The 60,948-nt window shown below is 41.9% G+C and overlaps 1 protein-coding gene across 1 annotated transcript; it reads left to right on the top strand.

Annotated features, from left to right (window-relative positions):
- The first annotated feature begins 24,571 nt into the window (after positions 1–24,571).
- Positions 24,572–60,141, top strand: Tmed10 (transmembrane p24 trafficking protein 10). The gene is made up of 5 exons (XM_042692532.1): positions 24,572–24,854; positions 41,532–41,643; positions 44,136–44,209; positions 58,328–58,454; positions 59,376–60,141. Exons 1-5 carry the CDS (start codon positions 24,630–24,632, stop codon positions 59,495–59,497), a joined length of 660 nt encoding a protein of 219 aa, XP_042548466.1. The 5' UTR covers positions 24,572–24,629; the 3' UTR covers positions 59,498–60,141.
- Positions 60,142–60,948: the final 807 nt, after the last annotated feature.

Below are 60,948 nucleotides of genomic sequence, written 5' to 3' on the forward strand. Positions count from 1 at the left end.
ATTATTGTCCTCCAAGGAAAAGCTGACAACATCATCTCCCATGCATCCTTGTCAAGACCTCTCAGCCCTAGACATACTAACAGAATAAAGGGACAGCTAGGAGCCATGGACCCTCTCTGTCCTTGTTTTCATCCTAAAGACCTCAGAGGAGATCCTACAGATATATGACTCTAAATGTAATGAGTACAAACGGCAATTGCTCAGAAGCTATGCCTTGATAATGCTTAACTGCAATAGCAAAGAGATAAGATGAGAAACTGGACTAGAGGACATTTAGAAAAAAGGGTCTAATAGGTCAGTTGTTTGTAAGGGCTGATCTACAGAACAGTGTCTGGCTGACTACAGAATAATCACCTCCCTGGACAATGAACGTTATATTTTAAAATCAGAAATTCTATAAAATATTCTAAATTCCAAGCCAGGCATAGTGGTATGAGCCCATTATCCCAGATACTCAGGAGACTAAAGCCTGGGCAACACAGTGAGATCATCTCTACAAGACATGAAATGACATGACATGACATAATATAGCATATAATCCTAGAGACCATGCAGCATTTTCTCGTTCAGGTTGGAGGTCAATTCCTATGGTAAACTTTTTTTTTGTCATGGGGCTTGACCTCTGGGCCTGGGCGCTGTCCCTCAGCTCTTCTGCTCAAGGCAAGCACTCTACCCCTTGAGCCACAGCATCACTTCCGGTTTTCTGAGTGGTTTATTGGCGTTAAGAATCTCACTGATTTTTCTGTCTCGGCTGGCTTCAAGCCATGATCCTCAGCTCTCAGCCTCCTGAGTAGCTAGGATTACAGGCATGAGCCACCGGCACCCAGCTTATGGCCAACATTTTTAATACACTGCCCTGATGGTTCTAGTGCTTCATCAATTATATAAACTACTTTTCAAGTCCTTGAGCTTCACATCTAGTTGCTTCCTTCCATTCCCCATCACTCTATCCTGACTCATTCCTTTCCCAAATAGTTGACCTCAAGTTTTCTATTTCCTCTCTTCTCCTTTCTTCTTTCCTCCTTCCCTTTCTCCTCTTCTTCCTCTTCCTTCTTCTCTTCCTCCTCCTTCTCTTTCCTTCTTTTTCCTCCTTCTTCCTTTCTCCTAATACTGAAGTCAAATCAATGATTCTAAAAGACAGGAAAATCCATTTCATAGAGAAAACAGAATTTAATATCCTCCCCGCCCCCATTCTCTTGGGAAAAGTTATTTTACCTCTCAAAACTTCAATTTCTTCATCTTAAAAAATAGAGGTTAAGCTGGTCTGCCATGGCTCATGCCTGTAATCCTAGCTACTCAAGAGGCTGAGATCTGAGGATTGTGGTTCAAAGCCAGCTTGGGCAAGAAAGTCCATGAAATTCCTATCTCCAACTTACCATCAGAAAACCAGAAGTGGATCTGTAGCTCCAAGTTGTAGAGGGTGAGCCTTTAGTGAAAGAGCTCAGGGACAGTGCCCAGGCTCTGAATTCAAGCCCCATGACTGCCAAAAAGGGGGAAAGGGGAGGTAATAAATGTGCCTATACTATTGAGTTATTGTAAGGATTAAATACAGCTATTGATCCATACCTAGTGATATGTGACTTAAGTTGATTATATCTTTTCTATGTTCAGAAATGTCCAGTGGCTCCTAGAATATATGTCTTCCTATGGGCCAGCATGAATTATTTTAAAACACTGCCTTCCTTTCTTTTGTAGAAAAGCCAATCAGATTCTCTCTTGGGGATATGAATTTTGAGCGGGAATTAGGAGATGGAGCGTTGAAGCTGAGTCATAAATTCATCCCCTGGAGATTCCCTCCTGCTTGGTCAGTTCTCTCTTTAATTCTACACACTTCCTAATATCTTTGGAGCAGATTGCCTCTTCTTTTTTTCACTTAACCCAAAATTGTTTCCTGTCTCCTGAAACCAAAGAGCCCTCACTAACACAGTTTCCCACTGACTACAGAAAAGTTCTCATTCTGGATTACAGACTCCCCATTCTACGTATTTCACACTTCATGCCCTTGTCCTAATGAAGCTTTAAGCTCATGTATGTCAGACTCCTGAGAACTAGCTCTGAGCTTGGCTGTACTTTATGGGAATTGGAATCAGCTAGGTGTGAGGCCCAAGGCCCCACATTACAGGCTTGACAGATCTGGGTCAGATCCCTTCAAGGATCATCTCTGATGTTTAAAAATAAGGAAAGACATTCTACCATTTAGAAGTAGCTACCAGAAACTAAGACAACACACAGACACAAAAACATGGTAAAACATGAATTTAGGGGAGAGGATACTTTTACAATATCTTCTAAATAAATACCAGGAAGTGGAAACATGTTTTAAGGGGTAGAATGAAGGGGGAGCACAGGAATGGAGGAAGGGAGGATGAGAAAATGTAGTCATTATATTCAAAAAAAGTAAACTGTGTAACTGGAGGGTGAGGGATGGGAGAGGAGAATTGGGAAGAATAAAAGAAGTGATGACATTGACCAAGAAGCGTTGTACTCATAATCTAACATGGAATTGTAGCATCTTTGAACAACTACCTAATAACAACAACAATAAGTATATTTGAAAGATTATATTCTATTCCTTGGGCTGGAAATTATATTTGGAGGTCTAAGTTGGAGGATATTAACTAACTAACCCATGTCTTCTCCATGAAGCCAACTCCTCTGGATTATGCAAATGGATGTTCATAAAGGTTATTTGTATCTTCAGGAGGTCCTGAAGAGCCTCACAGGTGCTGTATTCTGAGAACTTAAATCAAGCATACTGTAGGTACTTACATATTTTGCAAAAGGAAAATAATGCAAATTCGTTTTTTTTAAAAATTTTTGTGAGTACTGAGGCTTGAATGCAGAGCCTTAGGCTGGCCTTGACTTTTTTTAATAGTTATAATTTCTTTTCTTTTTTTATTATCTTTAAGTAGTTGTACAAAGATGTTCCCATTCTACGAAACAGTATATGAGTACAAAGTGTCTGACAACATTGTCATCCATCTCTCTTAACCCATCCCTTCTCTCACTTTTTTTCTTTGAGACTAGGTGATTACATAAATTTCAAATATTTCACAGTATGGTGGAATAATGATACTTAAAGTCACAAACACATTTTAACCTTCACAAGGCAAATTTGACTTTTTTTTGCTCAGGGCTCTGCCACTTGAGCCACACCTCCACTTTTGACATTTGCTGCTTTATTAAAGATGAGAGTCTCATGGACTTTTCTAGTCTGAGCTGAATTCCGAAATACAATCCTCAGATCTCAGCCTCCCAAGTGGGTAGGATTACAGGCCTAAACCCCTAATGCCTAGCTTCTTATGCAAATTTGTAATAGGTCAGAAATAGAATAAGGAAATAAGGTTGACTCTCGATTGGTCTGGTGGTAAGACTGGTAGGAAATTATTTTTCCCTTCCTTATCTTCCTTGTTCCCAATGTCATTAGTTTCAATGACCAATTAGGCATTGCTAACTGGGGCTACATTCACCACTTTGTTTTTATTATTATTCCCGGAGAGTAGAGAGAGGCCGTGATCAAAATAATTTCTTCAAGAGCAATGTAGAGAATGAAACTTCCTTACAGTCTAATAAGCCCAGTTTTATATCCTGCTCTGGCACTTGTTAGTAGCTTATCTTCAGGTAAGTTATTTCCCCTCTCAAAGACTCAGTTTCTTTTTCTTTTTCTTTTTGTTGGTCATGGGGCTTGAACTCTGGGCTTGGGTGCTCTCCCTGTGCTCTTCAGCTCAAGGTGAGTGCTTTACCACTTGAGCCACAGCAGCACTTCTGGTTTTCTAGTGGTTTATTGGTGATAAAGAGTCTCATAGACTTCCCTGCTCCACCTGGCTTTGAACCACAATCCTCAGAGCAGCTAGGATTACAGGCGTGAGCCACCAGTGCCTGGCAACACTGTTTCTTTATCTTTGAAATGAGGACGATAAAAGTGGTAGTCCCAAGATCCTGATTGTGTTGGTGGTTTGGTTCTTTGGAATTCTATTCTCAGTACCCAAAACGTGTTGTTGTGAGGATCAAATTTATGCAAACCTCAAGAACAGTGCTTGGGACCAAATCAGTGCTCAAGGAAAGTTCCTGTCCCTCCTTATTCAATGCCCCCTTTGTCCAGTTCCACTTTAGACCTTAAATTACATTACAAACAGGTGTATATGTGTATGTATGGGCATAAAACATGAATTCTAACATATAAACATATCCTATGTACTTACTTATTTGTTCAGCAAGTACTTATAGAGAATCCATGGGTGCCAGGCACTAGAACAAAGTTCTCATAGGATTTACCATCTAGGATGAGCATTCCCAGTGAGGAGACAGGGAGGGATAGATGTGGGGAAATAGCACTGTGTAGCCCAGGCAGGTGAGAGATTTATTTCATCTCTATCTATCTTTCTATAATTTTTACTGTTACTATAAAGGTGATATACAGAGGGGTACAGTTACATAAATCAGTCAAAGAGTATATTTCTTTTTGGACAATGTTACCCATTCCTTCACTCTCTCCCAGTTTTTCCCTCCCATCTCCATCCACAAGTTGCATAGTACATTTCCCACATAATGTCTAGTGAGTACCACTGCTGCATTTGTTCGCCCTTTGTCCCTCCATTTCTGTGCCCCCTACTTATCCTCCCAAAGTCAGATAAACACACACACAAGGAAAAGAAAACAAAGCCAACAAAGAAAAAAACACTTGTTCATTTCAATAAATATTATTTTGTATGGTCAGATGCACACAGGCACTGTGCCTTTTTGTTCCTCTCCTGAGAGTATCCTCCTTTGGTCTCACTATGTGTGAATACTTAGAGCCCTGCGTGTCATAGCCCAGTGTGTTTTCGACCTAGCTTCTGCCTATGAGAGAAAACATGGGCTGTTTGTGTGTCTGAGCTTGGCTTACCTCACTTATTCATATAGTTTTGAAGGCTGAGAAGGCCCATGTTGAGGGGTTCTCATATGGCAAAGGCTTTCTTGTGCCATTGCAGAGGGCAAGAGAACACTCTGGTCTCAACATAGAGAGGGAGAGTCAGAGACAGAGACAGAGACAGAGACAGAAAGATAGAGGAGGGAAGGAGACAGAGCTTACCATTTTTAATCAGGAACTTACTCCTACAGTGGAACTAGTCCATCCTTGACAGCAGGTCGCTCATGACAATCACCCTTTTTAGGAGGCAGTGCTGGGGATTGTACTCAGGGTGTCAGGCTTCCTAGGCAGACATCCTACCCCTTGAGACACATCTTCAGTCTCCCTCCTTTAACTGTGGTTATTTTTGAGGTAAGGTCTTGTCCAGGCTGGCCTTGTGACCCTGGGGATGGCAGGCATGTGCCACTGAGCCAGCCATCGTGTTTTCCTTCCAACTGGGGTAACAGACACGTATCACTGAGAAGTCTCTAAAACTTCTTTCTCCTTGGGCTGGCCTTGAGCTGCAATCCCTTCATCTCTGTCTCCCCAGTAGCTAGGAGTACAAACTTGAGCCACCATTCCAAGTGTAGATACCCCTAATGTGTCATGAACTCTCTGGAGCTCAGGCCCTCTGACATCCTGTTACACGTTATGTTCTTTCCCAAATGAGCTGAAATCAGTCTCTACACCTTCCCATGCGCAGTCAGCTAGCGCCCTTCTTTCTTCTCCTTACCTCTCCTTCCACCCCTCTCCCTACACCTATCACCACACAAGGAAATTCTTGGCAAAGGGAAGTGAGGGGACCCAGACCTGGGAACTCTAGGTAAGGAAGGAAAGGGTGCGGGGATTCTTATATTGTTGCTGTAGTTTATGTGGTGCTAAGGAATTGAACTCAGGGGGTCATGCATGCTAGGCAAGCACTCTACCACTAAGCCACATTATTCCCAGCCCAGGGTACAAGGATTCTGACCTTCCCTTCCTCCTTGATATCTCATCTAACAAGCTCTAGTACCTAGAGCCACTGACACATGTTGCTTGAAGTATCACAGCCTTGCAGTAGCTGTGAACACGAACTGATCCTGTCTTCGCCCACCTAGTCCACTTGTTTTGCCAGAGAATTTTAGAACTTTAGGGATGGTAACATAAATAGTTTCCTTCTAATTTAACCATAGGTTGGCAGGGAGGGAGCCAGATGCTAAATATAGTGAGTTCTAATTTTCTAAGGCATTCCTAGAAGTATGAGGAGGAGGGAGGGAATGTGATGGCCTGCGTTCTGGCACTCTCTACGTTATGTAAGTTATACTCCACACAAGCTCTATAAAACAGATGCTTTTTAAATTCTGATTTAGAAATTAGGGAACTGAGGCTCAAAAGAAGTAAAGGGAGTAAGCAGAATCACCCAGCCTGGCAGTGCTGAGGGCCCAATGAGAACCAAGATTGGCTCATGCTTGGCCCAGAGCTGTACCACATGCCCTTCTGGTACCATTCTCTAGAATGTTCCTTTAACAGAAAGATAATCTTCATCGCCCCCTTTCTCACATGACCCCATTGAGCCAAGGAGGGTTGGTGGCCCACTTTTCTAATTTTTCTTTTTTGCCAGTCCTAGGTCTTGAACTCAGGGCCTGGGCACTGTCCCCGAGCTTCTTTTGCTCAAGGCTAATGCTTTACCACTTGAGCCACAGCACCACTTCCAGCTTTTTCTGTTTATGTGGTACTGAGGAATTGAACCCAGGGCTTCATGCATGCTAGGCAAGCACTACCACTAAGCCACATTCCTAGACCTTAGCTTTGCAATTTCTGATGCTCCTTGTCCATCACTTGATGGATTTCCCACTCTCCCAGTGCCTCCACCCTTGCCCAGGTCCTTATAGCCTTCTGGTCTTCCTTCCTATGCTTCCTACAAACTGAGGTCAGTGTGTTAAGAAAGAACATTTGAACATTTCAGTTTAAAGAGTGGCCTTTTAGTGTTTTGTTTTGCTGGAGAGGTGAAGGAAGGAACTATTTTTACTGTCTATGCCTTGTTTTGCCTACTGATTTGTGTGCTGATTCCTTAACATGGAGTACTGTCCCAACTACCCCAGGCCTGCAGTGATCTCTCCTTGATAGGCTGTACCCACACAATTAGCATTGACCTAAGAAACAGATTTATCCTGAAGTACTCTCTTGCTGTATATGGGTAGGGCAAATCACTACCATCACTCACCCACCTCTGGTGGGTAAGAGGCTATGTTTTATACTTCCCTTGTGCTATGTCCAATAGGTATCATATCCAATAGGTATCAATTTTTAACATAGTTGTGGCCAGGTGCTTGGAGCTCATGCCTGTAATCCTAGCTACTCAGGAGGATGAGATCTAAGGATCATGGTTCTAAGCCAGCCCAGGCAGGAAAGTTTCTGAGGATCTTATCTCCAATTAACTATCAAAAAGCCAAAACTTAATCTTTAGCTCAAGTGGTGGAGCACTGGTCTTGAGTGAAAAAGTTAAGGGACAGCGCCTCACACCCTAATTTCAGGCCCTAGTATTGGCATACAAACAATACTACTAGTAATAATAATAAATCTAATAATAATAATACTATAGTCTTGTCTTCCTGATCATCTGACCCTGTAGTAAGCAGGGACCACATAGTGTACCTGAAAGGTGGCACTCCTTGACTTTTGGCTCCTCATCAAGTCTCTATCTCAGGAGCTTTGCCAAACCCCTTGTGCATCTTATCTTTGTTAATTCTACAACATGCCTATTCAGCATTACTCTCCTTTCACATAAAGGAAACTCAAGACCAGAAAAGGAAAGCAACATACTCCCAACATAAAACAGAGAGGAAGGGGCAGAAATGGAATTAGAAGGCAGGTGTCACAAAGCATCAGAACATGTGAGTGTCCAACTGTGTGCTTCATCCTACAGAGACTCTCCTGGGTGGGGACTGGATTCCCTATAAAAGACATTTGCATAGTAAATGTTTGCTCAGTAAATTGCCAAAGGAAGTTTACCTTGATTATGGATTGGGTGAGAATTAGAACTGGGGAAAGAGGAAGTGTTTGCACAGTGATAAGGCCTGTGTGCCTGATGGTGTGCCCTATGCCCAGGGCCAGTAGGAGGTAGGCAGCGGTGCCAGCCATCATGAGACAACCTGCTCTGACAGAGGCTGAGAAAGAAGAGCATTCAAGAGACCTAAGATGTGATAGAGAAGTTGGGAAGAATGGCTACTCCTTTGGCACCTAGACCTAGAGGTTTCCCCGCCCCCCCACCATCACCACAGGTAGCTGAAGAGAGAGACAAAGAGGGTCACCGGAGGCTTATGGGAAGAGCCAGCCAGAGGGGCATACGTGTAAAGGGAAGCCTCACATATATGTGTTGGGGGAGAAGGGGTGGCGCAAGCACAGGACTTGAAGTTGCTCCACAGGAAGACAGAGATGTATGGTCTTACTTAACATCTCTGCAAATAGAACATCTTCTTGGAAGACTCAGACCAAGAAGGTAATAGAAAAGCATAGCATGAGGGGATCAGATAAGATAGAACCTATGGAAGGACTCTGCATAAGGGAAAGCAGAGTTGGTTCAGGCCTAGCCAAGCCTGAGGAAGATACAGATGACCCAAAAATGCAGGGTAGCAGTGGAAGCTAACCAGATACCTCACATCCTCACCTCCATGTCCACTAGCTATAGGACTTTGGACAAGTTGCTTAACCTCTGAACCTCATTTCCTTCTCCAGTAAGTGCCATATAGCAACAGCATAGGACTTCTACCATTGTAACAATGAATAGCCTTTTCCAGGACTATGGGGGGACTGCTTCCAGAACCCAATTCAGATACCAATATCTGAGGGTGTTCAAGGAAGTCCCTTATAAAAAATGGTGCAGTCTTTGCATGTAATGTCCATGCATCTTCTTGTATACTTTAAAATTATCCCTAGATGATTTTAGATGCATCCCTAAGGCAGTGTAAATGCTGTGTAAATAGTTGTTCTGCTGTATTGTGTAGGGAATAATGACAAAGAAACAAGTGTGCATGTTTCAATTTTATGCATGCATTTTTTCTAGTATTTCTATCAGTGATTAGTTAAAACTAATCACTGAAACTCATGGGTATAGACAGTCAGTACTATATAGCTTGACATAGCACCAGACAGACAGAATAAAATGATCTTATTAATATTAATAATAATTGATGGTGGTGGAAAGATCTGGATGTATTCCTGGGAGGAAGAGGTCTAGGAATACAGTGAGAAAACAAGCCACCAACAACCTGTTCTATTAACAGCAGCTTACCTGCACTGGGTGCATACCATGTGCCAGACTCTGTTTTAAGCCTTTTTTTTTTTTTCTGGTCCTGGGGCTTGAACTCAGGGCCTGGGCAATGTCTATGAATTTCTTTCTCTCAAGACTAGTGCTCTACCACTTGAGCCATAGCTCTACTTCTAGCTTTTTTTTTGTAATTTATTTGAATATGAGTCTCATGGACTTTTCCTGCTCAGGCTGGTTTTGAACTGCAATCCTCAGATCTTAGCCTCTGGAAAAACTAAGATTACAGGTGTGAGCCACCATGCTTTGCTGTCCTAAGATATTTTATGCTTTATTTCATTCATTTCTCACTACAGACTTACGAAGAAGACATTCTAATCACCCTCATTTACACAAGGAAGCAGATAGATTCAGTATCGATTTCAAGCATTCAAACCTTATGACCACATACCTAAATCTGCCCATCATCAGCTTTATTAAAACTAAGACACCTAGGGATCTAGCAGGAACTGGTTTTGTAGCTTCTAGCATGGTACTAAAAATCTCATGTATAATAGAATTTCCTAGAGAGTCAGTTAAAATGAACCACTTCTGAGCCCCAGCAAGCCTGATTTGTTTGCAGCAGTAATGGTGGTGGCTACAGCAGAAGGAACAGAAATTAGTAATTTTTTTAAACTCTGAGATAGGGACTTAGTAACTGACGCTTTTGCTTGTTGGCTGATGCTTTACCACCTGACCATTCCTCCAACCCCCAGAAGTTAGCATTTTTAGCCAGCTCCTTAGGTAATTCTGATGTAAGTGGTCCAGAGGGAGGGAACAAAGACATGAGCAACACAGGAGTACCCTTTGTGCATCACCTTTATAATAATAATTTTAAATCTTTTTTTTTAAAGATAGTAGGGGCTGGGAAGGTGGCTCAGTGGTAGAGTGCTTGCCTTGCATGCATGAGGCCCTGAGTTCAATTCCTCAGCACCATATAAGCAGAAAAAGCCAGAAATGGCACTGTGGCTCAAGTGGTAGAGTGCTAGCCTTGAGCTGAAGAGCTGAGGGTCAGAGCCCAGGCCCAGAGTTCAAGCCCCATGACTGACAAAAGAAAAAAGAAAAAGGAGTTACCAGAGGCCTGGCACAGGGGATGATGGCTGTGCAGTAGGAAGTTGTAAGACCTTCTGGGGCAAGTATCATTTGATGTGGACTTTAAGGATGGGTAGGATTTTGAATATTTCTACCTATGTCTATTTGGAGACTGTATAGACATGTTAAAGCCCGATGCTGGTGGCTCACACCTGTAATCCTATATACTCTAGAGGCTGAGATCTCAATATTAAGGTTCAAAGCTAGCCCAGGTAGGAAAGTCTGTGACTACACTTTCCTCAAAATCTTGGAAGTGGATCTCTGGCTTGAGTGGCAGAACACTAGCTTTGAGTGCGAAAACTAAGGGACTGCCCAGGTCCTGAGTTGAAGTTCACACACACACACACACACACACACACACACACACACACACACACACACACACACACACACACACACACACACACACACACACACACACACACACACACACACACACACACACACACACACACACTGAACCTGTGAATATGACCTGAGTTTGGAAAAAAGGACTTAGGAGGTGTGATTAAGGATATTGAGATGACTCTGGATTGTTTGTTGGGTGCTAAATCCAATGACAGGTATTCTTGAGTATCCTTGATAGAAAACAGAGAAAGAGAGAAAAGGGAGAAGGCCACATGGAGATAGAGGCAGAATTCAGATGAAAGACAAGGACTATCTGGAGCTACGAAAGTGAGGTAGAAAATTCACATTTTCACCCTTACTTTTTTTTTTTTTTCCTTGGGGTCCGGTCGTGGGACCTGAACTCTGGGCCTAGGCGCTGTCCCTTAGCTCTTCAGCTCAAGGCTAGTGCTCTACCACTTGAGCCACGGCGCCACTTCCGGCTTTTTTCTTTTTGCTTATGTGGTGCTGAGGAATCGAACCCAGGGCCTCAGGCATGCAAGGCAAGCGCTCTACCACTGAGCCAACTTCCCAGCCCTCACCCTTACTCTTATAAGTCACCATAAGGAGGACTTTGAGACCTCAGAGCTGTGGAGATCATAGCTTGCAGACACAAGGTCTTGAAATGGGATGACAAAACACAACTATTAGTGGATGTAGGTTTAATAGAAGTCAAGGAGCCAGGCATCAGTGGCTCATGCTTATAACCCTAGCTGCTCAGGAGGCTGAGATCTGAGCACTGTGATTCAAATCCAGCCCAGGCAGAAAAGTCTATGAGACTCTTATCTTCAATTAAGCACCCAAGAAACTGGACCTGGAGCTGTAGCACAAGTGGTAGAGCACTAGCTTTGAGCATAAAAGCTCAGGGACAGCACCCAGGTCCTGAGTTCAAGCCACAGGACTAGCACAAAGAAAAAAAGGCTCTATGCTTAGTCTCTGGCTTCACATTTTATAAAGGTATGCCAGATATTCCAGTGTCTGGTTAGTATGGCATAACCAAGGTCCCTGTGTAGATCATATATGTATCTCTGGCAAGTTCATCCCATTAAGACCTGGTTAGGATAATACTATATTATTACTTTAATTTCCCTCCAGAAAGAACTGGTTGCCTCTAATGGCTTTGTTTGGTGGTCTCGTCCCTGACCAGTGTGTGGGTAGTGGCTCTTGACCTCTGGTTTAAAGACTCCAGTGGTTCCTTCTTCATAGGTCTTCTACTTTAAGGATGTAAGTCAGAAGCTATCGTTCAAAATGCAGAAGTTGGCCATCTGTGGAACTGACAAAACTGGTTGTGGTTTGTGAAATACCAAATGTTAGAGAAGTGTGTTTTTAGCAAAATTATTAATACTTCCTTTGTCCACGTGCCTCAGTGACTTTTTGCAAGGGAGGATGCAAAGATCCCGTTCTCCCCTGTGCCTGTGGAGACAGCTTCTCATTCCTCCTTCTTCATCAACTCTTGAGTTGGGAGCACGTGGCCTCCAGAGGAATGACCCTTGTTCTCAAGCTAGTATTCAGGTCTGTCATTCCCAGAGGACACCTTTTGTGTTGTTTTCTAGGTGAAAAGGTAACAGTACTTCAGCAGGAGGATGGGAGATACAAGTCAAACAGGGGAAATAACATTTGTTGAGAAAATGCTACCTGAGAGGCATTGAAAGGTTAGGTGCTGAGACAGGAACAATGCCTTTGTTTTGGTTTTGGTTTTGGTTGGTCATGTGGCCTGAACTCTGGGCCTGGGCGCTGTCCTTCAGCTCCTCAGCTCAAGGCTAGTGCTCTACCACTTGAGCCACAGCACCACTTCCAGCTTTTTCTGCTTAAGTGGTGCTGAGGAATCGAACCCAGGGCCTCGTGCATGCAAGGCAAGCAATCTACCACTGAGCTACCTTCCCAGCATCAATGCCTTTGTTCTTATACCTAGATGCCCATCAGATCAGGGGATGTCCTGATGCTCAGGTGACATACCATACCAGTTATATCAGGAAGTGTGGAAGTGATGGCCAGACATAAGTTGTTAGTTTTGTTGTTGTTTTGCTGGTCCTGGAGCTTGAACTGTTAACCCTGGGTGCTGTCCCTGAGTTCTTTTGCTCAAGGCTAGCATTCTTACCAGTTGAGCCACAACTCTACTTCTGGCTTTTTCTGTAATTAATTGTAGATAAGAGTCTCATGGACTTTTCTGCCCAGGCTGGCTTTGAACTGTGATTCTCAGATCTTAGTCTCCTGAGCTAGGATTACAGATGTGAGCCACTGGGTTTTTGTTGTTGTTTGGGTTTTTCTTTTCTTTTCTTTTTTAAAATCCCTAGATGATTCCAATGTATGGGAAAGTTAGGAAAGCACCAAAACATGCTATTCCCTCGTACCATGCCTGTTTTCATTCTTCTGTGTTGGGCATTGGTAGTGTGTGTGTGTGTGTGTGTGTGTGTGTGTGTGTGTGTGATTGGAAATATGGGTCACCCATTCTCAGTTCATTGGTAGTTTTTTTTAAGCTGTATGAGTAGTTCTGATGTGCAGTTCTATTAGATAATAAAGGGATAACAGTCCTGCAGACAGCATCAAACTGCCTGTATCCCATGTTCTTTCTCCACCTGTGTGGTCCATCTCCCCCTCAAAATGGACCTCTTGTTGAAAGAGAATAGTTTTTTTTTTGCAGATTTCAAGCTAGCTGGTGGTGGTGGACTTGAAATACTGACCACGTAATGGTATGAAAAATGCACTGAAGAGAAAAACTGAAACTGTCTCAAGCCTGGCACCAGTGCTCAGAAGTCAGAGATCTGAGGGCTAAGGTTCAAGGCTAACTGGGGCAAGAAAGTCTGTGAGACTCTTATCTCCAATTAACCACCAAAAAGACAGAGTGGAGCTGTTGCTCAAGTGATAGAGCACTAGACTTGAGCAAAGAAAGGTTAGGAACAGCACCTAGGCTCTAAGTCTAAGCCCCAAGACTGACATGAATGTGTGTGCGTATACATACACACACACACACACACACACACACACACACAGCCTGTCACACACACACACACACACACACACACACACACACACACACACACACACACAGCCTGTTTCAGATCCAGGAGCAAATGCCTGCACCATGTAGTTTTCTACTCTAGGTAACTACATTTTTTTGATGGGGCTTGAACTCAGGGAGCTATCTCTGAGCTCTTTTACTGAAGGCTAGTGCCCTACCACTTGGAGCCACAGCGCCAGTTTTTGAGTGGTTAGTTGGAAGTAAGCGTCTGATGGGGACTTTTTTCCCCTGGGCTGGCTTCAAATGGCAATTCTCAGGTCACAGCCTCCTGAGTAGCTAGGATTACAGGTGCAAGACACAGGTGCCCGACTTAGTAACTACACTTTTTTAAGGTCCCAGAACTCTTGGAAGTCAATTGAAGCCCTCTCCACAGAGATTGTTGGGCAAGACAGTGTCCAGGAGCAGAGTGCAGCTAATGTTAAGGTTGAGCCATTTGGATTCTCCATTCCTCTGTTGGAGAGCTTTCATTCTGGAACTACCTCACAGAGTTTTGTGTAATTTCCCATTTCTTTCTCAGTCCTTTTTTCCCTTCTTCATGGCATAAACAGTTATGGCATAAGGCAAACCAGGGATCTCTAAAGTCTGTGTCTTACTATATCTCTGGCCCTACTTCGTCTTCCTTTAGAATTTTCCATTTCTTTTTGTCCCTTGGATCTTCTAATCCTGCTGGTCCAACAGATTTCTTTTTAATCTCGTTCTTGATCTCATGTTCACCTCTATACCAGGCTCCATGGCTGATATTCTCCATGAGGAAATGCAGCATATGGGGAAGAGGAAGTGCCTGTCTTCTAGAACTTGTCCTTTCAATTTTGGTTTGTTTCCAAAGCATGGGAGTTGGCTCATATGATGGTTTTCTGACACTTGGGCTTTGAGGACACATTTTTGCTTGTATCATCTGTAGAATTTTTCCTACTTAAAATTTTTTACACATATTATATTTGTGAAATAGAATGTAATTTTTTGAAATACATATAGTGTATAATGATCGAATGAAGACGATTGCTATATTCACCTATTTTGTTTTTTGTTGTTGTTAAATTTATACTTCTTTCTGGGGGGGAGGCAGTCCTGGGCTTGAAGTCCTAGGGCCTGGGAACTGTCCCTGAGCTTCTTTTGCTCAAGGCTAGCACTCTATCACTTGAGCCACAGTGCCACTTCCAGCTTTTTCTGTTTATGTGGTACTGAGGAATCGAACCCAGGGCTTCATGCATGCTAGGCAAGCATTCTACCACTAAGCAACATTCCCAGCCAATCCACACTTCTTTCAGTCCACATACATCCTTAGAAGAGCTTTGATCCTGGTGATCAGGAACTAAGAGGCAGAGCATACAAGGCAGAATCCTGATAATTTTTTTTTGGGGGGGGGGGGTCCGGTTGTGGGGCCTGAACTCTGGGCCTTGATGCTGTCCCTCAGCTCTTCAGCTCAAGGCTAGCGCTCTACCACTTGAGCCACAGCGCCACTTCCGGCTTTTTTCTTTTAGCTAATGTGGTGCTGAGGAATCCAACCCAGGGCCTCAGGCATGCAAGGCAAGCGCTCTACCACTGAGCCACCTTCCCAGCCCCAAGAATCCTGATAATTTTTGTCTACACTATTCTACAGATGAGCTAACTGAATTCATATTTAACACCTGGAAAGATAAAAGTTTAGTATCATAGGAATCTGGAGAGGAAGATAAATCTTGTTTTGTTTTTCCCAAAAACATGAAGTGAGGGGATCCTAGTAAATGCTGTAAGTTTCGGTATTAACTATTAACATCGTTGTATCTGTTATGGGAGAGTTAAAATCTATGTAAAAACTACAAATATACTTTGAGTATAAGTGTGGCTAGAGAAAGATTACCCAGAAATCTAAAACTTCTTAATAGAGCATTAAATAATAAATACCATGTTTTATCAGATGTGATGGCAATTATATCTAAAGACTGGTCTGCAGTTAAAAGTTCTCACATGTTTTTGTTTTTATTTTTTAAGTAGTTTTACAAAGGGGTTTCAATTCAACAAGTCAGATTATGAGTATAATGTATCTTGATCAAAGTCACCCTTTCCATTGTTTTACCCCATCTTTCCCAATCTCAGGCCTATTTTCAACTGTAACATTGACTCATTGTATGATTTGAGGCAAATAAGCAAGCAGCTTTGGACCTCAGCTTCTCCATATGAAAAACGGTGATTAAAATACTGCTAGATAGAGGAACTAGCATTTATTGAGCAATACTCTATTCAGCCCAGTGCAGGATGGCTTATTCTTGTAATCATAGCTACTGAAAAGGCTGAGATCTGAGGATTGTAGTTCAAAGCCAACTGGGCAGGAATGCTTGTGAAACTCTCATCTTCAACTAACCACCAAAAAAAGACCAGAAGTGAATTATGGCTCAAGTGGTAGGGTGCTACCCTGAGCACAAAAGCTTAGGGACAGCACCCAGGCCCTCATTTCAAGTCCTAGGACTGATGTGTGCCTGTGTGTGCACGCACGCATGCGTGCTCACACACACACACACACACACACACACACACACATGCACGCACGCACACACACACACACACACACACACACACTATGTTCATCATGTGCTAGGTTCTATGTTGTAGGAGCTCATTTAATCATACACAAAATCTTTGTTGAGTACCACTATGTCTAGGATGTTGTACCTAGTCTAAGATTGAGCAGCTCAAAAAGCCCTTACTCTTTTGGAGCTTAAACTCCAGGCGGATAAGGTGACTAAACAAGAAATGAAACATACAAGATAGTGACAATTGCTATGCATGTAATAAAGCAGATAATATGATAGAAAGCAATCTGGGGATAGGGTTACTTGAGGGACAGACTGCAGGATCTAGAGTCCACAAGTCAAGATCTGAGAAAGAAAGGTCCAGGAAGACAGTAAGTGTACAGGTTTGGGTGCAATAGGATCTTAAGCTGTTTAAAAGGCTAGGTAGCTGTAGAAGGTGAACAATTAGGGAGTATGAGAAGTCTTCACTGGGTAGGATGACATTAGAGAAGTAGATAGGAGCCAAACCACAGAGGCTTTTGGATGTGGTACAGTATTCAGGTTTTATTTATTTATTATTTTGTGGGTCCGGGGACCTGAACTTAGAGCCTAGGCATTGTTCCTGAGCCTCTGTGCTCAAGGCTAGTGCTGTACACCTTGAGCCATAGAGCCACTTCTGGCTTTTTCTGAGTAGTTTATTGGAGATAAGAGTCTCACTGACTTTTGTACACGGCTGGCTTCAAACCACGATCCTTTGATCTCAGCCTCCTGAGTAGCTAGAGTTACAGGTGCCAGCCACTGAGCGTCTGAGAGAGACTTTTCTTTTTGTTAGCACCAGGACTTGAACTCAGGGCCAGAGTGCTCTTCACTTAGCTTTTTTGCTTGAGCTCTACCATTTGAGTAAGAGCTCCACTTTGGTTTTTTTGCTGGTTAATTGGAGATAAAAGTTTCACACACTTTCCTGCCCTGGCTGGCTTTGAACCTCAATCTTCAGATTTCAGCCTGTTGAGTAGCTAGGGTTACAGGCCTGAGCCACTGACACCAGCAAGACGGTTTTCTTGTGTATGAGAGAGAAGACCTTTTCCATATGGGGTCACATGATAAATATTTCAGACTGTAGGCCACATAGCTCTCTGTCACACATTCTTCCCAGGCTCCTGCTCTTCCTTTTTTTTTTTTTTAAACAATCCTCTTTAAAAAATAGTCTTAGCTCTTGAGCAATACAAAGACAGGAAGTTCTCTGCCAAATCTGACCTGCCTAGCAGATTGTAGGCTACAAGCCTCTGGCTTGAAGAGGAGAAACTGATTAGCATCTATTTAGCACACAGAACTGATAAGACTTCCTGATGAACTGACAGTGTCTGAAGACAGGGAAATACTGAGGCAAGGATGGTCTCAGGGACTAGGTAGAAGGTAGTGCTGTTTACTGAGTTGAGGAAGACGTGGATTTGAGAATTGGGGAGTGGGAAAGAAGTTATGAGTTAAGTATGAACTGCCTATTGTTTAAGTTGAACTGAGCTAGGAACTCCACAAACGCTGGAGCTTAGGTTTAGGTCAGAGATGGAGAGCCATATCTGGAAGTTAAATATGGATGGATGCATTTACAGTTAAGGGATTAAATACCACTGCCTAGAGAGCAGCACATATATTCTGGGACCAGGTACTGGAGGCTCCAACATTTGGAGGGCCCCTTGAAGAAGGCCTTGGATTTACTCTCTGGATTAGAGACAAATATTGCCAAATCACTTCCCAGAGGGATCTTTTGGATCTTCCCAGAATCCATCTTGTCTTAGCTAGGTAAATACACGGTGTGGGCGTAGACATGAACAGGCAGGGACACTGGAGGAGTCAGGGATCCTGGATGGCTTATGAATAGGTTATGCTAACACTGAAGGATTAAGCTGGTTAAAGGTAACAGAAGAGGCCCTATGTGTTTCCAAAGGTTCCCATCCACAGAACCACTAAGACAGCTTGTTATAAACACTGTGTGTGTATATATGTCTGTATGTGTGCCAGTCCTGGGGCTTGGACTCGATGCCCGGGCACTGTCCTTGAGCTTTTTTGCTCAAGGCTAGAGCTCTACCACTTGAGCTCCATTTCTAACATTTTGGTGGCTAATTGGAGATAAGGGTCTTGTGTACTTCCCTTCTCAGGCTGGCTTTTTTTTTTTTGCCATCCTGGGGCTTGAACCCAGGGCCTGGGCACTGTCCCTGAGCTTTTTTTTTTTGGGTCCGGTCGTGGGGCCTGAACTCTGGGCCTGGCCTCAGCTCTTTAGCTCAAGGCTAGCGCTCTACCACTTGAGCCATAGTGCCACTTCTGGCTTTTTTCTTTTTGCTTATGTGGTGCAGAGGAATTGAACCCAGGGCCTCAGGCATGCAAGGCAAGCGCTCTACCACTGAGCCACCTTCCCAGCCCTCCCTGAGCTTCTTTTGCTCAAGGCTAGCACTCTACCACTTGAGCTACAGCACCACTTCTGCCTTTTTCTGTTTATGTAATACTGAGGAATCGAACCAAGGGCTTCATGCATGCTAGGCAAGCACTCTACCATTTAAGCCACAGTCCCCACCTTTGGCTGGCTTTGACCCATGATCCTCAGATCTCAGCCTTCCGAGTAGCTAGGACTTCAGGTGTGAGCCACTGGCACCCAGCTCCATGAATAAAAGCTTCTGATTCATTCGGTGAGATGTACTTTAAATATGTTCCATCTTTCACAAAGATAAAGTAGAGAATCAGTTGTTTATGTAGACTGGGGAGAGGCTATGTCCTCATGAAGTTTCATGTCTGGAGGCTCTGGTAGCTTCAGGAGATCCTAGGTGGGTCTGGCCTGAGAGTTTCAGATGGAGAGGATGCCAGAGAACCTGCTGGCCACGAAGAAGCATTTACTTCAACTGTAAGATGTTTTTCATTTGATTGGGAAAAATAAGAGAAGGAATTTGCCATTAGGTCTGCTCAAACCCACAGAACAAATGTTGCATTTATAGAACCAATATTTATTGTGCCTAAGTTCTGGGAACTATTTTAGGTTAAGGAGATAAAGCAATAATGAACATAGATAAACCCAGCACTGGTGGCTCACGCTTATAATCCCAGCTACTCTGGATGCTGAAATCTGAGGATTGCAGTTTGAAGCCAGCCCAGGCAGAAAAGTCCATGATACTCTTATCTCCAATTTATCATCAGAAAACCTGAAGTGGCGCTGAGGCTCAAAGTGGTCCCTTGAGGGAGAAAGCTCAGGGACAGCACCTAGGCTGAGTTCAAGCCTCATGACCTATAGGAAGCAAGGAAGGAAGGAAGGAAGGAAGGAAAGAAGGAAGGAAGGAAGGAGGGAGGGAGGGGAAAGAGAAAGAAAGAAAGAAAGGAAAGGAAGGAAAGAAGGAAGGAAAGAAGGATGAGATGAACAGATAAAAATCCTCATAATAGATTCGATTTAGGAGATAGATTGGTAAACACAATGAGAAAATCAATAAATATAAACATGTTATATTAGAGATGAAAGCTAAAGAAAAAAATGAGAGAAAGCAGAGACACAAAGTGTTGGGGCTAAGGAAAAGTACAAACAGAACAACAAAGGACTTAAGAGCTATGACATAGAAAAGTGACTCAGAGCCGGGTGCCGGTGGCTCACGCCTGTAATCCTCAGGAAACAGATCTGAGGATCATGGTTCAAAGCCAGCCCAGGCAGGAAAGTCATATGAGACTCTTATCTCCAATAAACCACCAGAGAACTGAAAGTGGTGCTGTGGCTCAAGTGGTAGAATGCTCGCCTTGGGCTGAAGAGCTGAGGTACAGTGCCTAGGCCCCACAATCAACAATGAAGAAGAAGGAAGAGGAGGAGGAGGAGGAGGAGGAGGCGGAGGAGGAAGAGGAGGAGGAAGGGAGGGAGGGAGAGAGGGAGGGGGAGGAGGAGGAGGAGGAGGAAGAAGAAGAAGAGAAAGAGAGAGAGAAAGAAAAGGAAAGAAAAGTGACTCAGAGCTGGCACTGGTGGCTCACACCTGTAATCCTCGATACTCAGAAAACCGGGATCTGAGGATCAAGGTTCAAAGCCAGCCCAGGCAGGAAAGTCTGTGAATTTTATTTTATTTTTTTGTCAGTCGTGGGGTTTGAACTCTGGGCTTGGGCGCTGTCCCTCACCTCTTCAGCTCAAGGCTAGCGCTCTACCACTTGAGTCACAGCGCCACTTCCGGTTTTCTGGTGCTTTATTGGAGATAAGAGTCTCACGACTTTCCTGGCCAGGCTGGCTTTGAATTGTGATCCTCAGATCTCAGCTTCCTGAGTAGGTAGGGTTACAGGCATGAGCCAATAGCACCCAGCTGTGAATTCTTATCTCCAATAAACCACCAGAAAACTGGAAGTAGCACTGTTGCTCAAGTGGTAGAGTGTTAGCCCTGAGCTGAAGAGCTGAGGGACAACACTCAGACCCAGAGTTCAAGCTCCACGACTAATAGCTTCTCTGTGGCTCAGTTTTTTTCACTTGTAAAGAAGCTTTTGTTTTGTGTTTTGGTATGTATGCTACAGGACTGGAGCTTGCACTCAGGGCCTCTTATTCTTACTCAGCTTTTTTAGTCACAACTGGTGCTCTAGCACTTGTGCCAGACCTCTACTTCCCACTTCTTTCAGGTTAACTGGATTTTTCTGCCTGCGCTGGTTTAGAACCTCAATCTTCAGATCTCAGCCTCCTGAGTAGATATAATTATATAACTATATTTTAGCTGGTACTCAGCTAAAATGAAAAAAAAAATGTAGTGAAAGACCAGGTGTTATAGTTGGGAAGGTGGCTCAGTGGAAGAGTGCTTGCCTTGCATTTATGAGGCCCTGGGTTTGATTCCTCAGCACCACATAATCAGAAAAAGCTGGAAATGGTGCTGTGGCTCAAGTGGTAGAGCGTTAGCCTTGAGCTGAAGAGCTGAGGGACAGCGCCCCGGCCCAGAGTTCAGGCCCCACGACCAAAAAAAAAAAAAAGACCAGTTGATTTTTTTTTTTTGTGCTGGTCTTCAGGGCTTGAACTCAGGGCCTGGATATTGTTCCTGAGTTTCTTAGGCTCAAATCTAGCATTCTATCACTTGAGCCACAACACTACTTACAGCTTTTTCTGAGTAGTTTATTGAAGATAAAAGTCTCACAGACTTTCCTGCCTCAGCTGGCTTCAAACTGCAATCCTCAGATCTCAGTCTCCTGAGTAGCTAGGATTACAGGTGTGCTGCACCAGCACCTGGTAGACCCAGGCTTTTATCACTTTTAAACCATGGGATTTTTGAGTGCTGACAGACTTTTATCAAACTGTATTCAGCTATTCTTAACTTCTTTCTCAACTATGTCCTAACTTTTGGACTTATACCTGTACACTATTCAGGTTTAATAACTCTTCCAAGTCACTTTACCCCAAATATCATCTCACCTCTGATATTTACCTTAAGTTATTTTTTGCCCACTGACCTAACATGATTAATCCTTGGCTGTAAATTTCTGCTTTTCCTTGTATTTGAAGTTAAGATTGACTTCTCTTCCCTACCAATTATCGCTGTCCATATGTATCAATCACTATAGTTTCCTTGAATTAGTCTCAAATTAGTGTCATGAATGATTGTTTCTTTAATACCAGGAAAGTTCTTTGGCTTTTCATATCCTCAAAGTTCCTTATCTGTAAAATTAAAAGGCTTGTCCAGACTGTTCAATACTTTTTTGGAAAATGTGAAGTCACTAAAATATGTGAAAAAGGCCCAGCAATGCATACCTGTGATACCAAGATTCAGGAAACTGAGGCCGGAGGATTGAGACTTCTAGACCAGACTGGGCTACAGAGCAAGAAGACCCTGAATCAATGTGGGAAAAAGTGAAATATAAACCATTCTGTAGTATAAGATGAAAATGTAAGAAAATGAAAACACCCACACAGGCATTTCAAGGACTGCAAATCTCTTACTAATGGTCAGTAGAGCCTTAGGACTCCACAGAGTAAACCATCAATTAAATAACTGTTTGTACTAAGTCCCTCAGCATTGGCAGGGAAAAGGCAATGCAAATTAGCAGGATGTACTCAGTAGAACTAGCAATCTTATCTCAGATCAGGGATAAAACAATCAAACCAAATGTTCCTAAGTGGATACCTCATAAAATAATTATTATGGGGCATTAGTCAAATTTAAAAATGTTTAACAACTCCTTTATATTTGTTCTTGTAGAACTTCAGTTCCAGGAAAAGGACTAGATGGACTTAACGGAGTTAAAAAAAAAAAAAAAAAAAGCCCAGCCAGCCCAGTGGCTCCTGGGTGGCTCATGCCTGTAACTATAGTTCCTCAGGAGGCTGAAATCAGAGGATCATGCTTCAAAAATCAACATTGGGCAGATAAATCTGAGAGACTCTTAGATCCAATTAACTAGCAACAAGCCAAATATGGAGGTGTGGCTCAATTGGCAGAGAACCAGCCTTGAGCAAAAAAAGCTAAGTAAAAGAATGAGGCCCTGAGTTCAAGACCCAAATACCTGCACACACACACACACACACACACACACACACACACACACACACACACACACGGGTGTTCATTTAGGTTTCTAAGGTCAGGTAGATCACATTTCTGGGTATTTCTGCTGATGCTCAAAAAAGATTAATCAAAGTAGATGATTACAAGCATAGACTACTGTGTAATCCTTGGGTTTGTTTCATTGTTTTTAAGAGGTAGAGTCTGGGCTATGTTTCTCAGAATGACTTCCATCTCTTGGGATCAAGCCGTCCTTCTGCCTCAACCTCTCCAAGTAGCTGGGACTATCTGTGTTCACCACTGGGCCTAGCTTATATTACTTATTTTCATATATTCTTCAGCTTTTTTTTTTTTTTTTTTTTTTGTGGTGGTGGGGCTTGAACTCTGGACCTGGGCACTGTCCTCAGCTCTTCAGCTCAAGGTTGGTGTTCTACCACTTGAGCCACAGCGCCACTTCCAGTCCTCTGGTGGTTAACTGCATAAGAGTCTCATGGATTTTTATGCCCAGACTGGCTTTGAACTGTGATCCTCAGGTCTCAGCTTCCTGAGTAGGTAGGATTACAGGTGTGAGCCCCCAGCACCGAGACTATTCTTCAGCTTTTATCTATGGTAATAGCATCTCAATAATGATTTGCTAAACATGTGTAATAGACATGCATAATATAGTGTCAACACACCATGTATACTAACCATTGCTGAAGGAATGCATGATTACAATGCAAATTTGCTTACTATACACTAACCTATTTGAATCACAAATGATGCATTTGAAACACACTTGTCTCCCCTGACAATAGTAACCTGGTAAACTGTATGTTATGTCCATCTGTCAGACTGGGTCGAAACATGGTATTTTATTCAACTTAAATACAAAATTAAATTTTTCTCAAATAGGGGCTGGGAAGGTGGCTCAGTGGTAGAGCGTTTGCCTTGCAAGCCAGAGGCCCTGGGCTCGATTCCTCAGCACCACATAAGCAAAAAGAAAAAAGCCGGAGGTGGCGCTGTGGCTCAAGTGGTAGAGTGCTAGCCTTGAGCTGAAGAGCTGAGGGACAGCGCCCAGACCCAGAGTTCAGGCCCCACGACCGGACCCAAAAAAAAAAAAAAAAAAAAAAAGTTCTCATCTATAACCTGGTATAGAAGACACTCGATGTTAAACAAATAAAATTCCACAAAGGGTGAACAAATGTAGCAGTGGTACTCATTAGACACTGTTGAAAATGAACTATCCAACTTGTGGGTGATGATGGGAGGGAAAAACTAAGAAAGAACAAGGGAAAGGGTGACATTGTCCAAAAAGAAATGTACTCATTACCTGATTTATATAACTGTAATCCCTCTGTACATCACCTTTATAATAATAATTACATATTAAAATAAGATTCGCAAAGTGTTACTCCAGCCTGAATTCCAGGGACAGGGGTGTGAACTAGATGCCTGGCATTTGTCACCTGGTGACCTCTGTATCGTCTTCCCTGAGATACTGGCCCACATAAGCTAAGAACCACGTTAAATTTTTCCTGGAAACTTTCCTCTAAGTCTTTCAGTACGCCAGCAGGGAAGCCTACCTCCTCCTCCGCGCCCAGTCCCGGGGCGGGCGGGCTCAGCAAAGGGCCTTGTGGCCGTTCCCTATTGGGCCCTGGTTGCTATGGTATCACGGGCCTTAAAAATCTCAGAGGTCCAACTTCCGGGGGTTAAATGGGGAATTACTTCCAGGTCTGCCCATACTTGCCATGGCTGCCTCCAACGTTCTTAACCGCCACAGAAACAAAAATTTAGCAGTAAAATCCTGGTCCACCTACGGCAGCCACTTAAACTCGTCGTTGTCCCAGGGCACCGTATCCTTTCTCCACCTTGAAACGATCTGCTATAAATTCTTCGCCTATTAGCCAATCTCCAAAATGGCGCCGACGGCATCGAGAGGTCAGAGGTGAGTCACGTGGGGCCTCTCGGTTCCGGCGTGGTAGAGGCCCCGGGTGGAGAACAAGTGTCGGGCACCATGTCTGGTTTGTCCGGCCCACTGGCCTGGCTTTGCCCTCGCCAGTTGGCGTTGCTGTTTCTCTTCCTGCTTGGCCCTAGCTCGATCCTCGCCATCTCCTTCCATCTGCCCATTAATTCTCGCAAGTGTCTCCGGGAAGAGATCCACAAGGACCTGTTAGTGACGGGCGCCTACGAGATCACCGACCAGTCTGGGGGCGCTGGAGGCCTGCGCACCCACCTCAAGGTGCGGCTCCGGGCGGCGCGGGGCGGGCGGGAGAGGCTCGGGAGGCCGAGTCCGGGAGGTGGGGGGGCTGGGCTGGCGGGGACACGCGGGGGTCCGCCCCTCACCTCGCGGGGCTGGCGGGGCGGGCCGCGGCGCGGCGCCCGGGGCGGGAACTCGTACGAAGGCTGCGCGGCGTTGGCGGAAGTGGCCGCCAGCGAGCTCGGGCTGGCCTGCGCACGGAGCGGTTGCCAGACCTGGTCGGTCTGACAGCCTGGGGAAATCTGGAGGTTGAGGATTTGTAGGAATTGACATGATTGACACCCTAGGGTATCTACAGGGAAATAACGTACCGCAATTGGTAAAATTTATTTTAAAAAACCAAACCAAGCATCTGTTGTGTGCCCCACTTCCTGTGCTGCTTTATCTACATTACCACTTCCTTCATACACTAGCCTAGGAAATTGGTAGGTAAGGCTGGGAATGTGGCTTAAGCGTAGAGTGTTGCCTAGCATTCATAAAGCCCTGGGTTCGATTCCTCCGTACCACATACACAGAAAAAGCCAGAAGTGGCGCTGTGGCTCAAGTGGTAGAGCACTAGCCCTGAGCTCAGGGACCGTGCTCAGGATCCGAGTTCAAGCCCCAAGACTTGCACAAAAAAAAAAAAAAAAGAGGTAGATAGGTAATTCCTCCATTTGAAAAGTTGGAAACAAGCTCAGGTAGAGTAAACTGGTAAATGTTAACAGATGGAATTGTCGATGGAACCATGCTGTAACTATTCTTTTATGTGTAATTGGTGATATTGATTAAAGTCCACCATTGCTTACAAAGTGATCTTAGTTTCCAGTCCTTTCACTGACTTAAATCATAGTGTGAACTTGACTAAATCTAAGCCCAACTATTAGGTGGCAACTGCTAATTCCCATAATGCTGTTTTGTCTTTTTCACTAGACTGTTAGTATCCTGAGTGCAGGAATTACTTTCCTATTCATGTTTTACTGCCTGGTTTCTGGTAAGCACTAGTAAGCACTGAGCAAAACTAGGACCATAATGATATTTTTTTTTTTTTTTTGCCAGTCCTGAGGCTTGAATTCAGGACCTGGGCACTGTCCCTAACCTTTCTTTTGCTCAAGGCTGGCACTCTATCACTTGAGCCACAGCGCCACTTCTGGCTTTTTCTGTTTAAGGAATCAAACCCAGGGCTTCATGCATGCTAGGCAAGCACTCTACCATTATGCCACATTCTAAGCCCTATTAATGAATTAGTTGATGCCCTCTTTCACTATGCCCAGGTTAGTACCACTGATCAAGTGTTTATGTTTTCTCATTTCTTGATGTAGCTTCCAACTGAGTCTAAGGCTATTGGAAAGACCTTATCAAGCGTTTTACATGCTGGCATTTCACTCTCACCCAGTTACTCTTCCATGTCTGTTTTCTTCTAAACCAGTTTAATGAACTACGGGGATCCTAAACCCAAATTCAAAGTCAAGAGCAAGAACTAATTGGACCAGATAAGCAGTGATGATGAATGGGAGTGGTAGAGAATTAATTTGGAATGTCCATTTCTTTTCTTTTTTTTATAAACAAAACAAAACAGGGTCCTACTGTGTGTTACAAGCTGGTCTGAATTGGTTATATATCCCAGATTGGCATGGACTTCACCATTGGAAAGTTTTAGCTTTCCAAGTGCTGGGATAGCAGCCAGGTGCCATCATGCCCAGCAGTACTCAAACTCTTAAGGAGACTTGTCATGCAAGCACATAGACCCCCCCCCCCCCTTTTTTTTTTTTTGGTCAGTCATGGGGCTGTCCTTGTACTCTTGTTCAAGGCTGGTGCTCTAGCAGCTGAGCCACAGTTCCACTTCTGCTTTTTGATGGTTAATTGGGATATGAGTTTCACAAACTTTTCTTCCCAGAATGGCTTTGAATCTCTATCCTCAGATCATAGCCTCCTCAGTAGCTAGGATTAGGATTATAGGCATGAGCCACCAGTGTCTGATTTTTTTTTTTTTTTTTTTTGCCAGTCCTGGGGCTTGAACTCAGGGCGTGGGCAATGTCCCTGAGCTGCTTTTGCTCAAGGCTAGCCCTCTGCCACTTGAGCCATATCGCCACTTCTGGCTTTTTCTGTTTATGTGGAATGGATACCCGGACTTCGTGCATGCTAGGCAAGCACTCTATCACTGAGTCACATTCCCAACCCCTTGTTCTTTGTTTTTAAGAGACAGGGTCTGGGCAGGGTCATCAGGTTGGCTTCCAGCAGTTTCTCAGTAACTGGGACTACAGATGTGAACCACTGGGCCTGACTTGTATCTTGTATTCCTTATTTATCTTTATATATTCTTCAGCTCTTAATATGTAGTGGTAAGTATCTATCTCTAAGGTCTCTTTAGAGCAGTCCATTCTTTTTTTTTTTGGTCAGTTGTGTGGCCTGAACTCTGGGCTTGGGACTGTCCCTCAGCTCTTCAGCTCAAGGTGAGCACTCTACTATGTTAGCCACAGCGCCATTTCCGGTTTTCTGGTGGTTTATTAAAGATAAGAGTCTCACGAATTTTCCTGCTTGGGCTGGCTTGGAACCGTGATCCTCAGATCTCCGCTTCCTTAGTAGCTAGGATTACAGGCATGAGCCACCAGCACCCAGCTTAAAAGATGACTTTCTAATGTAGTTATTCCATGTTTAATAACTAGAATTATTCTTAAGAAATGTATGAGGATTATTTAATGTATGATTAGATAAAGTGTTAAAGAATACCATGTAATTCTTTAAAAAAAAATGCAACTGGACACTAGTGTCTCATGCTTGTAATCGTACCTACCTAGGAGGCTGAAATCTGAGGATTGAGTTTGGAAGCCAGCCCAAGCAGGAAAATCAGAGAGACTCATCTCCAGTTAATCACCAGAAAATCAGAAGTGGAGCTGCGGCTCAAAGTGGTAGAGAGCTAGCCTTGAGCAAAAGAGTTCAGGGACAGCACCCAGGCCCTAAGTTCAAGCCCCGCAACCGACAAGAAAACGCACACACACACACACACACAAGAAAAGAGGGGGCTGGGAAGGTGGCTCAGTGGTTGAGCGTTTGCCTTGCATGCATGAGGCCCTGGGTTCGATTCCTCAGCACCACATAAGCAAAAAAGAAAAAAGCCGGAAGTGGCACTGTGGCTCAAGTGGTAGAGTGCTAGCCTTGAGCTGAAGAGCTGAGGGACAGCGCCCAGGCCCAGAGTTCAGGCCCACGACTGGACCCAAAAATAAATAAATAAAAATTTTTAAAAATTAAGACAAACAGGATATTACTAAACAGCTCCGGGTAGGCTGTAGCTTGCAATCCTTCTGCTTCATCTTCTTGAGTACTGGAATTACCGGTCTGTACCTCTGAACCTGGCCAAAAAAAAATTACCTGTTTAATGAGCATTTATTTTGAAATTAGGCAAAAGACCATTGTCAGCATAGCTAGAAAAATACAATAGTATGTATCCTCCTCCTTTTCCCTTATCAGGGCTTGAACTCAGGGCTAGGCAGGCACTATACCACTTGAGACAGAGTCCCCAGTATTTTTTACTTTCAACTCAGGGCATTGCATCTTTTTGATAACTTATTAAGATTTAAGTTTCTAGGAAGTGGGACTAATGTGTAAAGGTAACTTAGAGGGGTACAGTAACTTTCCTACTGTTTTTTGTACTGGCTGATGGTTGATTTAAGCCATTGCTCCCATATTCGTATGCAGCTGACAGCCTCGACAGAAGAGCCCTCTGTGAAATGAGCCAGCTGGCCTCAAACCAGAATTTGGGCTTCCAAACAAGCCTAAGACTTGAGGGAGGTTGATGTCATCTGCTTTATCCTGTGCCCCCAACCTCATTGTTCAGTAAAACATGTGGGAAATCAAGAGACTAGTTTTGAAGAAAGAACAAGGCTTTGTTTGTGCCTAAAAGGGTCATGCTGGAGGTTTTACCGTAAATAACTTTGGAACTGTATGAAAAAAAACATTTGATCTGGCTTCACCCCCGCAGTAGTATTGTTAGGACATTCTCATTCCCTCCCCCCATTCTCCCCTTTCCTTCTCTCCATCTCCACCCCCTCCAGTGAAGAGTGACGTATTGCCTATGTTAAGTTAATGTAGCAAATGCTGATAGAAGCAGGAAGAGAGCATCTATCCATTATCTTACCAGTGCCTGGAAAATTTCCATTTCTTGTTTTCAACACTTCTATCAAAAAACAAAACAAACAAATAAAAAACCAGGCTCCTTGATCAACTAAAAGGAAATACCTACTATGAAGTATATTGTATCCTTTCAGCTTTTAAGTCTTGGTTCTGCTTCCTTGAGGGTTTGCCTGTCTGTCTGTCTGTCTCTCTCTGTCTCTAGAGTCTATCTGTCTCTCTGTCTGTTTCTCTGTCTCTCTTCCTCTCTTCTCCCCTTCTTCCTTTCCTTCTCCTCCCTGCCCTTCCATCTCTCTCCCTCCTTCTCCTTCTCCTTCTCCCTTCTTCCCCCTCTGCCTCTCCCTGTCTCCTGTCCTCCCTCTCTCCCCCTCTCTCTATGCAGTAACCATTTGGGCACCAATCATCCTTGGGCTTGGTCAACACAGCCTATTTTACCTAGTCTATTAGTACTGGTAGGATAGAAGTATGGTTATTTAGTTAAGTGTTTACAGAGTTCTGAGTTGTTGTCACTAACAATCATAATAGTAACTTTTACTGAGTGCTTGTTATGTGAAAGGCACCTCGGGAAGGATGTACAACTATCGTCCTTATTTTGCAAATGAGTGATTAGGGAACATGGTTTTAAGAGTTACAGGCTTTTCACCTAGTGTCATAGCTGTGATTTGAGCAGATCAGAATCAGACTCTATAACTTTCTACTTTTTTTTTTTAATAGAGCTGACTTTTACTGGTCATGAAACTCATACGATATTTAGAAAACAAAAAGGGAGTAAAAGTTAATTATCGATAACTTTGCATAAGCAGGCAGAGGCCAGCTAACAGGAAAGGGGTCCACGCTGTGGGTGCTGGGTTGGGACTCTTTGGAAGCCATGAAGTGAAGTGATCATCCATCACACATGCCCCACAGTCTTGAAGTAATGGTTGGTGAAAACAACGAACTTGGCCGTGCCAGCATCGACATAGGGAGGATTTCTTGGGCAGCCAGGTGCCATGTGGTAGAGAGCCACAATGCTGTTTGTGGACCCTGTGTTCACAGTTCCATCCGTAGAAAGATTGGGGGGGGGAAGGGAGGCAGGCACAGAAGGACCCCAGGATGCACCTACCCCCATTGAGACAACAGGTTTTGTTAAGTTTCTTACTATCCTGAATTTCCATGGATGGCACAAGCATAAAGGACTGAGCCGGAACTGTGAGTCCCTCCTGGGACCGAATGTTGTCATCTCTGAAAGCCAAGTGTCTCTCAGATGGAAATGCAAGTTCACCAAGGCTCAACCGAACAACTAATCCCATTCAAACGCGTTGGAAACGGCCATCATGAAAATCACACTGAAAGAGAACTTCACCATCTTCTCCAAGCCCAGAGTCGCCGCTCCTTAAAAATTCAAGAGAGAGGACGGGAATAAAAATTGTTCGCTGTGCCTTTCATTCATAGGATCATGGCCAAAACACCTCAAGGAAAATACTAATTTTCCTGAAGTGGGAAAAAAAAGCAATTTCAAAAGGATGATCAATCCGGATGAGAGGAATCGTTTGGTCCCAGAGGGTTTTTTCACTTTCTACTTTTAACTATTATGTTGTACTATCTCTCAGAGAGAAGTCTAAGTGTTTCTTTTTAGTTCATTTTTTATTTTATATTAGAGCTTCTGTTCATGAACTACAAGGTTGGTGTACCACAGAATGATCATAACCTGAAGAAGATACAGTGCAGGTAGGAGCCATTTTAAAGGAAATTGCATCCTCACATTTCAAGCAAGGAAACCAAAGCTACAAGCTGATTGACCTCTGCCCTTCCCAGAAAGACATTTTGTTTTTTCTTTTTCTTTTTTCTTAGGAAAAGGAATTGAATCCAGGGCCTTGTGCAGTCTAGGCTGTATTTGAGCCACGTCCCTAGCCCTGTTTTTCATTTTTTAAATGAATCAAGGGGGAAATACTCTTGGATTGTTAGGGTATAGGGCTGACCTTGGCAAATACAAGCATTGTGTTACTATGCTAATAGGAAAACAGACTTGTCACCTCACCTGTGGTTTGTATGTCATCTTACATGAGTAAGCGTAGACTTGTGATAAACTATTTATTTGCATATACCTCAAAAAATATATGGTACCCGTTGGCTACCTGAGAGGCTGAGAATGGGAGGACTCTGGATTGCAGCCAGCGCAGGCAGAAAAGTTCACAAGACTCCTTCTCAACCTGTAGCTGGGTGCAGTGGCACAGCTATCCCAAGCTGCCTGGGAACCTGAGATGGGGAAGACTTCAATGCCAGCCAGCCTGGCAGAAAAGTCTTGAAGCCTTTGTCTCCATGGAGGAAAGGTGTACCCAGTGGTGTGCACCTGTGATCCCAGTAATGAAGAGAAGCCTAAAGTAGTGGGCTGAAGCTCAGGCAAGTGACTGGGAGGGAAGCAAGACCTACCCTAGAAAATATAAACAGGGCTAACTAGGGATGTGGTTCATCTGTAGTTTACCAACCTAGAAAGCTTGATGTCCTTTTTTGAAACTCCATTATCACCACACATACCCACATCCCTCTCCACACACAAACACACACAGAGAGTGAAAGTGCTTGCTTACTGGGCTCTAGGATTACATTTGAGAATCTGGAGATGTATGTGTATTTGACTTTTTTTTTTTTAGAAGTTTGAAATTGATGAAAAAATAGTGAAGGAAATACTTCACACCTAGAATCCCGTGTTGTAAAGATAGTGGATAGTACACCTATCATAGTGATCGAGCCAATGGGGATATATTATTATTCACCCAAGTCCATTTATCTTGTGAGGGTGTGTGTGTGTGTGTTGTGTGTGTGTGTTAGTGCTAGGGCTTGAACTCGGAGTCTAGGCACTGTTGGCCTTGGTTTTGTCTCTCAAGCTGGTGCTCTTCCACTTGACCCAGGACTCTCCTTTCTGTATTTTGCTGGTTAATTTTAGGTAAGAGTCTCACAAACTTTGTCTGCCCAAGCTGGCTTTGAACTGCAACCCTCCTGTCTCAGCCTCCTGAGTTACTAGCTAGAATTAGAGGTGTGAGACACTAGCACTTGGCTCTTTGATTTTGTTTGTTTGTTTTTGTGTTTGTTGAGAAAGGGTCTCAAGATGTATCCCATGCCTAGGTTGGCCTTACAAGTTTGATACTCCTGCCTTGGACTTCTGAGTAATTGGGATTACAGGTGTGAACCACCATACCTCACTAGACCCATCCTTGGTCCAGATTTGTTTTTTTTTTTTCATGTCATACCCCTTTTCTGTTCCAGGATCCCAACCTTGATACATTACATTTTAGTTATCTGTGCTTGTGCTCCCTTAGTTTATGCCAGTTTCTCTTCCTTGTTTTGAGTATCTTTATCAGTTTGAGAGGTACTGGTACTGTGTTTGTGGGCTGACTCTAATGGTATTCTCATTGTATGGTAGATCTGTGGATTTGGGCAAAGACCACAGAGGTCAGATGTCATTTTCATCAACATCTTTAGTAAGACTAGTTGAAAATGATGACTTTCCTAATAAATTATTGTTCATGTTCCAGGAAAATTGTCCCTGAGATAAATTGGTTAGCTTTCATCAGAAAACAAATGATGTGTAACCTAGTTTATTTCTCTTTTTAAAATCTTGGCTTCCAGAACACTTGAGTCAGATTTATTATGCAAATGTCATTTGTTCACTTCAGGCTCTTAAAACACCTATTTGTTTCTTCCTCCTGGTGACCTCCATTCTGTTTTACTCCTAATTGTTTTTATTGATCTAAACTAATTAAAGTTCTTTTTCATTGGGCAGGCTATTATCTTGAATGTTTGGTAAAGGAATTGGGCAGGCTTGAGAAGCAGGATCTCAAGAACCTTCTTCCAGTCAGTTCTCACCATGGTTCAAGAAAATATAATTCTGAGTGGGTTTACTTTCCTAGTGATCTCTTTCCCATATTTGACAATTTCAGTGTGAGCATTCACATGTTCTTTACATCACCTACTCTGTATATACAATTAGTGCCTTTTCCATTGCTTTTTATTTTAAGGTATGGACTTTGGTTTGCTTTTTTTGAGATGTTATCTAGAAACTTTTCTTTTTTTCTTATCTTTTTTTTTGGTGGGTTGTGGGGTTTGAACACTCGCCAAAGACTTTCCTGACTGGTCTGGCTTTGAACCAAGATTCTCAGATCTCAGCCTCCTGAGTAGCTAGGATTATAGGCTTGTGCTACTGGTAACTGGCTTCCTTTGTTAGAATTTAAGAAGAAAAAATAAAACCAGATAATCTTTTAATCTGTACTGAGAACATTTTAATTAAAGAAAATTGAAAAGCATCGTTTCAACTGGAGTTTACCAGCTCTGATTAGTCTGTTTCCTATTCCCTATCTTTAGTTATCGATTGGTTTATGTAATGATGTTGGGTTTAGGATTTTGCCTTTGTTTTGTTTTTCTACTTAAGAGTTGACAATATTTCTTTTTATTAGCATCAATTAATTGTAGAAGGGAGGGTTCATTTTTTTTTTAAAAAATTATTATGTTTTGTGTCTCTACCAGGGTTTGAATTTAGGACCTTGAGCTCGCTCACTCAAGCTTTTTTTCTGGTTATTTGGAGATAGTATCTGTTTATGTTCTCATTGTATTACAAAATTATTCATTGTCTCAACTTTGTCCCTCTCCTCTTGCCCTCTAAATAGTTCCATGGTGAGAATCATGTTTTATGTCCATATGTATGCATATCTACATTGGTATCTATACATATGCACCTGTCCATGAATATGTATATCTTTAGGTCTAGCTTCCACAGATGGGGAAAGACTTGGCTTATCTCATTTAACATGTTCTCCAAATCTGTCCATGACTTCATTTTTCATTATGGCTATGTAATATTCTGTGGTATATGTACCTTATCTTTATCCATTCCATCTGTTATTGGCCCTCTCTGATTCTACTGTTTGTCTATTGTGAACAGTGCCACAATAAACTTAGTTATACAGGTGGCTCCCCCTACCCCCCGCCCCACCACATTTTGCCAGGCTTGGGGCTTGGGTACTGTCCTTGAGCTTCTTTGTGCTCAAGGTTAGTGTTTTACCCACTTGAGCCACAGTGCCACTTCGAAGACTTTTCTGAGTCGTTTATTGCAGATAACAGTCTCACCGACTTTTTGTCAGTCATGGGGCTTGAACTCGGCCTGAGCGCTGTCCCTCAGCTCTTCAGCTTAAGGCAAGTGCTCTACCACTTCAGCCACAGTGCTACTTTCAGTTTTCTGGCAGTTTATTGGAGATAAGAGTCTCATGGACTTTCCTGCCCAGGCTGGCTTTGAACCAAGATCCTCAAATCTCACCCTCCTGAGTAGCTAGGATTACAGGCACGAGCCACTGGCACTCTGCACAGGTGTCTTTCTTATATATGCCCCAAAATGGTGTAGCAGGGTCATCGGAGAAGTTATTTTTATATTTTATATTATTATTTGTATTATTGATGAACTTCCATACCAATTTCTATAGGGGTTTCATTAAGTTTACATTTCCACCAACAGTGTATGAGGGAGGGTTCCTTTTACCCCTTACATCCTCACCAGCATTTGTTGTTTGTTTTCTTGATGGTTGCCTTTCTGACTGGGATGAGATGAGATCTTAATGTGACTTTCATTTACACTCCCATTGTGGCTAAGGATGTTAAACTTTTCTTCATGTCTCTTAGTGATTTGTAAACTATTTACTTGCCTGTTTATTTGTTGAATTTTTTTGTTCTTTTACTTAATTTTTGTGTTCTTTGTATCTTTTGGATATTAATTTTTTATCTTTTGAATAGCTAGTGAATATCTTCTCCAGTTCTCTGGATTATCACTTGGCTCTGGTCATTGGTTTTTTGTTGTTGTTGGTGGTGGTGGTGGTGGTTTTTTTGCTTTTGTTTTTTTTGTGTGTGTGGTGCAGAAACTCTTTAATTTAGTCCCATTTGTCAATTCCTGCTCCCATCCTCTAAGCACTGTGGCTGCAGCAATGTGGTTTTATTACTAAGTTTTCTATAATGTTTCTTTAGTCTTTAGGTTTTTTTGTGCCAATACCAAGCTGTTTTTGTTACAATGGTTCTGTTGTATTATTTGAATTCTGATATCGTGATACCTCTGTGTTTTGTTTTTAACTCAGAATTGCTTTTGCTATTTGGGGCTTTTTATGCTTCCATATAAATTTGATTTTTCTATTTCTGTGGCTTTGATGAGTATTGCATTGCATTGATTGTTTTTGGTAGTATGGCTATTTTCATGAGAGTGATTCTGCTAACCCATGAACATAAAAGGCATTTTCCTCTTCTGTTGTCTTCTTTGATTTCTTTCTTTAAGAATTTACAAATTTTTTTGGCTTTTTTTTTTTAACTACCACAAAAAGCAGTAGTTTGGTTTTATTTTTATTTTTTTAGTTTATTATTTTTTTGGGGGGTCCGGTCATGGGCCTGAACTCTGGGCCTGGGCACTGTCCCTCAGCTCTTCAGCTCAAGGCTAGCGCTCTACCACTAGAGCCACAGCGCCACTTCCGGCTTTTTTTTTCTGCTTATGTGGTGCTGAGGAATCGAACCCAGGGCCTCATGCATGCAAGGCAAGCGCTCTACCACTAAACCACCTTCCCAGCCCTGGTTTTAATTTTGTGCTAGTATTTGAGCTTGAACTCAGGGCCTTGCACTTTCCCTTAACTTTTTCACTCAGGGTCCACTCCTCATTTTTTGCTCTTTAATTGGAGGTAAGAGTCTCAGGCTTTTCTGCCCAGGCTAGCTTCAAACCATAATCTTCAGATCTCAGCCTCCTGAGTAAATAGTATTACAGAACCACTGGTACCTGGCAGGACTGTAGTTTTTCTTGTAGAGGTCTTTCACTTCCTTATTTCCAAGTTAATATTTGAGTATTTTATGGTTTTGACGTTACTGTGAATGGACTGTGTTCCTAACTTTTTTATTTTTTATTTTTTTGGTCAGTCATGAGCCTTGAACTCTGGGCCTGAGTGTTGTCTCTCAGCTCTTCAGCTCAAGGCTAGTGCTCTACCACTTGAGCTACAGCGCCTTTCCAGTTTTCTGGTGGTTTTTATTGGAGATGAGAGTCTCATGGACTTTCCTGTGACTTTGAACTGTGATCCTCAGATCTCAGCCTCCTGAATTGCTAGAATTACAAGCCCTAACTTCTTCTTCTTCTTCTTCTTCTTATTTAAGTACTTGTACAAAGAAGCTCCCATTCTACAAAACAGTATATGAATACAAGGTGTCTGACAACATTGTCGCCCATCGCTCCTAACCCATCCTTTCTCTTGTTTTTTTTTTAAATTGAGATTAGGTGATTACATAAATCTCACATATTTCACAGTACTGTGGAATAGTGATACTTAAAGTAACAAACACATTTTAACCTTCACAAGGCACATTGTCATTTATACAGTTTGTGAATTCTATGAGCTTTGACAATACAAATTATTTTTTCCACATCAGGTGATGATTACATTTCTTTCCTTTTGCTTAGTCTAGGCTGTTCCTGCTTTCCTTCTCATTCCTCTCTTCCCATCTCTGTCTTTGGGTTGCTTAGTTCTTTTTCTTCTATGTCTGGTGCAGCTGATGAGGCCCTAACTTCTTTCTTAACCTGTTAAAAAATTTCATTATTATGAAGATAATGTACAGAGGGATTACAGTTATATAAGTCAGGTAGAAGTATATCTCTGTTTGGACTTGTCACCCCTTGGCTTTTATGCTCAATGCTGGTGTTCTACCATTTGAGCCACACCTGCAGTTGCAGCATTTTGCTGGTTAATCGGAGTCTCATGGATTTATCTGCTTGGGCTGACTTCAAATCTGAGCCTCATAAGTAATTATGATTGTAGATATACACCATTGCCATCTGGCTGATATCTATGACTTTTTCCCATGAGATTAATATCTTTTTGTAACTAAATGTCTGTGAGGTTATAGGAACTCGGTAGAAAATATAAAGTTTAGAACAGTTTCAACAGTCCAAATGAGCTGGCCCAACCTGAAAATTTAGTTGTCAAGTTGCCTACTTGGATTTCCAAATATCCATATAAATATTATCATGCATTATTTCTGGGAGGTAAATTTCATGCTGATAGAAAGTTACAGTGTGAGTCCTTTGCTTGCAACCTCTAGTAGTTAGTTAAGTCTTGTTTCCTAGAATGATCCACTAATAATTTTTCAGATGACATAAGACAAATGGTTCTTTTGTGATTTCAGTTCCTCTGTACAACTTGGAGAACAGTTCAAGCAAGGTTTATGCCTCCTATCTCTTAGAGGTATGGATTGTTCTGAAGTCATTCCAAAAAATGTGACAAATTTCTTAAATTCATTTTGCCAAGCATTTTTACCAATGTCCTAATAAGAATTTATGACCTGCGTTTAAATACCGTTATGATCTAGAGACTGCTTTCTTTAAGATATAATGTGTGTGTGTGTGTGTGTGTGTGTGTGTGTGTGTGTGTGTGTGTGCATATGTGCGTACGCATATGTGCGTGTGTGCACACATGCACATGTGTGCATGCATCAGTCCTGGGGCTTGAACTCAGGATCAGGATCTGGGTGCTATCTCTGTTTGTGCTCAAGGCTAGCACTCTACCACTTGAGCCACAGCTCTACTTCTAGCTTTTTTGATGGTTAATTAGAGCTGAGAGTTTCACAGACTTTGCTGCCTGATCTGGCTTATAATCACAATCTTCAGATCTCAACCCTCTGAGTAGCTAGGATTACAGGTATAAACTATTGACCCCAGGCTCTAAAGCTTTTTTTTTTTTTTTTTCTTTTTTTTTGGTCCTGGGACTTGAACTCTGGGCCTGGTTGGTATCCCTGAGCTCTTCAGCTCAAGGCTAGCGCTCTGCCACTTGAGCCACAGCGCCACTTCCAGTTTTCTGGTGGATAATTGGAGACAAAAGTCTCTCGGACTATCCTGCCCAGGCTGCCTTTGAACTGTGATTCTCAGATCTCAGCCTCCTGAGTAGCTAGGATTACAAGTGTGAGTCACCAGCGCCGGGCTAAAACTATTTTTTGAAAGACATGTTTAATGTCTTTGGAGAAAATAAATAAAGAGATTGTAGTTTGTTCTTCTAGGGAATACGGTAGTTGGGCAAATATAGGCTGCATCCTGTCAAACCTGTTAAATTGTTTGTCCTAGGCTGGTGGCCTGGTCACCCTTGCCTGAGCAAGGGCATGATGAAGCCAGTGGTGATGTTCAGAACTTAGTCCCTGTTCTTCTCTACTGGTTTCACGTTTTTTTGTTTTGTTTTGTTTCTTTGTTTGCCAGTCCTGGGGCTTGAACTCTGGGCCTGGGTGCTCTGTCCCTGAGTTCCTTTTGCTCAAGGCTAATACTGTACCACTAGAGCCACAGAACTCTGGCTTTTTCTGTGACTGGTTGGAGATAAGAATGTCACAAGCTTTCCTACCCAGGCTGGCTTCAGACTGCAATGTTCAGATCTCAGCCTCCTGAGTAGATAGGATTACAGGCATAAGCCACTGGTGCCTGGCTCTGGTTTTACTTTAAACAATGTTTAGGGACGTGTGATTTCTACTTTCCCCCTAAAAAATTAAACTAATTCATTGAGCAATTCAGGAAGCTTAATGTTTACCTGAATTTGCCTTGGAGAGGGTCTGTGTTGTCTGCACTTTATTTATAGGAACCAAACCAAATTAGCTTATGGTATGAAAATCTGCCTTTCCTACAGTTGACTTTTTCTTTTTTTTTTTTTGGTCCGGTCGTGAGGCCTGAACTCTGGGCCGGGGCGCTGTCCCTCAGCTCTTCAGCTCAAGGCTAGCACTCTACCACTTGAGCCACAGCGCCACTTCCGGCTTTTTTCTTATGTGGTGCTGTGGAATGGAACCCAGGGCCTCAGTCATGCAAGGCAAGCACTCTACCACTGAGCCACCTTCCCAGCCCCCCTACAGTTGTCTTTTTGAGCTTCCTCTTTGCTCTTATAAGTTGTAATTGCATTTGTGGTGGAGATGGGAGTAGGGAAGTGAGTGCTAGAGTAGGTGTACTGATCTCGTTCTCAGACTTGTTTGCCTTGTTTTAATTTGGGTTATCTAGTGTTCTCCATTAGTCCTTTTTTATTTTTATGGTCTTTCTCTTAGTTGATTATTCAGAAAAAGTTTTTTTCAGAGCTAAATTTTCCCTTGTAGATTACATAGCTCTCGCAGACTTCAGGGTCTACCTGTGGCTGCCTGCTGATTTCTCAAGGTGAGGATATAGGCTAGACAGTGCTGTGTTTCACTTGGGAGGACTCAGCTCTCTGATTTGCACTAAGCCAAAGGATCCAGAGTGTGACTTTCTTGACTTTGGGCATTCCACTTGACATCTTCATGTTTGCCATCTCCTCTACCTTGAATGTTTTTACTCCTATTCTTCCATTGATTAGGATTCATCCTTCAAGACTCATCATATGTTAGTAACCAAGTATTTTCTGACCCTCCATAGCATGGTACCTGTCCATATCTTTAGTAGAGCACTCTTTATTTTGCAACTAAGCAGTCTTTTCATTTCACTTGGTATAATTGAAATAGAAATTCTATATATCTATATATATATAAATTCAAAGGAAATAACTTACTGTTTTTATGTGCATTGTGAAATGATTACCAAAATCACATTGGATTAGCATTTTATTACCTCATACAAACCGCCAATAGAGAAAAGGGAATCCAACCTCACTAATCATCAAGAAAAGATGAATCAAAACCAAAATGAAAGTCCTGTTTTTTTATGCCTCTCCTCATGTAGTTATCTAATCTTAGACCCTTTGAAGACAGGAACTGTCTTACTTACTCTTTGGAACCAGTGATCAATAGATCTAGATGATTGGGGGGGGGGGGGGCGGGGGCGGTTGTGGGGCTTGAACTCTGGGCCTGAGCGCTGTCCCTCAACTCTTCAGCTCAAGGTGAGCACTCTACCACTTGGAGCTATGGGGCCACCAACACATCCTTTCAAATTGATCAATGATGATTTTCTTTAGTTATTATGGAACTTTTTTGAAAATTAAATAGGGTTATTACTATTTTTGTCCATACATTTGATATATATTGTTGTAGAAAGTAAAAAAAAAAAAGCACAGGCAATTTCACCAGGCACTGGTAGCTAACATCTGTAATCTACTCAGGATACTGTGATCTGAAAAGACTGTGAGATTTTTATCTTCAATTAAGCCAGAAGCAAAGTTGTAACTCAAGTGGTAGAGCACCAGCTTGAGTGAAAAAAAACAAGTAAGAACATGAAGCCCTAAGCTCACTACTAGCACACACATGAGAACTCATCATTCATAATTAACCACTGTCAGCAAGTATTTATAAATGCATAACTTAAATGTAGTACTACTCAATTTATTAATTTAAAGTTTCACTTATAAAAGAATTCTATTTTAACAAACAGTATTAGGACATCTGGTTTAACATAACAAAGCCACTGCTTTTGTGTTTCATATTGCAAAGTAGTTTCCTGTCTTAGATGATGAAATATGCCTCCCCTAATCTCCTATTCAGGGCTTCATGCTCTTGCTTAGCTTTTTTGCTCAAGGTTGGGTCTCTAAACACTTAAGTCAGACTTCAATTTCTGGCTTTTTACTGGTTATTGGAAATAAAAATCTCTTGGATTTTTATTTTTATCTCCAAGTTGTCCAGGCTCACTTGGAGCCAGGATCCTAAAATCTCACCCTTCTCAGTAGATAGGATTACCAGCATGAACTACTGGCACCTAGTGAAATATGCCTTGTTCAGATAGCCAGGTGCTCTTACCTGGAAATTACCCTGTCACAGCCCAGTATGGATGGCTCACACTTGTAATCTTAGCTACTCAGAAGGTTGAGATCAGAGGATGTAGGTTCAAAGCCAGCCCTGTCAGCATAGTCCCTGAGACTCTCATCTCCAATTAACCACCCCCCTCCCCCCCCCCACCAAAAAACAAAACAACAACCTACCAAATCTGGAAATTGAGCTATGGCTCAAGTGGTAGAGCACCAGCCTTGAGCTAAAAAACTCAGGGACAGGTGCAAAAAGAAAAGAAAAAAAAAATACTGTGTCATACCTATTCTTTAGATGTGGCCATTTACTTACAATTCTGTGACCCTTCATATGTTCTAATAGGCCATTCTTTAGAAAGGAAGCTGTTTAAGTTCAAAGTACTAAAGCTAAGTGAAGGAATGAAGCTACAAGGAAGGAATGATCATTTGGAAGTCAAAAATACCTTTTTTAGGACATCTTCCCCCTCTCATCTTGCCTCTACTCTATGTGCCATTAGCATAATTAATGTGAAGTTTATAGAAATAGACCTGCCATCGAGATGGTCCCCTACTTTCTGTCCTTACTATCAGGGATCTAAGTCCCTTCTCTATCCCTAGTCTTGACCTAATAAGTGCAAGTAATTGGGTAGATCTTTGGCCTAATACTTTTTGGTGTAGGAGCAATAGGTAGGTTGTTTGAATGAGTGAAATTTGTTTTTTGAGTTTTATTATCTTCTAGTCCAGTTCCTTTCTTTGGGAATGGTTGGAACATAGTCATCCTGCAGAGAGCTATTGTCTCTTTCCATTTCTATAAGTATTCTACCTTAGTGTTACTTGCTGACTATTATTATTTTTTTAATTTTAGATCACAGATTCTGCTGGCCATATTCTGTACTCCAAGGAGGATGCATCCAAGGGAAAGTTTGCCTTTACTACTGAAGACTATGATATGTTTGAAGTGTGTTTTGAGAGCAAGGGTAAGAAATCAAACTATTTCCATGGATTAAGCATCTTCTCTAACTCTAGTGCTTCCTGATATAGTCAGATACAGTTTTATTTTGTATTTTTATGTATTCTGATATGGAAACCTGATACCTTATATCTTTAGAGCATTTTTCAAAAGATTGTCTAGGTGGAATAAGATGAAGCAAGATAGAGAACTTAGAGCACAGGATATTAAGGACAATTGAAATACTTTGTATGATTATATTGGTTGATATGTTTATCTAATCTCACATTTGGGATATATACGAAGAAGGAACCTAATGTAAACAATGGAATTTGGAGGATAATGATGTATTTTATTATTTGTAATACTCAGCACTCTGGTAGCAGATGTTGACAATAGCAGAAGCAATGCATGTGTAGGAGGTAAGAAAAAAATGGGAAATCTCTCTGCCTTCCTCTCAGTTTTGCTATGATCCTAAAACTGCTCTAATAAAAGTCTTTAAAACAGAAAAGATAATTGCTTTTTTTTTTTTGGGTCTGGTCGTGGGGCCTGAACTCTGGGCCTGGATGCCTCAAGGCTAGTGCTCTACCACTTTGAGCCACAGCACCACTTCCGGCTTTTTTCTTTTTGCTTATGTGGTGCTGAGGAATCGAACCCAGGGCCTCAGGCATGCAAGGCAAGCGCTCTACCACTGAGCCACCTTCCCAGCCCCAGAAAAGATCATTTCTTTGCCAGGCTAGTCCAGAGAGATTACTGGAATGGTTTTAAGTCCATGATGTCAGCTAACGATATAAGCTGACTGTTCTGTGCAAGAGACTGTATAGTTTGGACTCAGACCAGCTAACAGTCTATCACTTTGTGGTTTCATTTGGGCTTGAAACATGCTAAAACTGGGCCTTGGACAGACAGGGAGACAAAAGACTCTTAGAGCATATCTGGTCATTTGAACAGAGTAGAGGGTGGGAACTACTTGGATTTTACTTTTTTTTCCATGAACGTGGGACCTTGCACTTGTTAGGCTGGCATTCTACCACTTGAACCACAACTTCAGCCCTGCTTTTTGCTGGTTATTTTGGAAATGGAATTAGTGAACATTTCAGCCCCTAAACTATGAGCCACTGGCTTCTTGCTCCTCTCCCTACCCCCACCGTTGGGTTTGAATTCAGGGCCTTGACCTTACTAGGCGGGTGCCCTTGCCATTTGTTATACTTCGAGCTCCTCACATCTTTGTAGATGAGGAAGGAAAGCAAAAACTTGTATTATTTATCTTCTGTGGATTATATCATTGTCAGGATTGCCCATCTTGATTTGGAGAAAAGACTGCTTTGGGTACTTAGTTTTGTTTGAAGACTTGTGGGGGTCTGAGAGTATAGATTAAGTTGTATAGGGCCTAGCATGCATGAGGGAATTGCAGCTGAACAGGAGGGCTTTTATTCTTTTCCTTTCTCTTGCCTAAAGACTAAAGATTAGATTTCGGGGCTGGGAAAGTGGCTCAGTGGTAGAGCGCTTGCCTTGCATGTATGAGGCCCTGGGTTTGATTCCTCAACACCACATAAGCAAAAAGAAAAAAGCTGGAAGTGGTGCTGTGGCTCAAGTGGTAGAGCGCTAGCCTTGAGCCGAAGAGCTGAGGGACAGCGCCCAGGCCCAGAGTTCAGGCCCCACGACCTGACCCAAAAAGAAAAAAAATTAGATTTCCCTTTATCAAGGTAAATTAAATTATTTTTCTAATATGAACATTGCATTATTGTCACTATTGCTTTAAATAGACACTTATATGAAGCACATTGTCCTTTTTTTTTTTTTTTGCCAGTCATGAGGCTTGAACTCAGGACCTGCGCGCTGTCCCTGAGCATGCGCGTGTGCGTGTGTGTGTGTGTGTGTGTGTGTGTGTCTTGAACTCTGGGCTTAAGCTCCGCTGTCTCTGAGCTCTTAAGCTCAAGGTTAGCGTTCTACCACTTGAGTTGCAGCGCCACTTCCAGCATTTTCTGAGTAGTTTTTTTTTTTTTTTTTGCTATTCATGGGCCCTCAACTCTGGGCCTGGGCGCTGTCCCTCAGCTCTTCAGCTCAAGGCTAGCACTCTACCACTTGAGCCACAGTGCCACTTCCCGCTTTTTCTGCTTATGTGGTGCTGAGGAATTGAACTCAGGGCCTCATGCATGCAAGGCAAGCACTCTACCACTGAGCCACCTTCCCAGTGTAGACTTGTGAATTTTATTTCCCAATGCAGTAAGCCTATGTTTTTTCTCCTGTTCTAGACCTCTGTAGCACCAGTTGCAGTATTTTTGTATGCTTGCTCAATTATTTGCCAGCAGCCTGTTCATGCTTTCCAGCACCCGTACAGATAGAGGCTTTGTCTGGAATGTTTGTGATTTTAGTCTGAGCCAGGAATTTTCTGCTGCTGAGTAGGGGGAGGAGTTGTAGCTTTATTGAGAGGATAGGGTTCGGAAGAGGGAGGGTAGGCGGGTGATTTCCCAGAATTTCAAATATTCTGCACAATGAATCTTTTGATTTCTTTCTCAGGAATGGGGCGGATACCTGACCAACTCGTGATCTTAGATATGAAGCATGGAGTAGAGGCGAAAAATTATGAAGAGGTATGTGCTGTTTTAACATACAGAGGAAGCAGTCGTGTGCTGGGCTATGAGCTTATATGACCTAATCAGGTCAACAGACTTGTCTTTGCCCAGAGGCTGTCTTTCTCAGCAGTTGTGATAACCAGCTCTGATCTTAGTAACACAAAAAGTTGTATTAACAGGCTTGACTGGTAATTCTGGCCATGCTCTCAGCCCTGTACAAATCTCAATATGATAAGCATTCAAGCATATGCCACTAGATCTTTGGGGGGGGCAGAAATCAGATATTCATGGCTACAATTTTTTCTTTTTTTCTTTTTTTTGTGCTGCTCATAGGGCTTAAACTCAGCCTGGGTGCTCTCCCCAATCATTTTTGCTCAAGGCTAGCACTCTACCACTTGAGCCATAGCATCACTAGCTTTTTTTTGCCGGGGTGAGGGAGAATGATAGTTAAAAGTCTTACAGACTTTCTAACCTTGGCTGGTTTTGAACCTTGATCCTTGGATCTTAGCCTCCTGAGCTTCAGTTTCTAAAAGCTAGAATTTAGCAGCATGTTAATATACAAAGTTTAAAAAGTACTTTGTATTTAGTTTCTGAGGTTTCTTTCCTCAGAACCAACAGGTAGGGATATATATGTCGGTTTTTTGTAGGTCATGGATTCAGTCCTGTTTAAATTTGAACAGTTATGCTGCCTTTGAGAAATGCCAGTGATAAAAAAAAATACCTTTTATCAAAGTAGTTCATTTGCATTATGAAAATATAATGAAGCCTATTAGAGTTAAGAAGGGTGAGTGCAGTTGATCAGGATACATTGTATATATGTGCCAATGTCTCAGTGAAATTCCCCTTTGTACAATTAATATATGCTAATAAAAAATGCCTTTTAGTTAAAATAACTCCAGACTGTAAGATGAAGATGCAAAACCTGTTAGAGACTAGAGATAGTGATAATGAATAGAAATTTGACACTGATAAGAACTATTAATAGAGTAATAAAAACTGGTATTTGAGTGACTGAAGTAGAAGTGTGCTTTTTGTCTATTTGAGAGACTTGAGGGCAGCAAAAAATGGTTCATCAAATGAAGAACACCTTTGAAAAACTACAAGAACTATTTAAGACAAGAGACTTGATGCTTACAGAAAGATAACAGGTTGTTTGTTTTTTATTCCACCAAATATTCCTTGAGATTTTAAAGAAGTGAGGTACAAAAAATGTAAATGTATTTTGTAGAGTGTAAATTAAATAAATAAAGGAAGCTGAAGTGATTGAGGAGAATTTTCTAATAATGGTAGAATAGGAGAAATTGCTGTCTTTGGTCAGGACTTTGGAAAGTAGTGTAAGAAGATTCCAAGTGTTTGATTATTCTTCTTCAGGAAGTAGCATTACATTGTAACTTTCTGGGTCTTTTCTCTCTTTTGTTTTCCTTGTGCAAGAAGTCATTTGAATGAAACTAGGTAAGAGTTATTTGGAATCAGTAAATAATAGAAACAAATAATACAGTAATGAGTAGAAGATAATTCCTGGTCAAGATTTTGAATGGCTTCTTTTCTCAGGCTAATTTAATTAAAAGAAATCAAGCAAGATAGGCTCTTAATTTGGTAAATGTAAGAATAAATTGAGGGCTGGGAATGTAGCTTAGTGGTAGAGTGGTTGCCTAGCATGCATGAAGTCCTGGGTTCAATTTCTTAGTACTACATAAACAGAAAAGCCTGAAGTGGCACTGAGGCTCAAGTGGTAAGAATGCTAAGCCTTGAACAAAAGAAGCTCAGGGACAGTTCCCAGGCCCTGAGTTCAAGCCCCAGGACTGGGGGAAAAAAAAAATTTAAAGATGTTTTTTAAAAAATCTTGATAACTGAAGACTCTTAGTTATAGTTAAGTAATGTATGTTAAAATGCTGAGTGCAATAAATTACCAAGAAAAATGTAGTTACTATGAGGTGCAAGAATAGGTAAAATCATTTTCTGTGTGCTGCTCTTCCCATCTATGAACCATCTCTAAATAAGTGCCTTGAACATACCAGATTTCATCTAAATAGGCAATCATTGCCTTCCTGCTATATGAATTTTACCTGTTATAACTATGCTTCAACATAATAGCAATTATTAAAGCTTATATATTAAATAGCAGAGCACATGATGCACTATTAAACTTGAGACCTGGCTGTACCACTCTAACAAAACTGTTGGCATCCTGGTTGCTTTACATATAGAATGATGTGGATATCACTGTCATAGCACCTTTTAGTCAAACACTCTACCATTGAAATATATTTAACATTTTAAAACCTCTATACCTTCTGGAATTTCTTTCATCTTTGGACTTACTAACACTGGGAAAGGCTTTTTTTTTTTTTTTTTTTTGACCTTATGCTTCACCCATAGGGGATTCCCTAGCAGAAAGGAAACGACATCGTTTCCTTTGGCTGCTTCCTGCTTTGGCTGTCTGGCACGTCCTAAGCTTTTCTTTATGCACATGGTTACAACATAGCTTTGAGGTTCTGCTTCCTAACCAAGAGCTTGTCCCTACTGCTGTTTAATGACCCCTCCTTCCAACCTCCAGCAGCAGACCACATTGAGGCAGAGAAGTCCGGCCAAAGAAGTTTTTTTTCCGTAGTCTATGACTATGCTTCCTTGAACCTTAGAAATAGCTGTAAATTGTCCCTGGACTAATAAGGCCTCTGAAAAAAACATGGATAATGGAAGTGTTTTCTTCACTGATTAATAGCCAGAGTGTACTGAGCATATATATAATGTTTGAGGCACTTGATTTTAGGCCCTTAAGATAATGGAGAGCCTTTATCCCCAAAGCATTAGGACACTTTGGCATTACTACTCCAGAAGGCAGCACATGAATTTTCTTCACATCCACACATCTCTTCCTATTGTGAGTTGTAATCCTCAAATCCTTACGTACTCTTATAAAATTCAGTAGCAGTCAGTGTATTTCATGTTGTTGAATCAGGGTCTCACTATGTAGTCAGTCTGGTTTGCAACTCTAGCCCAGGTTGGGCTCAAACCTTAGCCTCCCAAGGATTACAGGTGTTGGCAATCATGTCTAACTTAATCAGTGTCTTAATAACTGGACACAGTACCACAGTATCTATCTAAAATGTTATAGAGACTTAATTAGTGCATGTGAAATAGTAACAATACCAATATGAAATGAAACTAGATGGTAGATGTTTTACATGTTATAAAGATGCATAAAATCTTGCTAGGTGCCAGTGGCTCATGTTTGTAATCCTAACTATCCAGGAGGCTGAGATCTGAAGGCAGTGATTCAAAGCCAGCCTATGCAGGAAAGTCAGTGAGACTCTTTATCTCCGACTAATCCCCCCAAAAGCTGGAAGTGCAACTGTGGCTCAAGTAGTAGAGCACTGTAATCTTGAACACAAAAACTCAAGGACAATCCCCAGGCCTGGGACTGGCACCAAAACAACAACAACAACAAATCTTGCTAAGCACTGGGGGGCTCATACCTGTAATACTAGCTACTCAGGAAGCTGAGGTCTGAAGATTATGGTTCAAAACCTGCCCAACCAGAAAAATCCCCATGAGACTCTTTTCTCCAGTTAACCAACTCAAAACCAGAAGTGACTCAAAGGGATAGAGCACTAGCCTTGAGCCAAAGAACACAGGGACAGTGCCCAGGCCCTGGGTTCAAATCCCATATCTGTCCAAAAAACCTTATAGCTTGAATTGTTTTGTTTTGTTTTTTGAAGTTGGAATATTGGAGTCTTTATTATACACTTAGCAGACTGAAGGCAGCTAGTTGTTACAAAGGCCTGCAGCACCCCAAATACACTTAACATGGTTAGCAGACTGAAGGCAGCTAGTTGTTACAAAGGCCTGCAGCACCCCAAATACACTTAACATGGTTAGGAAACAGGCCAGAGAGGAAAGAAAGAACAAAAACAGTATCAACAAACAAGATGAGCCAGCAGACAGAACATAGGATATGGGACACGATCAGGGAGACACACATGGCATGACTTTGCAGCTTGAATTCTTCCTTTTCCCCCCCACCCCCACACCCCACCCCCAGGTCATGGGTTCTGAACTCTGGGCCTGGGTGCTGCCCTTCAGCTCTTCAGCTCAAGGCTAGCACTCTACCACTTGAACCACAGCGCCACTACCAGCTTTTTCTGCTTATGTGGTGCTGAGGAACTGAGCCCAAGGCCTCATGCATACAAGACAAGCACTCTACCACTGAGCCAGCCTGTAGCTTAAATTCTTAAAAGAGAAAGAATACTTGTGTCCTCAGAAATAAACACTTTTGAATGTCAGTGTTGTATTTTTAAGGAATTCTGATTACTGTCTTGTTTTTGCTCTTCAGAGGGGGAGATTCTGTTAGATTCCAGCCACTTTTTTTTGTGCCATTATACTGAGATTTGAACTCAGGTCTTGCTGAGCTTTTTTACTCATGGCTGGTGCTCTATCATTTAAGCCATACGTCCAGCTGGAGTAGCTGTTTCCAGGGACCTAATGTCTGATCATGTAATGCAAGTAAGTTATTTTCCCACAAAGAAGAGCACACATTCTCCAACTCCCAAGTTCTGTATGTCCTTCTGGTTGTTCCAAGGGAATAAAGTTCTGTTTTGCCTACAGGTTCTATTAGTCTGTCATTTGTAGAAACAGTGCCCTAGTTAGAGCCACAGCTAAAGACTTTTCTAAAAGCTCTTTCTCTAAATACTTTTAGGAGGGAGGAGCTATGTTTTCATGTACTAGATCTAGAATCCCTTTTTTGGCATACATTAAATGAAAAGACATAAATAAGGCATGTGACACATAGTTGGTCTGCCCAGTAGATTTTGACTCCTTTTTCCTACCCATTTTGAAAACTACCAAATGGTCATGAGTTAAGAAGGGTTTTTCTAAATTTTATTTATCTCTAAGGTTGACAGCATTATCTAGAGTTAGCACCCTCTTGGCCTTCTAAACTCCTAAATAGGCTTGTGATTCATGTCATTTCCCCACCCCCAGAGGCCACTAGATTTGTCCTTGAATGTTGCTTGATCCTCTTTTCCTTGGTTGTTTTAAACTAGATGTTTTTCACATTTATTGAGTTTGTAAGATCTGTTATAGAGGGCATAGAGGTAGAAAACTAATTTGACTGAATTTGGCCTGCAACAAGAAGGTTCTCTCTTGGGTCTTAATTCAAGGGGAAAAAAATATAGAGAATCTCAAGACATTGGATTCACACTCATGTTTTAGGAAGGTTCTTGTTTTTGTTGTTTGTTTTGTTAGCGATTTTCCCTGGTAGTTAAATATAGCTAAACTAGGTCCTTATCATTACAGTGGCAGATCTGAACCTGGTTTAGTTTACTGATATTTGGGAGGCATTATAGATGTACAGGGGCAGTTTTTATAATTTCTAACTTTTTCAAACATGCTTATGAGAATAATATTTACTACCTGTGAGAATGGTAGAAATGTACTATGATAGAGTGCTTTTCTAGGCAATAGGTCTCATATACCAGGTATTTAGGACTCTGTAAGTTGTAAGACATTTTAATTTCCTTGAGTTTAAGAGCTAACCTATAAAAGGGAAGGGTTAAAAGTCAATACAGCCAGGTGCTGGGCACTCACAAAAAAGCTAAAGTGGAGCTGTGGCTCAAGTAATAGAGTGCTAGCTTTGAATTCAAAAGCTCAGGGACAGCACCCAGGTTCTGAATTCAAGCCCCAGCCTGATACACTCCCACATACAAAGATAAAACAGCTTGTGAATATGACAGTGTATGCTTATTAATTGTATAATACAATCTTAAGTATGTAGGGCTTTAAGGAAGAGGAAATCAGTGAGGACAGGAGTGGTAGAAGCAGTCATCATAGTTAAAGCCTGCAAGATAGGATTTGGGTAGAGTTGAGGGTATACAATATGCTCTGGAACTTAAGGATTCAGTTCTAGAATTTTTACAGCAGGGCTTTTTGAGACTAAATAAATGCTTGATGACTCTGGGTAGGGGATCAAGAGACCATATGGTGCTACTAGTTTTGGTCTGCCACACAAAAGTTAAACAACTTTAGTTTCCTCATTTGTAAAATGTAGTCTAGCTGCAACCTTTGATTTCCTAAAGTATACACGCATTAGGCAAGTATCACCACCTAGTGGAGAACCTGTGGTACATACATTACTATGGCTTGCCTTTATCAAGCTGAAACACATCATCTTTGCAGCCATGGAAGTAGTCTAGAGTACTGGCCTGTCTTCAGGAAACATATTAATCTGAATAATTTGAGCATCAAATCAAATGTTTAGAAGAAAAGAACAATAGCCTGGAGATTCTGAAACTGAAGCCTGCTTTTTAGGGTGTGTGTGTGTGTGTATATGTGTGTGTGTGTACGTGTGTGTACCATCGTGTGTGTGTGTGTGTGTGTGTGTGTGTGTGTGTGTGTGTGTGTGTGTGTGTGTGTGTGTACCATCACCATTCCCCTTTCCCCATGCTGGGACTTGACTTCAGGTCCCTGAGCTCTTGCTTGGCTTTTTGCTTTTCTGCTCAAGGCTGACACTCTACCATTTGAGTTATATATGGTTGCTTTTCTAATTTTTTGGTGGTTAATTGGAAATAAGAGTCTCATAGACTTTTCTGCATTGATGAGCTTCAAACCATGCTCTTCAGGTCTCAGCCTCCTGAGTAGCCAAGATTACAGGCATGAGCTATGAGGGCCTGGCTTGATTTGTATGACTATAATATATAAAGTCTTAATAGTTTAACCTGGAAAAATTAGACTAATAACAGCAAGAAAGCTACAAAGCTTATTAGTCAAACTTCACTAGTCAGACAAACTAAAACTTAGTCCAGTCCTTCTGGCCTGCTTATTATAGCTTGCTTTGGATTTTATTTATTTACTTAGTTTTTCAGTTTTAGAAAGGTTTTATTTTGGTGTAATAGGATAAAGTAGAGGGAGTTCGGAGTTAAAGACTCAAAATGTGGTTCTTCTCAGTAGCCTTTATGCTTTTTAAAAATATGCCCTAGGGGCTGGGAAGGTGGCTCAGTGGTAGAGTGTTTGCTTTGCATGTATGAGGCCCTCAGCACCACATAAGCAGAAAAAAGCCGGAAGTGGGGCTGGCTGAGGCTCAAGTGGTAGAGCTCTAGTCTACAGCTGAAGAGCTGAGGCCCAGAGTTCAGGCCCCATGACTGACAAAAAAAAAAAATGCCCTTATCCTTGGACAATACTTTTGGCTGGGTACTAGAGTGGAGATATTATCTAGGCCTACTATAGATACAAGGACAGTTCCCTATCCTTTTATCCATTGTAAAGAGTGTAGTTTTTAACAAATCAAAGAAGCAGCTGCTGTAGTCAGCTCCTTTATGTCTTCTAGTCTCCTAACTTAACATCTAAAAGTAGATATGTGAGGGATGGGGGGGAAAGCAAGGGGTTTTTGTTTGTTTGTTTTTCTTTTTGCTTTCATTTACTGGTTCTGATGTCTGAATCTGGCTCTTCTAATATTTATTAATCTTAATTTTCTATCTTCCTTAACTATCCTGCTATAGTTTCCCTCTAAACAACTTGGTCCCTTTTAATCATTAGAGAGGTTCAGAGGGTCAGTGATCCATCTGTAGTAGCAGTTTCTTAGGTGAGAGTGGTTTGCTGGAGTTACCTAGAAGAGGAACCAAAAAATTGTGTCCCTGTCTTATTGGCAGCAAGTTCAGTTGGCAGGCTGCCACAATTAGGACTATAAGACTTCAAATTGTTCTTTTTTTTTTTGGTTGGTCATGGGGCTTGAACTCTGGGCCTGGGCACTGCACCTGAGCTCTTCAGCTCAAGGAGAGCACTCTACCACTTGAGCCACAGTGCCACTTCTGTTTTTCTGGAGCTTAATTGGAGGAGATAAGAGTCTCAAGGACTTTCCTGCCCAGGCTGGCTTTGAACCATGATCCTCAGATCTCAGCCTCCTAAGTAGTTACGATTATAGGTGTGAGCCACTGGTGCCTGGCTCAAATTATTCTTTTAACTTGTGAGATTTAAGTCTTGGTTTATACTACCAATCTCTGTTACCAGATGATGGATGCTGGATTCTCTCAACTTCCCTGTTACCATACAATCACTGGTCCTTGAAAACAACACATGAAAAGAGGTCTTACAATAAGGAGAGTCTCACGAGGTAGAAGTTTTAGCAAGAATTTAAGTTAGAAGAATATATACTGTAAAGATTGGGAATAGTTTTTTTTTTTTTCCGTCTATAATCTACATTGTAGCCATCCTTATTAATACTGGGTTTAATTTCATCATGCCTTTTGGGTTTTAGGCTTTAGCTGGTTTCACTTCCAGTTCCTTTTAAATATCTATTTAGAGACCCTGAAATATTTGATGTCAAAGAAGTTTCAGGCCACTGCATTTCTACTATTTCATTCATTCATACTAGAAGACAGTAAACAGACTAAAGTTCAACTGTGTTTATCTCTTGTATTGATATGTTTTTCCTGTAGGATATCCTCCCTCCCTCCCCCCCCCCCCCCCCAGTCATACATGAAATAAAACAACCACTATACCCTCAAGGTTCATGTCAAACCTGGCATTTGGAGAATTTGCTTAGTGAATAACCACTGGTTAAATATCATGCCTACATAAGCTTTTCTGCAGCTGCCAGTTATTATTAACTCTGTGCAACATTTTACAAATGTAAGAAAATGTGCATACAATGAAAAAAATGTTTAGGTGTCTATTTTAAAATTTAGTGTCTATTGCAAATTGATCACCATGTTTTTATGTGCTTTATATATCAAACTCAGTTGTTTTTTATTGTGTTTTGTTTTTAATTCTGATACTGGAGCTTCCACTCAGAGCCTAGGTGCTGTCCCTGAGGTTTTGTTGTTGTTGTTTTACAATACTAGTGTTCTATCACTTGAGCCAGAACTCCTCTTCCAGCATTTTGGTGGTGAATTAGAAATAACCGTTTCAGGGTGGTTTCAAACTGTGATCCTCAGATCTCAGCCTCCTGAGTAACAAGAATTACTAGCATGAGCGTAAATATAAACTCAGTTTCTCTCTCTCTCTCCCTCTATTTTTTTGGTGAGGGAAGTAAGACAAGGTCCTGCTGCATATCCACACTAACTTCAAACTTGCAAATATCATGCCTCTTCATCTGAAATGCTGGGCTTAACCAAGTCTGGAATGTATTTTATTTTCTTCACAGTGATGGCATTGGTTGATTGTTAGGCAAGCGATCTAGTACAAGAGCCACACCTCCATCCCTTTTGTTCTGCTTATTTATTTACTTATTTATTGTTGGTCTTGGGACCTGAACTCCAGGCCTGCGCGCTGTCCTTGAGCTCTATTGCTCAAGGGTAGCACTTGGCCACTTTGACCCACAGCTCCACTGCCAGTTTTCTGGTGGTTAATTGAAGATAAGAGTCTCATAGACTCTGTGTGACATAGCTTCAAACCAAGATCCTTAGATCTCAGCCTCCTGAATAGCTGGAATTATAAGTGTGAGCCACCAGCACCAGGCTTTGCTCTGCTTATTTTTGAGAGAGAGCTTTATTTCCTCCTCTCCCTGCACATGCTGGTCTGGCTAATAGTACTCCTATTTGTACTTCTCACTGTATCTAGAATGACAGGCATATACCATCTTGCCCAGACTTTTCTGAAATGAGGATCTCACTTTTTTTTTTTTTTTTTGGCCAGTTCTTGGGCTTGAACTCAGGGCCTGGGTATTATCCCTGAGCTTCTTTTGCTCAAGGCTAGTACTATACCACTTGAGCCACAGGGCCACTTCCAGCCTTTTCTGTGTATGTGGTACTGAGGAATTGAAATCAGGGCTTCATGCATTGTAGGTACTTTCTCTACCACTAAGCCACATTCCCAGCCCAAGGATCTCACATTTTTTTTTTTTTTGCCTAAGTTGCCCTGAAACTGTGATCCTCTCAGACATGCACCACCATGCCTACCTGTTGGTTGAGGTGAGGTCTTGTGAACTTTTTACTCAGTTTGTCCTCAAACAGCAATCCTCCTTAATAGCTTGGGACTACAGAGGTAAGTCACTAACACCCAGTTTTAATTTAATTCTAGTGTATTCTAGAAGAGTACTCTACCACAGTGCTACATTCTCAGCCCTTTATCACCATTTAACAGCTTTCTAGTTGTGGGGGTGGGGGCTGTGGGTAGGTGTGGGTGTGGGTGGGTGTGGATGTGGGGCTTGAACTCTGGGCTTAGGTGCTGTCCCTCAGCTCTTCAGCTCAAGGCTAGTGCTCTACCACTTGAGCCACAGCACCAATTCCAATTTTCTGAGTGATTTATTGGAGATAAGAGTCTCACAGACTTTTCCTGCCCAGGCTGGCTTTGAACTGCAGTCCTCAGATCTCAGTCTCCTAAGTAGCTAGGATTACAAGCGCGAGCCACCTGTGTCCAGCTTCTAGCTTTATTTTAAATAATATCTTGTTCTTCAAGATACTATTATCTCGGGTCTAGGAAGATAGCTTAGTGGTAGAGTGCTTGTCTTGCATGCATGAGGCCCTGGGTTTGATTCTTCAGAACCACATAAACCGAAAAAGCTGAAGGACAGCGTCCAGGTCCAGAGCTCAGGTCTCACACCGACCAAAAAAAAAAAAAAGATTATTGTCTCTTGAACAATAGGTAATTAAGGTGGGTGTTATGGTGCATACATGTAATCCCAGCACTGAGGAAGCTGAGGTAGGAGGATCTCAGTTTGATGCCAGCTTGGGCTACAGAATAAGACTCTCTCTATGAATGATTGAATAAGTGAATGCATGAATGATTGAATGCTTAAACCCTTTCCATCTGTCCTATATTAATTGCTGTTAACGCTTAATAGAACAGTGAAGAGGGATAGGGCCTAGATGAAAAGTGGGAAATCCTGTAGATAAGGTATAGCAAATATGCTGTGAAAAAGCAAGCATAAAAAAGTATTATGGCCTGGGAATGGGGCTTAGTGGTAGAGTGCTTGCCTAGCATGTATAAAGTCCTGGGTTCAATTCCTTAGTACCACATTAACAGAAAAAGCTGGAAGTGGCACTGTGTGGCTCAAGTGGTAGGGTGCTAGTCCTGAGTACAGAGAGGCTCATGGAGAGAGCCCAGGCCTGAGTTCAAGCCCTAGGAATGGCAATATATATATATATATATATATATATTTTTTTTTTTTTTTTCTTGGTACATAAAAGTTTGCTTTGTTGTTGTTTCTTTGTGTTTTTGTTTTTGTTCCATTGGTCATGGGGCTTGAACTCAGGGCTTGGGCGCTGTCCCTGAGCTCTTTTGTTCAAGGCTAGCACTTTACCCCTTTGAGCTACAACATCACTTCCAGTTTTCTGGTGGTTTATTGGAAATAAGAGTCTCATGGACTTTCCTGCCAGGCTGGCTTTGAGCCATAAGCCTCAGATCTCAACCACCTGAGTAGCTATCATTACAGGCATGAGCCACTGGCCAGAGTTTTAAGATCTGGAGGTCTTTGATAGTTACTCCATTTTATTTTAGTTTGCTTTTGAGATAGGGTCTTGCTTTGTAGTATGTCCTGACCTCACATTGACAAGTTTCCTCTCTTAGCTTCTTGAGTGCTGGGATTTATTTATAAAAATACATACTTCTACACCTAGAAGTTTATTCCATTTGAACTCAAATCGTGGGCCAGGTATACTAAGCACCTGTAATCCCAGCTATTTGAGAGGCCACAGCAGAAGAGAATCACATGAGCCCAGAGGTTCAGGCAACAGAGCAAGACTCTGTGTCATTAAAAAAGTTTCTAAAAAACAAGGAAATCATAAACTAAAATTAATAAAAATAAAACATGGAGCAATGAAATACTTGCTCATATGATATACACCTCTACTTATTAGTGTTTCTTACATCATCCCTCATCACACAGGGAAAGCCTTAAGAAATTTCCTTTTTAAAAAAATTAGCATATAATAGTTATGGAGGGTTCACTGTGATATTTCTACACGAGTATACAATATATTCCAATCAGTCACTCCCCAACCCATAAATTGTCCATTACCTCCCTTTTTTAGTGGGGAAAGTGAGACAGGGTTCTGTTGCATCTCCACACTGACTTTAAACTTTGCAAACCTTCCTAAAACAGTTAATAGGTTTCATTGTTCTGTTTTCATACATGCAAGCACTCTACTTCAACCATATTCATCTTCACTTTCATTTGACTGGCTGTGTCATTCTTTAAAAAAACAACTTAGGGCTGGAAAGGTGGCTCAGTGGTAGCGCGCTTGCCTTGCATGCCTGAGGCCCTGGATTCGATTCCTCAGCACCACATAAGCAAAAAGAAAAAAGCCGGAAGTGGCGCTGTGGCTCAAGTGGTAGAGCGCTCCCCTTGAGCTGAAGAGCTGAGGGACAGCATCCAAGCCCAGAGTTCAGGCTCATGACCAACTCTATAAATAAATAAATAAAAATAAAAATCTTAGACTAATTTTAGAGTAAAAGTTTAAAGATGTGAGATTTATATCAACAAACCAGAATTCTCTGAATTTAGTGTTGGGGAGTTATCTTAACACTAGAGTAACATTTGCCTTTTCATTTCTATGTATTATTGGAAATTCAGTGGCTTTTCTTCTAAAATCCGGTTTGACCTAAGATCTGTAATACTTTTTATACTAAGATTGTTTATTTCCTAAAATGAAAGTATAGTAAAGTGACATATTAAAGTCAGAAATCTAGGGGCAAGGCAAGGTAGTTCAACCCAATAATCCATTATCCTATCTCCTTGGGAAGCAGAGAGGGTTCAAGGTTCAAGGCCAGTCCCCCTCCCTCCAAAAAAATTTTATTTAGAAGAGTATGCTGATTAATAGCTATTTGTACAGTGGTACACACCTATCATCTTCATAACATGGGGTAGCATAAAACAATACCCAATCTCAAAAATAACTGGTGCAAGAAAGAACTAAAGACTTAGTGCTAGGGCTGGAAATGTGGTTTACTTGAGAGTGCTTGCCTAGCTTGCATAAAAGCCTGGGTTTGATTCCTTAGTACCACATAAGCAGAAAAAGTCGAAAGTGGCACTGTGCCTCAAGTGGTAGAGCGCTAGCCTGGAGCAAAAGAAGCTCAGGGACAGTGCCCAGGCCCCTGCCTTCAGTCCCAGGACTGGACAAAAAAAAAAAAAAAAAAAAGACAATGCTAGTGTATCTGCTGACAAGCATGTTGCCCTGAGTTTAAACCCTAATACGCTCCCTGCCAAAAAAGAAGAAATCTAGAAATATAAGCAATAAGTACATCTTACTTTATAGCTTTCCATATAATAGTACTTCTTACCAGGGTTTTGGGGGGGGCGGGGCGGGGAGCGTGTTAGCCATAATGTGGCTCTCCTCTCTCTCTCCTCTCCCCTCTTCCCTCTCTCACCTCCCCCCTCCCTTCCCCTGTTTTCCCCTCCCCTCCCCTTTCCTCCCCTCTCCTCTCTCTCCTCTCTCTCTCCTTTCCTCTCTTCTCCTCCCCTCCCCTCTCTTCCCTCCCTCCCTCCCTCCCTCTCCCCCCTCCTTTCACCAGTCTTAAAGTTTGAACTCAGGGTCTGGGCATTGTCTCTATCCTTGAGCTGCTTTTGCTCAAGGCTACCAGTTGAGCCATAGCTCCACTTTCTGCTTTTTTGGTAATATTTTGGAGACAGTCTTATGGACTTTCCTACCCAGGCTGGCTTTCAGACAGTCTCCTCTCCCCCACCCTTTCTTTTGTGCTAACCCTGGGGCTTGAACTCACATCACAACTCAAGGGTTTCATCACAGCATCTCAGTGTTATTATCTCATTCAAATGGCTTTGATCTTATTTTATGAAATATAATTGTAACATCATTACAAATCAAAACTAACATTTTTTAGGGCTGGGGCTTTGAAGATGTTCTTATTTGAACATGACTAGAATATGGTTAATAACTTACTGCCAAAGAGTAAATAAATTTCATGTTTTTATCTTAAAAGTAAAGCAAAGGCTAGAGGCATAGTTCAAGCAGTAGAGCACCTATCTGGAAGTGGCTCTTGATTTCAAACACCAACACACAAAAAAAGCCAGATTGTCAAATGTGCTAGGATAATTGACAGGAAAGAATTTAACTCTGGTAAACTTATTTTTTTTTAAAAAAAAGGTTCCTATTTTGTTTTGTATTCTTTACCAGAGCAGGTTTTGGGGTTTGGTTTTGTTTTATTTTGTTTTCCAGAAAGAGGATTCTTAATTCTTTTCTTTTCTAGATTGCAAAAGTCGAGAAACTCAAACCGTTAGAGGTGGAGCTCCGACGTCTAGAAGACCTTTCAGAATCTATCGTTAATGATTTTGCCTACATGAAGAAACGGGAAGAGGAGATGCGTGACACCAATGGTGAGAGGAAGGCAATTATTTCTCAATAAGTAATCCAGGAGGGAGACAGATCCCCAAATATTAAATTCTGGTATAGCCTTTACTCAGTTTTACAAAAGCAGGGTGTCATGTATGGAAAGAAAATTGCTTGCTTCAGTGCCATTGCTGTTGAAGATTAGGTCACTCTTGTTAGATTTTCAGGAGAATAGATTTTTTTTTTTTCCTGATAGTGTTTTCTATTGGCCTATAGGTTAGCAAATTGATACCACTAATCTTTGTGCTTTGTTTTTTGTTTTCAGTGCTGAGGATCAAACTCTGGGCCCTGTGCATTCTAGGAAATCACTTTACCACTGAGCTACATCCCTAGCCCTTGGTTTCTTAAGTTGGCTTTGAACTAGCAGTCCTTTGCCTTCACCTCCCAAGACTTGGAATCACAGGCCTGAACCACCACACCTAGCTTTTTTTTTTTTGTAGGTCCTGGAGCTTGAACTCAGGGCTTGGGCGCTGTCCCTCAGCCCTTCAGCTCAAGGCGAGCGCTCTATCACTTGAGCAACAGCGCCACTTCTGGTTTTCAAGTGGTTTATTGGAGATAAGAGTCTCATGGACTTTCCTGCCTGGGCTGGCTTTGAACCGTGATCCTCAGACCTCAGCCTCCTGATTAGCTAGGATTACAGGCGTGAGCTACCGGTGCCCGGCTTTTTTTTAAACTGTTATTATAAAGGTGGTGTACAGAGGGGTTACAGTGACATAAGTCCAGTAAAGAGTATGTTTTTGGACAATGTTCATGCCCAGCTTTTAAAAAAATGAAATTTTACTTTTAATACTAAGGGTCGGGATGAAATTAATTGCCTGTCTAGTGAGTAGAAGTAAATCAGTTATTCTGTAGTTAGTATTAGCCGTCTGACTAGGCTTCATTACATTTCCAATATTTTTGTTTTTTAGAGTCAACAAATACTCGGGTCCTGTACTTCAGCATCTTTTCAATGTTCTGCCTCATCGGACTAGCCACCTGGCAGGTCTTCTACCTGCGTCGCTTCTTCAAGGCTAAGAAGTTAATTGAATAATGAGGCCCAGTCTGCTCCCCACTTGTGTGTCAGTCAGCAGAACAGCACTGGGACATGCATGGTCTAATCCAATGCCATCCAACACTAGCACCATCAAGGCCCAGTGGAGCTTTCTTGCAAGAACTGATCTCTTTTTGTGTGGGGGGCCCTGGGGTACTACCTACACCCAAAAGTCAGTGAGGGACTGCTTTTTAACTTGGTAGAATTTGGACTGGTTTTGCAACATTAAGACTATTATTAGAGTCATCTATGACACAAAAAAAAAAAAATATAGAGGTAACCTAGATAATGCCAAACCCAGCATTTGTCCTGGGTTTCCTCACATGATTTGTTCGAACCATGTTGGCTTTCTTCTCCCACTTGCTCCCCAGCTTGGACTTTCACTCTAGTTCTTTTACCAAGAAATGTATGACCATGTTGAACTTGTTTCATACTGATTGTCCTCCTTGGGTTTCCTTGTGAAAACATCCTGAACTTTCTCTTCGCCCTTAGGTGAAATGTTTACATAGCTTCTGGTGATATCTTTTCAGAATTTTATGTCCGTAAAAGGGTCATGGATGTGACACCTCATAAAAGTGAGCTTTGAACTGTAGATAAACCCTAAAGAAAATCTCATTTCATACTATTAAAATATTTGTGCTCAATTGCTTGAACTTTTTTCTTTTCTTGTATGTATTTAGTTCTGTGCAGTTTTACCATGTGACCGTTTTATTCATGTGACCATACACAGTACAGTAAGTTCCATCACAGACCTTTCATGCTGCCCTTTTATACCATAGTCATTCGCTTCCTTACCCAGTGACCTCAACCTCTGCAGTCACTACTCTGCTCACAAGTTCCTTTAATTTTGTCTTTTTCCATGTATTATATAAATGGAATCAAACAGAATGTGTAACATGTTGAGATTGGATTTTTCAGGCAGCATAATTTCTATCAAATTCATTGCAGTTGTTGCACATATCAGTAGTTTGTCCCTTTTTGAGAGAGAGGGCTCGGTCCTTAAGCTTTTATGCTCAAGGCTAGTGCTCTACCACTTTGAGCCATAGCTCCACTTCTGGTTTTTTTGGTGATTAATTGGAGGTAAAAGTGCTATGGAGGACTGGGAAGGTGGCTCAGTGGTAGAGCGCTTGCCTTGCATGCATGAGACCCTAGGTTCAATTCCTCAGCACCACATAAGCAGAAAAACCCGGAAGTGGTGCTGTGGCTCAAGTGATAAAGTACTAGCCTTGAGCTGAAGAGCTGAGGGACAGTGCCCAGGCCCAGAGTTCAGGCCCCACGACTGACCAAAAAAAAAAAGTGCTATGGACTTCCTGCCCAGGCTGGCTTCAAACTACAATCCTCAGATCTCAGCCTGAATAGCTAGGATTATAGGTGTGATGAGCCATCAGCACCTGGCTACTAATTTGTTTGTTTTTATTACTGAGTAATACTATGAATATTATGAATATTAC

The sequence above is a fragment of the Dipodomys spectabilis genome, unplaced genomic scaffold (genome assembly GCF_019054845.1).
Source record: "Dipodomys spectabilis isolate Male_0828 unplaced genomic scaffold, ASM1905484v1 ptg000157l, whole genome shotgun sequence".
In the NCBI taxonomy this organism is placed as follows: domain Eukaryota; kingdom Metazoa; phylum Chordata; class Mammalia; order Rodentia; family Heteromyidae; genus Dipodomys; species Dipodomys spectabilis.

Excerpts from the sequence above, each read along its gene's own strand:
- Tmed10 (XM_042692532.1), top strand. The coding sequence starts at position 24,630 with ATGTCTGGTTTGTCCGGCCCACTGGCCTGGCTTTGCCCTCGCCAGTTG. Across the intron at positions 41,644-44,135 it reads AGTGTGTTTTGAGAGCAAGG|GAATGGGGCGGATACCTGAC; the intron begins GTAAGAAATCAA and ends TTTCTTTCTCAG. Across the intron at positions 44,210-58,327 it reads AGGCGAAAAATTATGAAGAG|ATTGCAAAAGTCGAGAAACT; the intron begins GTATGTGCTGTT and ends TTTCTTTTCTAG.